This window comes from Gymnoscopelus microlampas, assembly GCF_963454915.1.
Source record: "Gymnoscopelus microlampas genome assembly, chromosome: 16".
NCBI lineage: Eukaryota > Metazoa > Chordata > Actinopteri > Myctophiformes > Myctophidae > Gymnoscopelus > Gymnoscopelus microlampas.
Window position 1 is genome coordinate 36153776 of NC_139953.1, and position 72089 is coordinate 36225864.

At 41.4% G+C, this 72089-nt stretch overlaps 5 protein-coding genes and 1 pseudogene across 7 annotated transcripts in view; all 6 read left to right on the forward strand.

The window, feature by feature from the left end:
* Positions 1–3233: 3233 nt before the first annotated feature.
* On the forward strand, positions 3234–8508 carry LOC311062968 (tripartite motif-containing protein 16-like). The gene is made up of 3 exons (XM_084082189.1): positions 3234–4228; positions 6687–7165; positions 7259–8508. Exons 1-3 carry the CDS (start codon positions 3379–3381, stop codon positions 8468–8470), a joined length of 2541 nt encoding a protein of 846 aa, XP_083938315.1. The 5' UTR covers positions 3234–3378; the 3' UTR covers positions 8471–8508.
* A 2734-nt stretch (positions 8509–11242) lies between these two features.
* On the forward strand, positions 11243–12928 carry LOC311062969 (E3 ubiquitin/ISG15 ligase TRIM25-like; the record flags this gene model as incomplete). The annotated part of the gene is made up of 1 exon (XM_084082190.1): positions 11243–12928. One exon carries the CDS (start codon positions 11243–11245, stop codon positions 12308–12310), a length of 1068 nt encoding a protein of 355 aa, XP_083938316.1. The 3' UTR covers positions 12311–12928.
* A 3530-nt stretch (positions 12929–16458) lies between these two features.
* LOC311062970 (E3 ubiquitin/ISG15 ligase TRIM25-like) lies at positions 16459–17780 on the forward strand (the record flags this gene model as incomplete). The annotated part of the gene is made up of 1 exon (XM_084082191.1): positions 16459–17780. Exon 1 carries the CDS (start codon positions 16470–16472, stop codon positions 17778–17780), a length of 1311 nt encoding a protein of 436 aa, XP_083938317.1. The 5' UTR covers positions 16459–16469.
* Positions 17781–27567: 9787 nt separating this feature from the next.
* Positions 27568–37423, forward strand: LOC311062971 (uncharacterized protein; the record flags this gene model as incomplete). Its single annotated transcript, XM_084082192.1, has 3 exons — positions 27568–29227; positions 31163–31648; positions 34898–37423. The coding sequence occupies 3 exons, from the start codon at positions 27568–27570 to the stop codon at positions 36628–36630; spliced, it is 3879 nt and encodes a 1292-aa protein (XP_083938318.1). The 3' UTR covers positions 36631–37423.
* Positions 37424–39874: 2451 nt separating this feature from the next.
* LOC311062972 (E3 ubiquitin/ISG15 ligase TRIM25-like) lies at positions 39875–43887 on the forward strand (annotated as a pseudogene). The gene is made up of 2 exons: positions 39875–41095; positions 42183–43887. The product of its transcript is annotated as an E3 ubiquitin/ISG15 ligase TRIM25-like (transcript).
* Positions 43888–50638: 6751 nt separating this feature from the next.
* ankrd6b (ankyrin repeat domain 6b) overlaps positions 50639–72089 on the forward strand; it is a 66159-nt gene continuing 44708 nt past the window's right edge. The window contains exon 1 of one of the 2 annotated variants that reach the window (XM_084083176.1): positions 50639–50854. The gene's annotated coding sequence lies outside the window, so the exon portion shown is untranslated. The remainder of the gene's footprint in view (positions 50855–72089) is intronic. The other variant, XM_084083177.1, reaches the window with a different exon arrangement.

Genomic DNA, 72089 nt, shown 5'->3' on the forward strand with positions numbered 1-72089 from the left:
AAATCAGACATGGGAGAAGACCTCAAGAGGTGGCTGTTCATATAGTTACAGTTGAGTCAGTACTGCTGTATGGGGCTGAGACATGGACCATCACAGCACAACAGGAAAGGGCCTTGGATGGAGTCTACACAAGAATGCTATGAATGGCACTAGGAGTCACATGGACGGACCAAATCAGAAATGTGGTCCTCTACGGGAACCTACCATGTGTCACAGACAAAGTCAGAGAGAGAAGGATGAGGCAGGGCACTGCGTCAGGCACCCATACTGTAACTAATGGCAAGCAAACTGACACTATGGGAGCCAACCCAGGGCAAAGCCAGGAAAGACAGGAAGTGCACCACCTACGTAGATGCACTTCGGCGTAACAGCTTAGCCAACAACACTGTAGAGCTCAAAACCCTGATGCTAGATAGGAGAGTGTGGAGGGCAGCTTTTCAGGAGTCCCAAGTTGGTGTTGGCTAGACCACACTCACATCGCAAAGACCCTATTCTATATGATCCGGCCTAACTGACTCATGCCCCCCTCAACATAATCCCCCCCCGTACCCTCTACCCCCAACTCCACCACCTGCAATACTCCCCCACTCCCACAAACCCCACCCCCCCAACTGCCAGCCCACACCTCTCCACCTCCATAACTCAAAACCCCATTCCACTTCAGGAGTCCCGAGTTGGTGTTGGCTAGACCACACTCTCGCATCGCAGAGACCCTATCCTATATGATCTGGCCTAACTTGCCTATGCCCCCCTCAACAAAATCCCCCCCATACCTTCTGCCATCCCACACCTCTCAACCCCCATAACTCAAAACCCCATCCCACCCCATACCCTCGTACCCCCAAATCCCATCCAATCCATTAAACCCCCACTCCCAGAGACCCCGGTCCCCATGCCCCCAACCAACACACCACAACCCCCAAACTCCACCCACCCAAGCCCTCATGCACCCCCCACCCCATAACCCCCCAACCGCCACCCCACACCCCATAACTCCAAACCCCATCCCACCCCCATACCCTCATACCCCCCAACCGACACAACACAATATTCTCACAGGGTTGTTGGCTGCCACGGTGTTCACGTGTGATTTTGATCTGCATTTAATAAAAAATCACAACATGGATGTTCACATCTAAGCACCAATGACAACCTCTAACCACAAGTTCAAAATGTTCAATTCCAAAACCTTCTATCTATACCTAAAAATGACCTCCTATCTACATAGATGCACATAGGAGGTTTTTACCTAGAAACAGTTAGGCTTACAAATTAATAAATAATGTTTTTTTATGCTCATTTTGAGATCAAGACATTCTACAGTACTGTAACAAGTATTACCAATCACATTTTTGATCAACTCACACTCTTGGTGTGATAAAAGTTTCACCACCTGACACTAATCATTAGCAATCAACAAGGCAATGCAATTAACTTGACAGTTACTAACAAATACTTAAATAGTAAGGGTGGAAGACACTTTTTTATTTTGAAAATAATTGATTAGTACAAACTGAAAGACATTTAGATGGTCTACATAACACAGAATTCAAAAGTTTCAGCTCTGTCTGCTGCTCAACTAGTTCTGGTGCAGATAAGAGGTTTTGCGCTTCAACATTTTAGCACTAATTGGCACTGAACAAGATAGGAGTTTTTAGTCAAATGACTTTTCTGACAAAATGAGGGGCGGGACTATCTTGCAGACAGACTGAGCATGTGCAGCATAGCCTATAGTCCTCATCCACAGTGAAATCTGAAAATCATGAAATTTGCACTTAGGAGGTTTTGCGTTTTGGCCATCGATATTCATCATTCAGCTTGTCTGTTGGCCCTACTGGCCTATACTGGATCATTCTAGACAAGTAGGGAGGGGGAAGGGATTGACTGCACTCAGAAACCATTTTATCTTCCCTTTGTGGAAGTAGGAGACTATAATTGTACTGAACAACAGTATCACACCCCTACAGAAAAAAATAAAAAATAAATGCCTCAGAACAGAAGATTATCCTGTACATAGATCATCCTGTTCATATATCCTGTAAATAGATTATAGAAATGGATCGCTTACAGTAAGTCATCTGAACTTTGTATTTGTGCACTAGGCAGGCAATCAGCACCTGCCTGGCCTGCATTGTAGTATTGGAATTGTCATTTAACAAAATATATTAGATATATTACATATTTTATCGTCCCCAAATGCCAGTGTCTGATGTCTCTATTTTTTGTTTAAGGGGGTTCCTTTGATAAATTCAACAATATATGACTCATATAACGGTAAATCTATGTGTTCCAATGAATCATAGTGAACCACTCACACTTTGACCACATTTCTATCAACATGCCCACAACCAGGAAGAACCTCCCATGTCATGTGATTTATCAAGAAGTGCAACTGTACTTGCTCAGTTCTGTGTATCATACAGTCTGCTGTAAAATGGCGCAGCAACTGGACCAGGAACAGTTCTGCTGTTCTATCTGTCTCGATCAGATGAAGGATCCAGTGACTGTTCCCTGTGGACACAACTACTGTATGGGCTGTATTAAAGGCTGCTGGGATCGGGAGGATCAGAAGGGCGTCTACAGCTGTCCACAGTTCAGAGAGACTTTTAACCCAAGGCCTGTTCTGAAGAAAAAACACATGTTGGCTGAAGTGATGGAGAGACTGAAGAAGACAGGACTACAAGATGTTCCTCTAGATCACTGTCATGCTGGACCTGGAGATGTGGTCTGTGATGTTTGCACTGGGAGAAAACTGAAATCATTTGAATCATTTGAGACTTGAGACTTTTTGAGACTTTTTAATGAAATGCCTCAGAACAGATTATCTTGTCATCTGAGCTTTCTATTTCTGCACTAGGCATGCAATCAGCACCTGCCTGCATATTGGAGTATGCACCTGTCATTTAACAACATATATTAGATATATTTTATCGTCCCAAAATGTTGTCTTTAAATCATAGCCTTTGTTTTGAAGGGGGTTCCTTTGATAAATTCAACAAATATCTTCAGGGTAAATATATTTTCTTCCAATGAATCATAGTGAACTACCCACTACCGCTTTAAAGGCATTGCTATCAACACACCCACAACTGTGATGAACCTCCCATGTCATTTGATCTCTGAAGAAGTGAAACTTTATTTAGCTCAGTTCTGCATGTCAGACAGTCTGCTGTAAAAATGGCGCAGCAAGGAGTTCAACAGTTCTGCTGTTCTATCTGTCTGGGTCAGCTGAAGAATCCAGTGACTGTTCCCTGTGGACACAACTACTGTAAGGGTTGTATTAAAGGCTACTGGGATAAGGAGGATTTGAAAAGAGTCTACAGCTGTCCACAATGCAGAGACACTTTTAACCCAAGACCTGCTCTGAAGAAAAACAACATGTTGGTTGAACTTATGGAGACACTGAAGAAGACAGGACTACGAGCTGTTCCTCCTGATCACTGCCATGCTGGACCAGGAGATGTGGTCTGTGATGTTTGCACTGGGAGAAAACTGAAAGCTGTGAAGACTTGCCTTCAGTGTCTGGCCTCTTACTGTGACACTCACCTCCAGCCTCACTATCAGTCTCCTGCCTTTAAGAAACACAAGCTGGTCAAAGCCACCAGCAAGCTTCAGGAGAACATCTGCTCTCGTCATGATGAGCTGAGGAACATTTTCTGTCGTACTGATCAGCAGTGTATCTGTTATCTGTGCTCCTTGGAAAAACACAAAGGTCATGACATGATATCAGCTGCATCAGAACGGATTGAGAGACAGAAAGAGCTCAGTAAAAGACAGCAGAACATTCAGCTGAAAATCCAGGAGAGAGAGAAAGACATGAAGGTGCTTCAGCAGAAGGTGGAGTCGATCAATCACTCTGCTGATAGACAAGTAGAGGTCTGTGACGCCGTCTGTACTGGAGCTGTGAGGCTCATCACTTGCATTAAGAGAAAACAAAGGGAGCGGATTAGAGACCAGCAGAAACGTGATCTGAGTGAGGCTGAAAAACCGAGGAAGCGTGTGGAGCAGCAGATTACTGAACTGAGGAGGAGACATATTGAGCTGGAGCAGCTCTCACACACAGAGGATCACATCCATTTTCTACGCACTTACACCTCCCTGACAAGGATCGGTGCATCAACACTTCAATTCAATCCAATGGAGCTTTATTACATTGAGAAAACCATAAAAGAATACGTTTACATTGCCAAAGCAATGTCAGCAGCAATGTCCTTCCTCTACTCCCTACTTTGAAGATGTGGCTGTGTCAAAGGTGAGAGATACACTAGAAGACAATCATATCAGAGACACTAAATAGAGTAGATGTTTTACTGTCAACATCGCCAGAGCCAAAAACCAGAGCTGAGTTCTTTCAGTATTCCTGTTCAATCACACTGGATCCAAACACAGCAGAACAACGCCTGTCTCTGTCTAAAGAGAAGAGAAAAGTAACACTAAGGAACGGACAGCAATCATTATCCTCATCACCCAGAGAGATTCATTGAATGGTTTCAGGTTCCGAATAGAGACGGTCCATAGGGCTGACACTATGTTCATATAGCATTCTCATATAATAGCCGATATAGTCAAACAGGAACCTGTGATGAATGTGGATTTGGATTAAATGACAAATCTTGGTCTTTCAAGTGTTCTAAAGAAGGTTTTTCAGACACAGAAATCCCAGGTCCTGTGTCATCCAGAGTAGGAGTGTACCTGGATCAATGGACCACAGTGCAGTTACTATGTCCTTCTATAGCATCTCTGACACCATGTGGAGGAGTCACATTCAACCAGAGCCTCTGTCCTGGATTTTGGCTCTGATCACTTACTGAAGGTTCTGCTGAGTTGTGTAATTGGTAATAGATCAGATATAGTGCTCCTCCCTCTTGCAAACTGACAAGGTTTCCTTGTTTAGAAATATATACATATCCTACAGTAGTATATATTTGTTGTTGTTGGAGGTTATTTTATTGTTTTGAAAATGTTCCTAGTATGTGATGCCCATTAAGTGTCATCACATTAGTTATAGAATTATTTTGTTTGTCATTGTGTTTTGAGAGTATTTGTATTTTTCCTTTTTAAGACACTTTTCGTCTTTGTATTCTGGTTTCATCCCAAAACAATAACACCTTTGGTCAATAGGTGGCAGTGCAAGACCATGGTTCACACTAGCTCTGGTCCATAGTAACCTCGCTTCACCAGGCGGACCAGAGCTAGGTTCACACCAGGTTCACCTTCTGGGACTGTAGTCTAGAGCGGTGGTTCTCATCCTTTTCAGGCCACGACCCCCCAAAATAATCATATTTGACCTGGGTGGGGACCCCCCAAAATAATCATATTTGACCTGGAGACCCTCCAAAATAATTATATTTCAACTATTTCAACTGCATGCGCTGCTGGCCTTCTGCCATCAGGTGCCATAGCCTGTAAACTTGTAACCTATACTGTATTTAGAGCTCAATTATTACTCAATTATTATTCAAGACAACTTGTAGTACAAACATTGTAAAATTAGAGATTGAGGAATCAATAAATAGTGTTTCTCATCTTTTTGTCATATCTGTGTGATTTTGTCATTCTGTCCGGATGCTGTAACTTTAATTGTTCTCTTTTTCATGAAGTCATGCATTTGCATTTATGAAGAAACAATTGAGCTTTGGGCTTTATGCCTTCTTATAATTAAACTGAGCATTAAAAATCATCAATTGGCAATTTGATTAATTATGTCAAATAATGTTCACTTAAGTTGTTTTAATCAACAACACAAGTCTAACATGATGTTTTGTTCTATGAACAAAACTGCTTCATAACATCATAATAAATGTTAGTGTAACTCATACTGTAATATTGTTATTCAATCATCTCACTACACTGTGGCACAATATATTCACCTGTATGTAAGTTCTCTCTCCACGGTGAGTTTTAATTCTTGGTCTGTCTGTCGGTTTGTGCACTCAGTTATTTCATTATTTAATTAATTATACATGTGCCTATACTAATAGTAACTGTAAGAAATCATTTATTAAACTTCATTTTACAAGAATGGCAGAGAAAATCATATAATAGCGTTCAACAATCCACATATTCATCATTCAGCTTGTCTGTTGGCCCTATACTGGCCTATACTGGATCATTCTAGACAAGTAAAGGGATTGACTGCACTCTGCATTCCCTCAGAAACCATTTTATCTTCCCTTTGTGAAAGTAGGAGACTATAATTGTACTGAACAACAGTATCACACCCCTACAGAAAAAAAATTAAATAAATGCCTCAGAACAGAAGATTATCCTGTACATAGATTATCCTTTTCATAGATCCTGTAAATAGATTATAGAAATGGATCGCTTACAGTAAGTCATCTGGAACTTTGTATTTGTGCACTAGGCAGGCAATCAGCACCTGCCTGGCCTGCATTGTAGTATTGGAATTGTCATTTAACAAAATATATTATATGTATTACATATTTTATCGTCCCCAAATGCCAGTGTCTGATGTCTCTATTTTTTGTTTAAGGGGGTTCCTTTGATAAATTCAACAAATATATGACTCATATAACGGTAAATCTATGTCTTCCAATGAATCATAGTGAACCACTCACACTTTGACCACATTTCTATCAACATGCCCACAACCAGGAAGAACCTCCCATGTCATGTGATTTATCAAGAACTGCAACTGTACTTGCTCAGTTCTGTGTATCATACAGTCTGCAGTAAAATGGCGCAGCAACTGGACCAGGAACAGTTCAGCTGTGCTATCTGTCTGGATCAGCTGAAGGATCCAGTGACTGTTCCCTGTGGACACAACTACTGTATGGGCTGTATTAAAGGCTGCTGGGATCGGGAGGATCAGAAGGGCGTCTACAGCTGTCCACAGTGCAGAGAGACTTTTAACCCAAGGCCTGTTCTGAAGAAAAACCACATGTTGGCTGAAGTGATGGAGAGACTGAAGAAGACAGGACTACAAGCTGTTCCTCCTGATCACTGCCATGCTGGACCTGGAGATGTGGTCTGTGATGTTTGCACTGGGAGAAAACTGAAAGCTGTGAAGACTTGTCTTCAGTGTCTGGCCTCTTACTGTGACACTCACCTCCAGCCTCACTATCAGTCTCCTGTCTTTAAGAAACACAAACTGGTCAAAGCCTCCAGCAAGCTTCAGGAGAACATCTGCTCTCGTCACGACGAGGTGAGGAAGATTTTCGGTCGTACCTTTAAGAAACACAAGCTGGTCAAAGCCACCAGCAAGCTTCAGGAGAACATCTGCTCTCGTCACGATGAGGTGAGGAAGATTTTCTGTTGTACTGATCAGCAGTGTATCTGTTATCTGTGCTCCATGGAAGAACACAAAGGTCACGATATGATCTCAGTTGTAGCGGAACGGACTGAGAGAAATAAAGAGCTCAGTTTAGATCAGCAGATAATCCAAGAGAGAATCCAGCTGGGAGAGATGAACATAAAGGTGCTTTACCAGGAAGTGGAGTCTATCAATCACTCTGCTGACAGAGCAGTGGACAACAGTGACACCATCCTTACTGAGCTCATCACTTCCATTAAGAGTAAACGGTCTACGTTGAGGGAGCTGATCAGAGACCAGCAGAAACGAAAAGTGAGAGAGGCTGAAGAAATGAGGAAGTGTGTGGAGCAGGATATTACTGAATGGAGGAGGAGACATGCTGAGCTGGAGCAGCTCTCACACACAGAGGATGACATCCATTTTCTACACAGTTACACCTCCCTGCCAAGGATTGGTGAATTCATAGACCCAGTCAAAAGAGTGAGTCCTCTGCGTCCTCTGTGCTACTTTGAAGATGTGACTGTGACTGTGTCAAAGGTGAGAGGTAAACTAGAACACATTCTTAAAGAGGAAGAGACAATCATATCAGAGACACTAAATAGAGTAGATGTTTTACTCTTTTTGTCACCAGAGCCAAAAACTAGAGCTGGGTTCTTACAGTATTCATCTCCAATCACACTGGATCCAAACACAGCAGAACAACACCTGTATCTGTCTAAAGGGAATAGAAAAGTAACATTATTGAACAAACAGCTATCATACCCTCATCACCCAGAGAGATTCATTGAAAGGTTTCAGGTTCTGAGTAGAAACGGTCTGACTGGACGCTGTTACTGGGAGGTGAAGTGGAGTGGACAATATGTTAATATTGCAGTCTCATATAAAGATATCAGCCGAACAGGAACCCGTGATAAGTGTGGATTTGGATTAAATGACAAATCTTGGTCTTTCGAGTGTTCTAAAGAAGGAGGTTGTGTTTTCAGACGCCGAGGCATTAAAACTCAAATACCAGGTCCCGTGTCATCCAGAGTAGGAGTGTATCTGGATTACAGTGCAGGTACTCTGTCCTTCTACAGCATCTCTGACACCATGACTCTCCTCCATAAAGTTCAGACCACATTCACCCAGACCCTCTATCCTGGATTTTGGCTCCGATCACTTACTCAAGGAGGTTCTGCTGAGTTGTGTAATCTGTAATTGATCAGATATAGTGCTCCTTCCTCATGACAACAGAGAAAAAAAAGATTTTGTTTCCATGTCAACGTTCACCAAACAAACACCAAAAGGTCAGCATTAACAACTTCTAAAACAAACAAACAAACAAACAAACAAGTCAAACTGGCCAACTGACAAGAAGGTGTTTCCTTGTTTAGAAATACAGTATATATTTTGTTGAACATCTGGAAATGTATTAGAACGTAATTTATGTTGAACAGCTCACTTTAGGATATAGGCTTTAAATTATTCTATCACTTGATTTGCCTAAAGAAAGAATATGATATTGACTGGTTGAAATTACTGCTGAGGTGCACTCGAAGGCTTGCAGCAGGCAAAGGCCTGCATTTCCTTTTAAGTGCATTTCCTGTATGTGAGCTACACTTGCTGCGTACGTGACATACAGCCTGCATCTATGGCTGATCAGTGAGGTCATAGAGTACCAGATTAGTACAAGATTTGAAAGTGAGTTCAGTGGCCAGTAAGTTTAGGGGGCCCCTCTGCTCCCTGCCTTTCTTATAACTGTGATATCCTCAGATCCATAGTTTGTCTTAAGTCGGGGACTGGATTTATGGGAGGGGATTAAGGGGCTTACGGATGGTGACCAGACTTAGACAAAAAAATTGCCGTAAATTCCCTGAAGGCCACGGGCCTGCTAAACACAGTCGAATTTGCTCTGACATCACCATGGCGGAGAACAGGTTGTTCTTCCGTCGCCACAAGTAAATATACAGTTTTTACGCTTCTGTGTGTTGCTTGTTCAAAGGGTCCCTGAGAGCCAGGGACCTCCTATCTGGAAGTACGACGCTCCAGTCGTGGGCTGGGCGGTCAACAATTTCTTGCTGGAAGTTATTTTATCATTAGTTTTAAAAATGTGAGATTAAGGAATCAATGAATAGTGTTTTCATTCTGTTTTGTTGATGGAGAAGATATGTTTTTCATCTTTTTGTCATATCTTTGTCATTTTGTCATCCTGTCTGGATGCTGTAACTGTTATTGTTCTTTCTTTTTCATGAAGTCATTGCATATGAGAAAAAAATAAAGAAGAAAATGGAGCTTTGGGCTTTATGCCATCTTATAATTATCCTGAGCATTAAAAATCATCAATTGTCAATTTGATTCATTATTTCACATAACATTCACTTACGTTTTTTTGCTTTTTATCACAACGTAAGTCTAACATGATGTTTTGTTCTATGAACAAAACTGCTTCATTAGAACAAAATGTTAGTGTAATTCATACCGTATTATGTTATTCAATCATCTTACCACACTGTGGCACTATACTGTATAATCATCAACCTGTAAGTTCTCTCTCCAGTGAGTTTTATCTCTTGGTCTGTGGGTCGGTTTACGCTCTGTTATTTCATTATGTATTTAATTAATTATAAATATGCCTACAATAAAGTACAAATTCATTCATTGAACTTCATTTTGTTGGAAATTCTATGGAAATTATTGTACCAGAGTCAGGTAGTTCATTATTGTACTAAGTAATTATGGACAGAAGGGGGTGTTGCTGACATTACACCTCAGTTATTGCAGTAAACCCTGGTTCATTTAGGAATGGGTTTGTGACCAATGCACGCCGGTCCTCCCTTAAGCCATTATAATTTAATGTAGGATTACATGTGGTTATATTGCAAATATCCTTACACCTGACCCAGCAAGCCAAATGACCTCATTAGAATGTAAAGAAGTCCACCCCCATCGCTGCTCCGGCTCATGGGATATCTGCTGCCTCAAAAGCCAAAGGGAAGGGAATTACCCATGTCCATGTGGTGGTGAAAGGCCTTGGACCAGGACGGTTGGCTGCCATCAAAGGTTTGACCATGGGAGGTCTGGAGGTGGTGTCCATCACAGACAACACCCCTGTACCCCACAACGGGTGTCACTCACGGAAAGCCAGAAGGATGTGACCAGTCAAATACCATCTCAGACCAAACCATGGAAGAAATAAATAAATATGTCAATTCTCACCTTGGTTGCACAAAATAATAATACAGTAATAATAATAATACGTGTACAGCCATTTAGATATCCTCTATGTTCAGTGGTTCTCAAACTTTTTCATATCAGAGACCCCTAAAATTAATATGTATTTGGCCGCAGACCCCCATCAGAAAATACTTTGTGCCAGAGACAACCATACAAGATTTGTGTTGTTAAAAAGTTCAAAAATATTCAAAATGTGTAAAAAAAAAAAATCAAGATTATTCTACAACGCTTCACACCGTGACATGTGAACTTGTAGATCAGCTATTTTCAAATAGCTTATGTATGTAGGTTTAAAATGGTTCAACTGATTTTGTTCAATGTTAATAATAATAATTTTGCTAGGAGATTTCAGTAGCAACTTATTTTTGTTGAAATAAGGTGATATTCTGAGTCCGATCTGACCAGTTATGATATTAGTTTAGTTTAGTTTAGTTTATATTTCTGCTAGTTTAATCAAATATGCAATTTGTTTCATTAACTATGCACAATACAAAAATATCCCAAACAGAAATGGATTCTACGTCAGAAATGGCCTGGGGATCAACTGAGAAAAGAATGATACACCCGTTCATCAGATTGTTACAGCTTTTGCCATGTCTGCATAATGAATCACAGTGAACTACATACTACCTCTTTAAACACCCTCCTTTTGATGCACTCTCAACCAGGAATAACCTCCCCATGTTATGTGATCTCTGAAGATATTAATATGAACTTGGCTCAGTTCTGTTATGTTTGTCAGACAGTCGCAGTAAAATGGCGCAGCAAGGAGTTCAACTGGACCAGGAACAGTTCTGCTGTTCTATCTGTCTGGATTTACTGAATGATCCAGTGACTGTTCCCTGTGGACACAACTACTGTAAGGGCTGTATTAAAGGCTGCTGGGATGTGGAGGATCTGAGGGGAGTCTACAGCTGTCCACAGTGCAGAGACACTTTTAACCCAAGGCCTGTTCTGAAGAAAAACATCATGTTGTCTGAAGTGATGGAGACACTGAAGAAGACAGGACTACAAGATGTTCCTCTAGATCACTGTCATGCTGGACCTGGAGATGTGGTCTGTGATGTTTGCAGTGGGAGAAAACTGAAAGCTGTGAAGACTTGCCTTCAGTGTCTGGCCTCTTACTGTGACACTCACCTCCAGCCTCACTATCAATCTCCTGCCTTTAAGAAACACAAGCTGGTCAAAGCCACCAGCAAGCTTCAGGAGAACATCTGCTCTCGTCATGATGAGCTGAGGAACATTTTCTGTCTTACTGATCAGCAGTGTATCTGTTATCTGTGCTCCTTGGAAAAACACAAAGGTCATGACATGATCTCAGCTGTAGCAGAACGCACTGAGAGACAGAAAGAGCTCAGTAAAAGACAGCAGAGCATCCAGCTGAGAATCCAGGACAGAGAGAAAGACATGAAGGTGCTTCAGCAGGAGGTGGAGTCGATCAATCACTCTGCTGACAGAGAAGTAGAGGACTGTGATGCCATCTGTGCTGAAGCTGTGAGGCTCATCACTTGCATTAAGAGAAAACAAAGGGAGCGGATTAGAGACCAGCAGAAACGTGATCTGAGTGAGGCTGAAGAACCGAGGAAGCGTGTGGAGCAGCAGATTACTGAACTGAGGAGGAGACATGCTGAGCTGGAGCAGCTCTCACACACAGAGGATCACATCCATTTTCTACGCAGTTACACCTCCATGACAAGGATTGGTGCATCAACACTTCAATTCAATCCAATGGAGCTTTATTACATTGAGAAAACAATAAAAGAATATGTTTACATTGCCAGAGCAATGTCAGCAGCAATGTCCTTCCTCTACTCCCTACTTTGAAGATGTGACTATAGAATAAACTTGAAGACAGATAAAGAGATAAACTAGAAGACATTCTTAAAGAGGAAGACACTAAATAGAGTAGATGTTTTACTGTCAACATCGCCAGAGACGAAAACCAGAGCTGAGTTCTTTCAGTATTCATGTTCAATCACACTGGATCCAAACACAGCAGAACAACGCCTGTCTCTGTCTAACTGGTCTAAAGGGAACAGAAAAGTAACACTAAGGAACGGACAGCAATCATTATCCTCATCACCCAGAGAGATTCATTGAAGGGTTTCAGGTTCTGAGTAGAGACAGTCTGACTATGCTGTTGACATAGTTGACATAGGTCTGACACTATGTTAATATAGGATTCTCATATAAAGATCAGCCGAACAGGAACCTGTGATGTGGATTTGGATTAAATGACAAATCTTGGTCTTTCAAGTGTTCTAAAGAAGGTCCTGTGTCATCCAGAGTAGGAGCGTACCTGGATCAGTGGATAACAGTGCAGTTACTCTGTCCTTCTATAGCATTTCTGACACCATGACTCTCCTCCACAAGCCTCTATCCTGGATTTTGGTTCTGATCACTTTCTGAAGGCTCTGCTGAGTTGTGTAATTTGTAATAGATCAGATAGTGCTCCTCCCGCTTGACAACTGACAAGAAGGTGTTTTCCTTGTTTAGAAATATATATTATATCCTACAGTAGTATATATTTCTTGTTGGAGGTTATTTTATTATTATTTTTGAAAATGTTCCTAGTATATGTGATGCCCATTAAGTGTCATCACATTAGTTATAGAATTATTTTGTTTGTCATTGTGTTTTGAGAGTATTTTGTATTTTTCCTTTTTAAGACACTTTTCGTCTTTGTATTCTGGTTTCATCCCAAAACAATAACACCTTTGGTCAATAGGTGGCAGTGCAAGAGCATGGTTCACACTAGCTCTGGTCCATAGTAACCTGGCTTCACCAGGCTTTCCACCAAGGACCAGAGCTAGGTTCACACCAGGTTCACCTTCTGGGACTGCAGTCTAGAGCAGTGGTTCTCAACCTTTTCAGGCCGCGACCCCCCAAATTAATCATATTTGACCTGGGGACCCCCCAAAATAATCATATTTGACCTGGAGACACCCCAAAATAATCATATTTGACCTGGGGACCCCCCAAAATAATCATATTTGACCTGGAGACACCCCAAATAATTATATTTCAACTATTTCAACTGGGGACCCCCCCCCACAATTAGTATGCTGTACGGTGCCTTGTTGATTGATCTTTTTCTTAATACAATGTCAACCTTTTACTTTGAGAACCGGCCTGTGTCTGTCTTTGATTTCATCTCATCCTTTTTACACTGGGTTTTCAGCTGTTTAACAACAAATAGTTTTCATTAACATAGAGCAGGATTTACGACCCTTATCAGCTCTTTTATCTACTTTATCAGTCGTACTTCGAAACATCGATATTTCATCACAGTTTGTTCTTAAAAGTCATTACATTGTCACTTAACTGTCACCTGGGGACCCCCCCCCCCCCCCCCCCCACAAAATAATGTGGGGACCCCACAGGTTGAGAACCTGGTCTATACTGCATGCTCTGCTGGCCTTCTGCCATCAGGTGCCATAGCCTGTAAACTTGTAACCTATACTGTATTTAGAGCTCAATTATTACTCAATTATTATTCAAGACAACTTGTACAAACATTGTAAAATTAGAGATTGAGGAATCAATAAATAGTGTTTCTCATCTTTTTTCTGTGTCATTTTGTCATTCTGTCCGGATGCTGTAACTTTAATTGTTCTCTTTTCCATGAAGTCATGCATTTGCATTTATGAAGAAAGAATGGGGCTTTGGGCTTTATGCCATCTTATACTGTAATTATCCTGAGCATTAAAAATCAATTGGCAATTTGATTCATTATGTCAAATAACGTTCACTTAAGTTGTTTTAATCAACAACACAAGTCTTACATGATGTTTTTTTCTATGAACAAAACTGCTTCATAAGTTTAACATCATAATAAACGTTAGTTATTCAATCATCTCACCACACTGTGGCACTATATAATCACCTGTATGTAAGTTCTCTCTCCACAGTGAGTTTTATCTCTTGGTCTGTCTGTCGGTTTGTGCTCTCAGTTATTTTGTTATTTTGTTAATTATGCATCATGTGCCTATATACTAATAGCAACTGTAAAAATGCATTCATTGAACTTCATTTTACAAGAATGGCAGAGAAAATCATATATTTGCGTTCAACAATCCACATACTCATCATTCAGCTTGTCTGTTGGCCCTACTGGCCTACAGGATCATTCTAGACAAGTAAAGGGATTGACTGCACTCTGCAGTAGGAGACTATAATTGTACTGAACAACAGTATCACACCCCTACTCCTGTACATGTGACAATGTTCAAATGTATTCTTTTCATAATGTTCTCATGTTACTTCTGATTTTCACTCCTACCACACAAGGCAAATATTATAGATATTTTTTTTATCTTTTTGTCGTTGATAGGTATAAAACTATGTATTTTGTTGACAATATTGATATATATGCCATTGTATCCTATTTTAGTGTGCCATCTCTGCATAACTCAAGTTTGCCTACCAATCCTATGATTGAATTAAGTTCAAGGTGGTCTGGATCTAATCCTAGTATTAGTTCTCTCCTTTCCTCTAGAGACTGCATGTGTTTTGAGTTGCACAGCGCACAGGCCCAGCCGAGGTCACTGATTATCTCTGGAAGAATACAATAACAGCTCATTGGTGTTAACTTGACCATCTGTGACAAAGCCACAACACCTCCAGCGAGGCCGGTGAGAGCCAAGGTCTCGCCAAAGTCTCAACCTACGAGCCAGGCTCCTCATGGCCAGATGTCATCGTCAGAGCTGATAACAACTTAATTTGTGTATAACTGTTGTGATCATTGACTGTTTAGGCAGAGAGATATTTTTGCTGTACGGTGCCTTGTTGATTGATTCTTTCTCTTAATACAATGTCAACCTTTTAATTTGAGAACCGGCCTGTGTCTGTCTTTGATTTCATCTCATCCTTTTTACACTGGGTTTTCAGCTGTTTAACTACAAATAGTTTTAATTAACAGAGAGCAGGATTTACGACCCTTATCAGCTCTTTTATCTACTTTATCAGTCGTACTTCGAAACATCGATATTTCATCACATTTGGAGGCCCTCAGTTGTGGAGCTCTCTAGATGCGTCACTCAAGTCTTCACTATCCTTCCAAATATTTAAGAAACATTTAAAACAATATCTCATTTCTTCCTTACTGTAGTCCATTGATTTAGTAATCTTTACAAAATTGTTTTTTTTGTTTGTTTTGTTGTCTTTTTCTTCTTTTGAGCAGTTTTTGTGTTTTTATTTCTTTATGTGCACCACTGCTCCCCTTGGGAACTTTTATCATTTTGTATTGTTCTTATTGAACTTTTAATCCTGTTGTTTAATGACCTCTCCCATGAAGGAAAGGATTCCAAATAAGCCATTCGGCTTCTTCCAACTTGTCATTCAATATGTATTGTTTCTATATTTGCTACAACAATGTGCTAATAAACTACTACTACAACTACAGGGTTGCAGGAGACATTTTTGAAGTGTGTGTGTGTGTGTGTGTGTGTGTGTGTGTGTGTGTGTGTGTGTGTGTGTGTGGGAGAGGGGGGGCAGCAAACTGTGAAGTTAAGACAAAAATAAAAAGTAAATGCCTCAGAACAGAAGATTATCCTGTACATATATTATCCTGTTCAGAGATCCTGTAAATAGTTAATCCTTAAAAATAGATTGCTTAAGTCATCTGAACTTTGTATTTGTGCACTAGGCAGGAAATCAGCACCTGCCTGGCCTGCATTGTAGTATTGGAATTGTCATTTAACAAAATTAGATATATTACATATTTTATAGTCCCCAAATGCCAGTGTCTGATGTCTTTAAATATTTTTTGTTTAAGTTTCAACAAATATATTGACTCATATAACAGGGTAAATCTATGTCTTCCAATAAATCATAGTGAACCACTCACACTGCCTCTTTAAAGACCTTTGAACACATTCCTATCAACACACCCACAACCAGGAAGAACCTCCCATGTCATGTGATTTATCAAGAAGTGAAACTGTACTTGCTCAGTTCTGTGTATCATACAGTCTGCAGTAAAATGGCGCAGCAACTGGACCAGGAACAGTTCTGCTGTTCTATCTGTCTGGATCTACTGAAGGATCCAGTGACTGTTCCCTGTGGACACAACTACTGTATGGGCTGTATTAAAGGCTGCTGGGATCGGGAGGATCAGAAGGGCGTCTACAGCTGTCCACAGTGCAGAGAGACTTTTAACCCAAGGCCTGTTCTGAAGAAAAACAACATGTTGGCTGAAGTGATGGAGAGACTGAAGAAGACAGGACTACAAGCTGTTCTTCCTGATCACTGCCATGCTGGACCTGGAGATGTGGTCTGTGATGTTTGCACTGGGAGAAAATTGAAAGCTGTGAAGACTTGTCTTCAGTGTCTGGCCTCTTACTGTGACACTCACCTCCAGCCTCACTATCAGTCTCCTGTCTTTAAGAAACACAAGCTGGTCAAAGCCTCCAGCCAGCTTCAGGAGAACACCTGCTCTCGTCACGACGAAGTGAGGAAGATTTTCTGTCGTACTGATCAGCAGTGTATCTGTTATCTGTGCTCCATGGAAGAACACAAAGGTCATGATATGATCTCAGTTGTAGTAGAACGGACTGAGACAAATAAAGAGCTCAGTACAAGTCTGCAGAACATCCAGCTGAGAATCCAGGACAGAGAGAAAGACGTGACGGTGCTTAACCGGGAGGTGGAGTCTATCAATCACTCTGCTGACAGAGCAGTGGAGAACAGTGACACCATCTATACTGAGCTCATCACTTCCATTGAGAGTAAACGATCTACGTTGAGGGAGCTGATCAGAGACCAGCAGAAACATAAAGTGAGTGAGGCTGAAGAAATGAGGAAGTGTGTGGAGCAGGAGATAACTGAATTGAGGAGGAGACATGCTGAGCTCGAGCAGCTCTCACACACAGAGGATCACGTCCATTTTCTACACAGTTACACCTCCCTGCCAAGGATTGGTGAATCAACACACCCAGTCAGGAGCAAAGTCCGTCCTCTGCGCTACTTTGAAGATGTGACTGTGGCTGTGTCAAAAGTGAGTGGTAAACTACAACACATTCTTAAAGAGGAAGAGACAATCATGTCAGAGACACTAAATAGAGTAGATGTTTTACTGTCAACATCACCAGAGTTCTTACAGTATTCTTGTCCTATCACACTGGATCCAAAAACAGCAGAACAACTTCTGTCTCTGTCTCAATCGAACCAGCTGTGGGGAGCTGGTTCGTTTTACTTGGCCGCGGCCGTGGCCGTGGCCGTGGCCGCTTTCCAGTACCTGTGGCCGGTACCAGTGGCTGGTGGCCGGTACCAGTGGCCGGTGGCCGGGGACTAGTGGCCGGTGGCCGGGGACTAGTGGCCGGTGGCCGGGGACTAGTGGCCGGTGGCCGGGGACTAGTGGCCGGTGGCCGGGGACTAGTGGCCGGGGATCAGCCGAACAGGAACCTGTGATGTATGTGGATTTGGATTAAATGACAAATCTTGGTCTTTCAAGTGTTCTAAAGAAGGGTTTTCAGACACAGAAATCCCAGGTCCTGTGTCATCCAGAGTAGGAGTGTACCTGGATCAGTGGATAACAGTGCAGTTACTCTGCCCTTCTATAGCATGACTCTCCTCCACAAGCCTCTATCCTGGATTTTGGCTCTGATCACTTACTGAAGGTTCTGCTGAGTTGTGTAATTTGTAATAGATCAGATATAGTGCTCCTCCCGCTTGACAACTGACAAGAAAGTGTTTCCTTGTTTATAAATATATATTATATCCTACAGTAGTATATATTTCTTGTTGGAGGTTATTTTATTATTATTTTTGAAAATGTTCCTAGTATATGTGATGCCCATTAAGTGTCATCACATTAGTGTATAGAATTATTTTGTTTGTCATTGTGTTTTGAGAGTATTTTGTATTTTTCCTTTTTAAGACACTTTTCGTCTTTGTATTCTGGTTTCATCCCAAAACAATAACACCTTTGGTCAATAGGTGGCAGTGCAAGACCATGGTTCACACTAGCTCTGGTCCATACTGCCCTGCCAAGGTAAAGTGCAGTAACTACGTTTTTGGACACACCGACTTATTTGTGTATCCCAAAGGTCAAATTAGCCTTTGTGATTTTGGGGGATAAACAATTACCTCAAGAACAGATGTAAAATTTGTGTAATATCACTTATATGCCGATATCTCATTTGGCTGACCAGTTGAATCACTTTTAAACCCATTTTTCAGTGATTTCTTTTTTTCGTAGATACTGCACTTTATTGGCAGGGCAGCAGAGGACCAGAGCTAGGTTCACACCAGGTTCACCTTCTGGGACTGTAGTCTAGAGCGGTGGTTCTCAACCTCAGGCCGCGACCCCCCAAAATAATCATATTTGACCTGGGGACCCCCCAAAATAATCATATTTGACCTGGGGACCCCACAAAATAATCATATTTGACCTGGAGACCCCCCAAAATAATTATATTTCAACTATTTCAACTGCATGCACTGCTGGCCTTCTGCCATCATGTGCCATAGCCTGTAAACTTGTAACCTATAGGCTACTGTATTTAGAGCTCAATTACTCAATTATTATTCAAGACAACTTGTACAAACATTGTACAATTAGAGATTGAGGAATCAATAAATAGTGTTTCTCATCTCTGTGTCATTTTGTCATTCTGTCCGGATGCTGTAACTTTTATTGTTCTCTTTTCCATGAAGTCATGCATTTGCATTAATGAAAAAATAAATGGGGCTTTGGGCTTTATGCCATCTTATAATTACCCTGAGCATTAAAAATCATCAATTGGCAATTTGATTCATTATGTCAAATAACGTTCACTTAAGTTGTTTTAATCAACAACACACAAGTCTAACCTGCTTCATAACATCAACATCAAATGTTAGTGTAACTCATACTGTAATAGTGTTATTCAATCATCTCACCACACTGTGGTAAAATATATTCACCTGTATGTAAGTTCTCTCTCCACAGTGAGTTTTAAATCTTGGTCTGTCTGTCGGTTTGTGCTCTCAGTTATTTATTGAACTTCATTTTACAAGAATGGCAGAGAAAATCATATAATTGCATTCAACAATCCACATATTCATCATTCAGCTTGTCTGTTGGCCTACTGGATCATTCTAAACAAGTAAAGGGATTGACTGCACTCTGCATTCCCTCAAAACACATTTTATCTTCCCTTTGTGGTAGTAGGAGACTATAATTGTACTGAACAACAGTATCACACCTACAGGGTTGCAGGAGACATTTTTGAAGTGTGGGGGAGGGGGGGGGGGGCAGCAAACTGTGAAGTTATGACAAAAATAAAAAGTAAATGCCTCAGAACAGAGGAATATCCTGTACATAAATGATCCTGTTCATCGATCCTGTAAATAGATTATCCTTAGAAATAGATTGCTTAAAGGACGACTTCACCACTTTTCAACATATCTTCATATAATAGGTCCTCACTAATGCTCATGATAAAATTATACAATTTTTAGCCGCGAGCTGAAAGCGCTGCGGCTCTACAGACAGCCTCAGACATCGTCATCCGTGACATGTTTTCTGACATGTTTTCTGACATGTTTTCGCGACACCTATTTGTCTATTGGCTGTCGTGGCTGTCCTTCACTACTTTACAGCCAATGGGGAGACACTACTTTAAAGCCCATATGGACGGCCCATGGACGGCCAATGGACGGCCGTCATTCACAGCACCCGCCTCTCCTCGCAGCACCCCCCCCCCTCCGTCTCCATCTGTCCCTCTCCCAAGTCCCTCTCTCTCTCTCTCTCACACACACACGCGCGCGCACGCTCTCTTTTTCTCTCTCTCTCTCTCTCTCTCTCTCTCTCTCACACACACACCAGCTCCGGCGAAAAGTTTGTGGTTGCTTTGTTGATGTGTTAGCAACATGCTATGCTAACCGTAATAGTGAGAGGACAGAGTGAGAGGCTGAGAGTCATAAAGTCATTAAGTCATAAAAAGTCGGCCAGCGGAGAATCTTCTAATCATCTGTGATTTACAACAGCCGCAGGGCTTCAGTGTTGATTTAACTCTGAGGAGCAGTGGAAGTACTCAAATGTTTTACTTGAGTAAAAGTATCAATACTGCAATGTAGAAGTACTCTGTTACAAGTAAAAGTCCGCAATTCAAAATTTACATGAGTAAAAGTACAAAAGTGTTGGTATCCAAATGTATTTAAAGTACCAAAAGTAAAAGTACACACATGTTTGAAAATAGCAGATCTACAAGCTCACAACGCGTCGCGATGCGACACTTTGTGAGCTTGTAGATCAGCTATTTTCAAATAGCCTTGGTATAAAATAGGGCTAAAGTGGTTAATGTATGTTTTATAATGTAATAATTTATATCTGCAAAGTAACTAGTAACTCAAGTTTTCAAATAATTGTAGTGGAGCAAAAGTACAATATTTGCCTCTGAGATGTAGTGGAGTAGAAGTACAAGTACTGAAAACTGGAAATACAACAGTAAAGTGAAAAATACCTCAAAATTGTACTTAAATACAGTACTTGAGTACATGTAGTTACTTTACACCACTGATGACATGCCTGTCTAAGACAAGTCCCAGAGTATTCCTAAAACTGTATATATCTGTAGGCTATTTTTATTTAGTTATTATTGTCCATTTTATTTTCTTGCTTAATATTTTCTTTTCTTCATTATATCAATTATATGTAGAACCATCTGTGGTACAAGTTCCAACAACATTTCGCTGCTTGTATCTTTATGAGTCAGTAACAAATAAAGCTTCTAGTGGAGGTGTTAGGACCAAAAAATAGGCTGTTGACTTCAAGTCATGATGCAAAGGTCCCCTTTGGTATGGAAGTACCTTAGGGCCATAGGAAAACATTTATCCAAAGAGACGAGTTAGATCACCCTTCAATTCTGAAATATACACGTTTTTAAAAATGGCCGCCACCATTTACAGCAATACAGCAGAACCGATATCTTTGCTTCTGTTAAAGCTATAATAATAATATTGGTGTCAAAGTGTACATTTTTGGGGTCAAGTAATCCAATTCAATAGGTTTCAAGGCAAAAAAAAAAAATCATTTTCTCAATGCCATGAAAACAGGGCTAAAATATGCTAATTTCATTGGAAAATGTTGTTTTAACAGGGTAACTTTCCATTTTTCCCCACTCTAAAACCTTAATTTAGTTTCCTCTTTGGCATGGAAGTACCTTAGGGCCATAGGAAAACATGTATCCAAAGAGACGAGTTAGATCACCCTTCATTTCTGAAATATACACGTTTTAAAAAATGGCCGCCACCATTTACAGCAATACAGCAGAACCAATATCTTTGCTTCTGTTAAAGCTATAATACTATTATTGGTGTCAAAGTGTACATTTTTGGGGTCAAATAATCCAAATCAATAGGTTTCCAGGCAAAAAAAAAACAATCATTTTCTTATTGCCATTGAAAACAGGGGTAAAATATGCACATTTTATTAGAAAAATACGTAAATAACGGGTAACTTTCCATTTATTTCCCCTCTAAAACTTTAATTTAGTTTTCCCTTTGGCATGGAAGTACCTTAGGGGAATAGGAAATAAATTATCCAAAGACACAAACTAGATAAGACGTCATTTCTAAAGTATTTGTGTTTTAAAAAATGCCCGCCACCATTTGCATTACAGCATAGCCCATATCTTTGCTTCTGTTAGGGCTATGATGATAATATTGGTGTCAAAGTGTACATTTCTGGAGCCAAGGAATACAATTACATAGGTTCCAAGACAAAAAAAAACAATAGTTTTCTCATTACCCTCACAATGGGGGTAAAATATGCACATTTCATCAACAAAATAAGTGACATTAAAATGTTCCCCCTATAAAAAAAACTTAAAGAAGTACAACCTCTTATGCACATGCCATATGCTTTATGTGTGTCTGTCCAATCTAGGAACCCAGTCAAAAAAAGGAAAAAACAGCACCCTCTGCTATTTTTTTCCTTAATATTTGACTCTGGGGGGGACCTCCCAATAGAATGTGGATAACAGGATGGTGGCCATTAGGTCCGCCCTCAGCCCTCCACTTCCGGTCTACGTGTCTTTGTTTACATTCCTAACATTCCTAACTATACACGTTGTATCAGGAGCTCCCGACAGATTCAGCTGCAGAGCTCTGAATCTGTCTTGAGAGATTAGTGTCTGTCTGACTGCAAGTGTATATGTCTGACTGCTATCACCTGAGAGTTACACCTGTTGCTGCCACAAAACATAAATTCTGCACAAGGGACTGCGACAATTTGATTAAATCAGAGGTGACAGAAAATCTGAGACACTTTGAGGTTCAATTTGAGGTTTGTATTACTTTCTCATTGAATACAGAATGTTTTTTATGTTAACTGTGCCATTATTGATCAAAAAGTGGACAGAGCAAGAAGAAGACATGAAGAGTCTGTGAGCCCAGTAAAAACACAGTGCATGAATGGTGGTGGCAAGTTCACTGCACAGGCTATACTCTCATGCTCATCATCATCCTCATGTGAATAAACCACACCGTGTTTCTTCTGTGGTGAAGTTGGCAACAGAAAGGAACTAAGGACGGCTTCCACCCTGGGATTGGATCGAAAAGTGAAATAATGTGCTCAGGTGCTGGGTGACAAGTGTCTGTTAGCTAAACAAGCTGCTGGTGACATGGTAGCTATGGAGGCAGTGCATCATCGTGCATGCCTGACTAGGCTCTATAGAAAAGCAGAAACCGCCGTTGTGACACGACACAATTATTATTAAATGTAACACCACGCGCCTTCGAGAGGATATTGACATCAGATCTGTGCGACTAGATCGTGGCTGATGATGACCTGAAAGCTGTTGTTGGCATGAAAAGCAACACATTTACTGATGTCTCCATCATCTTCAAAGCAGCTAAAATCCTCCGGGAAGAATATCTTCCGATGAAACAATAATTTACAGGTTCCTTCACAGCCTCCTGATTCAATCCCTCCCCTGCTGCAATTTTCCTAAAGATGCTTCTGGATGGATAAGGTATTGACCAGCCAGCCCCTGAACCAGAGAAGTGCCAGGTTGCTACATCAATTGGGCAGCAAATCATTTACAACTCTGTGAAATGCAGATCCAAGAAATGTCCGTAGTGTTAGTTGTCACATAAGAGAAAGGGAACCACAGCTTCACTGTATCTGGCAATGAATCTGCACCTGCATACTGGCAGTAAACACCAGGTGGATACCATGCATAAGCGAGGTATGGTGTATCATGTGATCGCTTGAAAACATTGCGTACAGTGATCAATCAGTGGGAGCAGATTGGTGTGGTGGTCCCACCTCAGGCAGTTAAGGGTGTCTTCACTAATGGTGGTTTTGACAACATTGACCTCAACCCATCGTCAACAACAGCAAAATCAGCCCTCCACGGGACATGCATAAGCATTCAGCAGCACTTCCCGTCAAATGACCAACAAACAGCCAATCTCACTAACATCCTAGTTCCAGCTAAGATGGGGAAGAAGCATGTACAATCCTTTCCAGCTTTCTACACAACAATGGATCTGGATGTTTCACTCCAAACTGATGTTCCTGCCCTTAATACAAACAGTCATCCTCAGCCAGCCTCTTGTCATCTCAGCAACATACTTGAAGAAGGCTCCCAGTGGTTGGAGAGAGTCACCGACACCTTGTGGGGAAAGACAACCTTGAGGATGAAGAATGGATCTCATGGGGTGCATATTATGCAAGCATTGCAGAGATTTGTTCAGCCCCCCCATCCAGATCATACATACTGCCACTGTTCACAGAGTCTCCTACCAGTCCCACTATGGCTTGGCTTGGCATGCAATGAATGTCCTCCTTCAAGCAATCAACTACCTAAATCCAGGTCAGACATCAGTCATGTTAGCTGATCAACCCCTATTCACACTTGCCAAAAAAGATGCTCTGGAGTGTGTCTGGAGACTGGCTGGATGAATGGCAGTGGATGGACTACAGCTCTCACCAATAGTGGTAATTCAACTAGTGGCAAAGCTCAGTCTTTCATTGGTGTTGACCACATCTGCAGAACCTGGTACATGCATCAGGTGTCTGTAGCTGCTCTGTACTTGTGATGAAGGCTTATGAGCGATATTTGGAAAAGGCTGTAAATGATGAGTCGAGCCCCCTCTTCCTTTTGCCCTTTGATGAATGGCTTCAATTTCAATTATTTCAAGGGACTTGCCAGAACTGGTTATTTGCAAGTGCAAGACTCAAATTACCACAACAACCCCATTGTCATGGTAGTAAGAAAATTATTGGGGATTTGTTTTGCCTTGAAACCTAATTAATTGGATTCCTTGACCCTAAAAATGTTTACCATTATAGCTTTAACAGAAGTAAATATGGGTTCTGCTGTATCACTTCAAATGGTGGCGGCCATTTTTAAAAACGCATATATTTCAGAAATGAAGAGTGATCTTATTTGTCTCTTTGGATCATTTCTTTCTTAGTGCTCTAAGGTACTTCTATACCAAAGGGAAAAGTAAATCAAAGTTTTAGAGGAGGGGGGGTAAGTTACCCTGTTAAAACGTATTCTTCAAATGAAATTTACACATTTTACCCCCCGCTGTCATGGCAATTAGTAAAGCATTGGGTATTTTACATTGAAACACCAATATTATTATTATAGCTCTAACAGAAGCAAAGATATGGGGTCTGGTATAATAGTGGTTAATTGTCGTCAGCCTTTTTTTTAAAACGCCTATATAAAGAAAATGAAGGGTGATCAAACTTGTCTCTTTGGATATTTTTTTTCCTATGGCCCTAAGGTACTTCCATGACAAAGGGAAAAGTAAATACAAGTTTTAGAGGGGGAGGGGTTAAGTTACCCTGTTAAAACGTATTTTTTTAATGAAGTTTGCATATTTTACCCACCGCTGTCATGGCAATTAATGAAGTATTCGTTTTTTTGCATTGAAACCTATTTAATTGAATTCCTGGACCCCAAAAATGTACACTTTGACACCAATATTATTATTATAGCTCTAACAGAAGCAAAGATATGGGGTCTGGTGTAATAGTGGTTAATTGTTGGGGGCCATTTTTAAAAACGCCTATAAAAAAAAAGAAGGGTGATCTAACTTGTCTCTTTGGATATTGTTTTTCCTATGGCCCTAAGGTACTTCCATGACAAAGGGACAAGTAAATACAAGTTTTAGAGGGGGAGGGGTTAAGTTACCCTGTTAAAACTTATTTTTTTAATGAAATTTGCATATTTTACCCCCCGCTGTCATGGCAATTAATGAAGTATTCGTTTTTTTGCATTGAAACCTATTTAATTGAATTCCTTGACCCCAAAAATGTACACTTTGACACCAATATTATTATTATAGCTCTAACAGAAGCAAAGAAATGGGGTCTGGTGTAATAGTGGTTAATTGTCGGCGGCCATTTTTAAAAACGCCTATAAAAAAAAAAGAAGGGTGATCTAACTTGTCTCTTTGGATATTGTTTTTCCTATGGCCCTAAGGTACTTCCATGACAAAGGGACAAGTAAATACAAGTTTTAGAGGGGGAGGGGTTAAGTTACCCTGTTAAAACGTATTTTTTTAATGAAATTTGCATATTTTACCCCCCGCTGTCATGGCAATTAATGAAGTATTCGTTTTTTTGCATTGAAACCTATTTAATTGAATTCCTTGACCCCAAAAATGTACACTTTGACACCAATATTATTATTATAGCTCTAACAGAAGCAAAGATATGGGGTCTGGTGTAATAGTGGTTAATTGTCGGCGGCCATTTTTAAAAATGCCTATAAAAAAAAAAAGAAGGGTGATCTAACTCGTCTCTTTGGATAATTCTTTTCCTATGGCCCTAAGGTACTTCCATACCAAAGGGGACCTTTGCATCATGACTTGAAGTCAAATGTTGCTTAGCACCTCCACTATTCTTGAATTCTGCACAATCCTAATGTTGTAATTCACTGCAGAAGGACTTCTTTTGTACCACAATAGGTAGGCTAGTCCTATACCGGTTACTTATTTTTATTTTAATGTTAAGACATTTATGCTTGAATGACAGTGATTAGGCCATAACATGTTACAGCACTATAAAAAAACAAGACATGACAAAGTCATAATATAGCCGCAAAATGTCATATTGAGGTATGCCATTTTTTGGCAGAGTTCTTCTACATTGCAGTATTGATACTTTAACTTGAGTAGTTGGGGGGGGGGGGGGGGACACACAATACAGCTGCTAATAATATGAATGTCAAATCATATTCAAAAGGACATATATTTTTTCACATTTTTTTTTTTTTTTATGTTTTTTCAAAAACAATTTTTTTTTCCATTTTTTTTTTTTAAATTTCAATTTCTCAACGGCAGATTGGGGCAAAAAAAGCCTGCCGCTCGCGGCTATATTATGACTTTAGTCATTTCTTGTTTTCTACTTGGTCTGTGTCTCATAGGAGGGCTGTGGACAGTCCAGAAACCCGTCTACCAGTGACATCATCGTTAGGCAGGATTTTTTCCCCAAAAAAGATAACACATTTTTTATTCAGATTTTTATTAAGGCGAGAACAATGGCTTCTATTATTGCATTGCAACTTTCCAGGAATACAAAGCCTGCAGTTTCTATTAGCTTGGATTCCCCATCGATGATGTCACTGGTAGACGGGTTTCTGAACTGTCTAAACCTCTCCTCTGAGACACAGACTGATTAGAAAAAGATTGTACCATTTTATCATGAGCATTAGTGAGGACCTATTATATGAAGACATGTTGAAAAGTGGTGAAGTCGTCCTTTAAGTCATCTGAACTGAGGCAATCAGGACCTGCCTGGACTGCATTGTAGTATTGGAATTGTCATTTAACAAAATATATTAGATATATTACATATTTTATCGTCCCCAAATGCCAGTGTCTGATGTCTTTAAATATTTTTTGTTTAAGGGGGTTCCTTTGATAAAATCAACAAATATATTGACTCATATAACAGGGTAAATCTATGTCTTCCAATGAATCATAGTGAACCACTCACACTACCTCTTTAAAGACCTTTGAACACTTTCCTATCAACACACCCACAACCAGGAAGAACCTCCCATGTCATGTGATTTATCAAGAAGTGAAACTGTACTTTGCTCAGTTCTGTGTATCATACAGTCTGCAGTAAAATGGCGCAGCAGCTGGACCAGGAACAGTTCTGCTGTTCTATCTGTCTGGATCTACTGAAGGATCCAGTGACTGTTCCCTGTGGACACAACTACTGTATGGGCTGTATTAAAGGCTGCTGGGATCGGGAGGATCTGAAGGGAGTCTACAGCTGTCCACAGTGCAGAGAGACTTTTAACCCAAGGCCTGTTCTGAAGAAAAACAACATGTTGGCTGAAGTGACGGAGACACTGAAGAAGACAGGACTACAAGCTGTTCCTCCTGATCACTGTCATGCTGGACCTGGAGATGTGGTCTGTGATGTTTGCACTGGGAGAAAACTGAAAGCTGTGAAGACTTGTCTTCAGTGTCTGGCCTCTTACTGTGACACTCACCTCCAGCCTCACTATCAGTCTCCTGTCTTTAAGAAACACAAACTGGTCAAAGCCTCCAGCAAGCTTCAGGAGAACATCTGCTCTCGTCACGACGAGGTGAGGAAGATTTTCTGTCGTACTGATCAGCAGTGTATCTGTTATCTGTGCTCCATGGAAGAACACAAAGGTCATGATATGATCTCAGCTGTAGCGGAACGGACTGAGAGAAACAAAGAGCTTAGTACAAGTCAGCAGAACATCCAGCTGAGAATCCAGGACAGAGAGAAAGACGTGAAGGTGCTTCTGCAGGAGGTGGAGTCTATCAATCACTCTGCTGACAGAGCAGTGGAGAACAGTGACACCATCTATACAGAGCTCATCACTTCCATTGAGAGTAAACGATCTACGGTGAGGGAGCTGATCAGAGACCAGCAGAGACGAAAAGTGAGTGAGACTGAAGAAATGAGGAAGTGTGTGGAGCAGGAGATAACTGAATTGAGGAGGAGACATGCTGAGCTCGAGCAGCTCTCACACACAGAGGATCACGTCCATTTTCTGCACAGTTACACCTCCCTGCCAAGGATTGGTGAATCAACACACCCAGTCAACAGAAATGTGCGTCCTCTGCGCTACTTTGAAGATGTGACTGTGGCTGTGTCAAAAGTGAGTGGTAAACTACAACACATTCTTAAAGAGGATGAGACAATCATGTCAGAGACACTAAATAGAGTAGATGTTTTACTGTCAACATCACCAGAGCCGAAAACCAGAGCTGAGTTCTTACAGTATTCATGTCCTATCACACTGGATCCAAACACAGCAGAACAACGCCTGTCTCTGTCTAAAGGGAACAGAAAAGTAACATTAATGAACGAACAGCTATCGTACCCTCATCACCCAGAGAGATTCAATAAATGGCATCAGGTTCTGAGTAGAGACCGCCTGACTGGGCGCTGTTACTGGGAGGTAAAGTGGAGTGGAAAATGTGTTAATATAGCTGTCTCATATAAAGATATCAGCCGAACAGGAACGCGTAATGAGTGTGGATTTGGATTAAATGACAAATCTTGGTCTTTCGAGTGTTATAATGAAGGAGGTTCTGTTTTCAAACACAGAGGCATTGAAACTCAAATACCAGGTCTCGTGTCATCCAGAGTAGGAGTGTATCTGGATTACAGGGCAGGTACGCTGTCCTTCTACAGCATCTCTGGCACCATGACTCTCCTCCACAAAGTTAAGACCACATTCACCCAGACCCTCTATCCTGGATTTTGGCTCCGATCACTTACAGAAGGTTCTGCTGAGTTGTGTAATCTGTAATCGATCAGATATAGTGCTCCTTCCTCACGACAACAGGAAAAAAAATGTTTTTCATATTTTTACTTAAGAATGTTTAATATATAATTACACAAAAATAAAAAAAATCTAATTATTTTACTTTTCAATTATGTTTTTTTCAAATGTATGTCTATCTTTTATTTTAACATATTTTTACTTTAACATTTTGTGAAATACATTTACTAACATAAAAGTATGTAATCCCAGACAAAAAATCTGCTTGCTTTGAAACACATTGTTACAATTGACCCCGGTCACTGTGTTACAATTGCCCCCGATTGGGCAGCCATGAAGAAATCCCATATTCTAGCTAGAAACACGTATAGCTGCTGATGTAAATTTGCGACCAATAACATAGAGATACAATTCATCTATGTTTAAATTAGCTGTCATCTTGACTTTAGACAGCAGAAGGAAACTACTGTACATATTCAAAAATGTACTTTTACACCTCAAAATCTGTTTTTGTTGAAAACTTCTGCTGAGATGAAATGATCATTCTACCCTTCCATAGGCAGAGAGAGGACCCTACTGAGCTTGTGCAGAAGAAGTCTCATCCCTCTAGCTTGTTTCTGACTATAATTATTGAGTGTGTTACGTTTGCCCCCTGTTACTTTTGACCCCAGTCTCCCCTAATTCATACTGTATTATGTTATTCAATCATCTCACCACACTGGCCTATAATGTATAATCATCAACCTGTAAATTCTCTCTCCAGTGAGTTTTATCTCTTAGTCTGTAAGTCGGTTTATGCTCTCAGATATTTCATTAATTAATCAATTATGCATGTGCCTGTACTAATAATAATAACGTACAAATTCATTTATTGAACTTCATTTTGTTGGAAATTCTAGTACAAGAGTCAGTCAGGTAGTTCATTATTGTACTAAGTAATTATGGACATGAGGTGAGGGTGTTGCACACATTACGCCTCAGTTTTTGCAGTACACCCTGGTTAATTTAGGAATGGGTTTGTGACCAGTGCAAATTCCATTAAAGGCACTGAATGGAGATGAATAGCCTACTTATTTTTGAATAAATGAAGTATCGATTTAATATTGGTCATTCCATGAGATGGGTGCAATATGTTCTTTCAGTTAAATAATGTAAATGCATCAGTGCATCAGTAAAACACTTTACACTTCACAGAAAACATGTTTTCTCACCTCCGTTACCCATCACATCTTGTTCCAGCCCATCACTGACAGAATGTAAACTATACATTTAAGGTTCGGGCCACTACGCGGCCCTCCCACCTAGAGTTTGCACCTACGTCACAACGCCGATCCGACCAATATGCCCATATATGGAGATCAATGTATCTGTCACACAGTCCTTGTCCCTTTTATGCCCATATATGGAGATTGCTGATGTCATCAGTATATGCCCATATGGGCATGCCCCCTATGGAGCTGACTGATTTGTTTGTGCCTGATGCCATGATGACACACATTGAGGTTAGACAACACACTCCATATTTGGGCGGAGCTGCATTGGGAACTCCTTATATGGTTATTATGGCTGAGTCATCAGCATGATGACGTGGTCCGCCGGCCTGCCGGTCCTCCCTTAAGCCAATATAATTTAATATAAGATTACAATGGTTATATTGCAAATATTCTTACACCTGGCCCAGCAAGCCAAATTACGTCATGGTGACATCGTGATGATCATCATGATGTAATTTGGTTTGCTGGGACTTGTAGCCTACATCAACGCAAATTAGTTTGTGGTGTTGGCAAATAATCCAACTTTGAATAAGAACAAACCAGGATAGAACAATATGTGATTCGGGCTCAATGTCACACGTTTTGTATAAAATAGGTACTGTACAGAATAGCCATGTATAAATTAAACTGTATGTTAATTAGTTTGATGATCAGAAACGTATGCCGACATCATGTAGACATTACTGGAGGATCTGTACTGCAGAGAGCGCTATGTTCCAGCGCAGTCAGGTTCCAGGAGGAGACAGCCCTGTCCATCACAGATGCAAGACAATCACCCAAAGAGTTCAGTCACTACCCACCGATGCCTGGTGAGGTCAGCCCTCTGAGGTGGGCAGGGCAGAAGTTTGAGGAGCTGCCGATTGCTCACATTAAAGCAACATACAACAATACACACATCCAGGTGACAGACGGTGCAGGTGTGTCAATGGTGAGGACGTCTTGTGGTACAGAGGGCTTCAAGAACGTTAAGAAGTCCACCCCCATCGCTGCTCAGACTGCTGGGATATCTGCTGCCTCAAAAGCCACAGGGAAGGGAATTACCTATGTCCGTGTGGTGGTTAAAGGCCTTGGACCAGGACGGTTGGCTGCCATCAAAGGTTTGACCATGGGAGGTCTGGAGGTGGTGTCCATCACAGACAACACCCCTGTACCCCACAACGGATGTCGCCCACGGAAAGCCAGAAGAATGTGACCAGCCACACATACCATCACAGACCAAACCATGGAAAAGAATTATATATACATTCTCACCTTGGTTGCACAAAATAATAATAATAATAATACCTGATTTGACCGAGAGCACACCAATTTAGATATTCTCTCTAGGTCCAGTGGTTCTCAAACTTTTTCATATCAGGGACCCCCAAAATAATATGTATTTGGCCGCAGACCCCCATCAGAAAATGATTTGTGCCAGAGACAAACATAAAAGATCGCTGTTGTTAAAATGTGTCAAAAACATTCAAAATATGTAAATAAAACAATCAAGAATATTTGAGAATTCCACATCCACAAGTTCACAAAGCGTCACACCGTGACATGTTGTGAACTTGTAAATCAGCTATTTTCAAAAAGCTCATGTATGTAGGTTTAAAATGGTTCAACTGATTTTTTTGTAACAATGATAATAATTTTGCTGGGGACCCGCTGGAACCCCTCCCCCCTAGAGTCTAGGAGATTTCAGTGGCAACATATTTTCGTTCTAGGATGTATGTTAGTTGAAATAAGGTGATATTATGGGCCTAGTTATAATATTAGTTTAGTTTAGTTATATGATATATATGATATATGATAGGACTTGATCAAGCCCCATTCTGACTCTATAGGTCTATGTTTGCTGCGGAATGACATAGAATCTTCATTTTCTTACCAGAAAACCACCAAAACACAAGTTGGACAACCCATTATTTCTGCAAGTTTAATCAAATATGCAAATTATTTCATTAACTATGCACAATACAAAATATCGCGAGCAGAAAATGGATTCTAGGCCAGAAATTACAGTAAGATCAACAGAGAAAAGTGTGGTACACCTGTTCATCAGATTGTTACAGCCTTTGCCCTGTCTACATAATAAATCACAGTGAGCTACACACTGCTAGCCTGGTAAACCCTCCCTCCAGAAATCTCATTTCCATTTGATTTCTGGAGTGAGATCTCTGGAGGGAGGGTTTACCAGGCTCACACACTGCCTCTTTAAACACACTCCTTTGACACACTATCCTTGAGAATGAACAGCTTAGCGGCTGGAAGTAGTACAGAGGCATGGTATAGAGTTCAACCGGACGCTGTATTTATTCACCAAACCAACACAGACAACGTTCAATCATGGTTACAACATTGGCGTGGTGGTGTCCAGCTTTCCACCCCTCTCTTCTCTCTGTGAACTGGCAGCCTTTATCAGCTGCAGCTAATGAGCCTGGACTGCTCAATTCCAAGAGTGTATTAAAAAAACATAAATAGGCCTACATTAATACCATATGCATTTAACCCACATAATATATTACAAATCTCTATGAAATACAATATCATAACCCCCCTCTGCTATCCTGATATAACCTCGCATCACCAGTCTTTCCACCTCGGAGGAAAGCCTGGTCTGCGTTCCAGAAGACAACATATGATCCGGTCTAGACCACGCCTACTGAAAAAAAGAAAGAAAAAAGAATCCTCTTTCCGGTTCTGCCTATCCGGTTTTGCGGTTTAAATGGAATAGAATTTCCCCGTGGGATAATACCGACGCTAAATAGTCTCCGGATAGTGCACGCACATTTACATTTAAAAAATAAGCTAAACAATGCCGTATCAAGGATTTTATTAGCACGGACCTATTTTGGGGTGAGACGTCTTTCCGGTTCTGCCTATCCGGCCACTTTTTCTTTTTTTTACTTCCGCTCCCGACCGGATCATATACCCGAAAATGGAATGCTGCCCAGGCTAATCCTGATATAGTCCAGCCCAATCATGCTGGAAACAAAAGAGGTACTGTTGAGCATTCAATAATCAACCTCAACAATAAAACCTCACACACATATTTCACTCTCCATATTGCACTAAGGTCTGTGCAAAATACTAAAAGTGAAAATGTGCTGTGCAAATATCATGCAATAAGGGTTATATCAAACATAAGTAACAGAGGACCTCTCTCTGTTACACTATCTTAACCTGACGCTACCAGATCCAAGAAGCTTGCTCCACACATTTGTTTCACAGCTTATTTGGACCTGGTTACTCAATACCGCCCCATCTGGCAGGGTCAGGTTAACACTATCTCTCTGCTCTTTAGATATCTAAATAACATTAAGTGGTGTGCACATCAAAAAACAAGACAACATATATTGTATACTTATGTATACAATTGTGTTTCATAAACATACATGTTATTGTGCATCAATACTAAGCTATACAAAATAATAGACAGATTAATATATTCATGCTTTTATTTACTTATTAACTGCGAACAACAATCTGTTAATTGCACAATAATCATGTATACAAGCTATTCAAAATGGACAGAATCATGATTTATTTAATACATAAATGTGGAAAATGTTTTAAAAATATATGAAGACAAATGGATTTATATATATATATATATATATATATATATATATATATATATATATATATATATATATATATATATATATATATATATACAACGGCGTTGTGAGCTTATAGATCTGCTATTTATTAAAAAATAACTTGAAGTAAAATGTGAAATATTTGAGGATTTTTGAAACACTAACCACACAAATCTCGTACGGCTGCCTGGTTTCAAACATTTTCAGATGGGGGTTAGGGACAAGGTTGTAGGCATACATATTAATTTGAAGGTCCATGACAAACATAATTGAGAACCACTGGTTAAAATAATTTTAAAATTGTGAAGCAAGTCCAAATAATCAACTACACTTAAGAAAAAAGCCCAAAAAAACTACCAATATTTACAAGCAACACAGAAAGTGGACATTGCAACACTGGTTTCTGGCTCTGCAGTATCGCGTACTTTGTGCTCTTTAGATAGCTCAATAAACTTATACAGTGGACACATCGAAAAGCCACACAGCAGAAAACAATGTGTGATATTTCTTCTTTTATTTTCCAGAAGCAATTACTTTACAAAGGTCTCAGACATTCAGAAATATATTTTGTTCATGAGCTGATCTACTGGGCTTTCATTAACTCCACTGCATTCCACTGAACTCTAGGCTGCAGTCTGGCTCCCATGGTGCAAGACTGTATGCCTGCATGCTGGAGTTAGTATCATGTCTCATTCCTCCACTATCATTCATCCATGGCTGGAATTGCTTGATAGCCAAAATGACGTAGATAACCTCGCCCACAACTGTTAAGAACCTCCCATGTCATGTGATTTCTAAAGAAGTGAAACCTGTCTTGGGTGAAACTAGCTACACAGCTGGTGAAACTCTACTCAGCTCACTTCTGTGTGCCATACACAGTCTGCAGTAAAATGGCGCACCAATTGGACCAGGAACAGTTCTGCTGTTCTATCTGTCTGGATCAGCTGAAGGATCCAGTGACTGTTCCCTGTGGACACAACTACTGTATGGGCTGTATTAAAGGCTGCTGGGATCAGGAGGATCTGAAGGGCGTCTACAGCTGTCCACAGTGCAGAGAGACCTTTAACCCAAGGCCTGTTCTGAAGAAAAACAACATGTTGGCTGAAGTGACGGAGACACTGAAGAAGACAGGACTACAAGCTGTTCCTCCAGATCAATGCCATGCTGGACCTGGAGATGTGGTCTGTGATGTTTGCAGTGGGAGAAAACTGAAAGCTGTGAAGACTTGTCTTCAGTGTCTGGCCTCTTACTGTGACACTCACCTCCAGCCTCACTATCAGTCTCCTGTCTTTAAGAAACACAAACTGGTCAAAGCCTCCAGCCAGCTTCAGGAGAACATCTGCTCTCGTCACGACGAGGTGAGGAAGATTTTCTGTCGTACTGATCAGCAGTGTATCTGTTATCTGTGCTCCATGGAAGAACACAAAGGTCATGATATGATCTCAGCTGTAGCAGAACGGACTGAGAGAAATAAAGAGCTTAGTACAAGTCAGCAGAACATCCAGCTGAGAATCCAGGACAGAGAGAAAGACGTGAAGGTGCTTCTGCAGGAGGTGGAGTCTATCAATCACTCTGCTGACAGAGCAGTGGAGAACAGTGACACCATCTATACTGAGCTCATCACTTCCATTGAGAGAAAACGATCTACGGTGAGGGAGCTAATCAGAGACCAGCAGAAACATAAAGTGAGTGAGGCTGAAGAAATGAAGAAGTGTGTGGAGCAGGAGATTACTGAATTGATGAGGAGACATGCTGAGCTCGAGCAGCTATCACACACAGAGGATCACGTAAATTTTTTACACAGTTACACCTCCCTGCCAAGGATTGGTGAATCAACACACCCAGTCAACAGAAATGTGCGTCCTCTGCGCTACTTTGAAGATGTGACTGTGGCTGTGTCAAAAGTGAGTGGTAAACTGCAACACATTCTTAAAGAGGAAGAGACAATCATGTCAGAGACACTAAATAGAGTAGATGTTTTACTGTCAACATCACCAGAGCCGAAAACCAGAGCTGAGTTCTTACTGTATTCATGTTCAATCACACTGGATCCAAACACAGCAGAACAACAGCTGTCTCTGTCAAAAGGGAACAGAAAAGTAACAATAATGAACGAACAGCTATCATACCCTCATCACTCAGAGAGATTCAATAAATGGCATCAGGTTCTGAGTAGAGACCGCCTGACTGGACGATGTTACTGGGAGGTAAAGTGGAGTGGAAAATATGTAAATATAGCAGTCTCATATAAAGATATCAGCCGAACAGGAACCCGTGATGAGTGTGGGTTTGGATTAAATGACAAATCTTGGTCTTTCGAGTGTTCTAAAGGAGAAGGTTGTGTTTTCAGCCACAGAGGCATTGAAACTCAAATACCAGGTCCCGTGTCATCCAGAGTAGGAGTGTATCTGGATTACAGTGCAGGTACTCTGTCCTTCTACAGCATCTCTGACACCATGACTCTCCTCCACGAAGTTCAGACCACATTCACCCAGACCCTCTATCCTGGATTTTGGCTCCGATCACTTACTGATGGTTCTGCTAAATTGTGTAATCTGTAATCGATCAGATATAGTGTTCCTTCCTCATGACAACAGAACATTTCCATGTCAACATTCACCAAACAAACGTCAAAAGGTCAGCCTTTTACACCTTTTAAAACAAACAACAAAAAGTAAAACTGGCCAACTGTTTCCTTGTTTAGAAATATATGTACAGTAACCTATATATTTCTTGTTGGAAGTTTATTTTATTATTAGTTTTGAAAATGTTCCTAGTATACTGAATTTAGAGCTCAATCATTAGACAATTCTTGAACATTGTAAAATATGAGATTATGGAATCAACGAATAGTGTTTTCATTCTGTTTTGTTGATGGAGAAGATATCTTTTTCATCTTCTTGTCATATCTTTGTCATTTTGTCATCCTGTCTGGCTGCTGTAACTCTTATTGTTCTTTCTTTTTCATGAAGTTATATTTGCATATGTGAAAAAAATGGGCTTTGGCCTTTACGGCATCTTATAATTATCCTGAGCATTAAAAATCATCAATTGTCAATTTCATTCATTATTTCACATAACGTTCACTTAGGTTTTTTGTGTTATCAACCACGTAAGTCTAACATGATGTTTTGTTCTATGAGCAAAACTGCTTCATTAGAACAAAATGTTAGTGTAATTCATACTGTATTATGTTATTCAATCATCTTACCACACTGTGGCACTATGCTGTATAATCATCAACCTGTAAGTTCTCTCTCCAGTGAGTTTTATCTCTTGGTCTGTGGGTCCGTTTACGCTCTGTTATTTCATTATTTAATTAATTATAAATATGCCTGTACTAATAACAATAACGTACAAATTCATTTGTTGAACTTCATTTTGTTGGAAATTCTATGGAAATTATTGTACCAGAGTCAGGTAGTTAATTATTGTACTAAGTAATTGTGCACAGAAGGGGGTGTTGCTGACATTACGCCTCAGTTATTGCAGTAAACCCTGGTTCATTTAGGAAATGGGTTTGTGACCAATGCACACCGGTCCTCCCTTAAGCCATTTTAATTTAAAGTAGGATTACAATGGTTATATTGCAAATATCTTTACACCTGACCCAGCAAGCCAGATTACGTCATTAGAACATTAGCACCCCATCGCTGCTCAGGCTCCTGGGATATCTGCTGCCTCAAAAGCCACAGGGAAGGGAATTACCTATGTCCGTGTGGTGGTGAAAGGCCTTGGACCAGGATGGTTGGCTACCATCAAAGGTTTGACCATGGGAGGTCTGGAGGTGGTGTCCATCACAGACAACACCCCTGTACCCCACAACGGATGTCATTCACGGAAAGCCAGAAGGATGTGACCAGCCACACATACCATCTCAGACCAAACCAATGCCATGTGTAACAGACGTGATCTTGCGTTGTGTTGTAAAGCACCACAGACCAGGATTCTCAGTTGAGTTGATTTATTCTGATAAACAGACAAATAAGGCACATCACTGGTCTGCCCTGAACATGTGTTTCCACATAAGAATTGCGCTCTCATAGTAGAGAAAGACTAGCAATAATAATGAAAACAAATATAATATGTACCTGATAAACAGACAAATAAGGCACATCACTGGTCTGCCCTGAACATGTGTTTCCACATAAGAATTGCTGCAAATAGAACAGATACAGTGCAATGAAAATACAATCAAAAATGATCAGGCTGTGCCTACACAACTCTGGGTACATATGTATTAGTATCCTGCACAGTTATGACTGAAAATGAACACAATAATTGAAATAATCTGCACAGTAAAATGAACACAGCCTACCGCTCTCATAGTAGAGAAAGGTAGAGCAGGTAGGTGACGTCACTCCCTTAGAGGCAGCCGCCAATTCTCTTAAAGTGACAGAGCACTAGACCACAATACACATTTGATGTCTGGGCAAGTGGAAGCATTATTAACCATGTTACACTTGGAAGAAATAAATATGTCAATTCTCACCTTGGTTGCACAAAATAATAATACAGTAGTAATAATAATAATAATAATAATAATAATACGTGTACAACCATTTAGATATCCTCTATGTTCAGTGGTTCTCAAACTTTTCCATATCAGAGACCCCTAAAATTAATATGTATTTGGCCGCAGACCCCCATCAGAAAATACTTTGTGCCAGAGTCAACCATTAAAGATTTGTGTTGTTAAAAAGTTTCAAAAATATTCAAAATGTGAAAATCTATATCAAGATTATTCTACAACGCTTCACACCGAGACATGTTGTGAACTTGTAGATCAGCTATTTTTAAATAGCTCATGTATGTAGGTTTAAAATGGTTCAACTGATTTTGTGCAATGTTAATAATAATTTTGCCAGGAGATTTCAGTAGCAACTTATTTTTGTTGAAATAAGGTAATATTCTGAGCCAGATATGACCAGTTATGATATTAGTTTAGTTTAGTTTAGTTTATATTTCTGCTAGTTTAATCAAATATGCAAATTGTTTCATTAACTATGCACTTTTTTTTTTAATAATAATTTTTATCCCGCGATTTTTGTAACCCATTTTTTTTCACCCGGTGCCAATTTCCTAAGTGATCCTGGGCGCTACACCAGCCCTACACCAGCACTACACCAGTCCCCCACAGCCTGGGGAGGCCAGGGCCGAGCTGATGCTTCCTTCAGTGCATGAGAGCCAACTGACCTTCTTGTCACCTGACAGGGGGGAGTTTCCCTGGTAGGACGTAGCGCGTGGAAGGAACACGTTATTCCAACCAGTTTCCATTCCCTCCATCAGGCGCCCCGGCTGTCATGGGGGAAGCGGTATAGTGACCAGGATTACTACATGTTTTTGTGAGGGTATTTACTACCCTGGGAGACACGGGGAGAACATGCAAACTCCACACAGAGTAGGCCCTTTCGCCAACCCCGCCTAGGGTATGGGCGCTGATGACGTGGAGGAGAAGACACGCCCCCAGCGCCCACAGCGTCCCCGGCGGGAATTGAACCCAGGACCTTCTTGCTGTGAGGCGATGCACATTACAAAAATATCCCAAGTAGAAATGGATTCTACATCAGAAATGGCCAGGGGATCAACTGAGAAAAGAGTGATACACCCGTTCATCAGATTGTTGCAGCTTTTGCCCTGTCTGCATAATGAATCACAGTGAACTACATACTACCTCTTTAAACGCACTCCTTTTGACGCACTCACAACCAGGAATAACCTCCCCATGTTATGTGATCTCTGAAGATATTAATATGAACTTGGCTCAGTTCTGTTATGTTTGTCAGACAGACAGTCTGCAGTAAAATGGCGCAGCAAGGAGTTCAACTGGACCAGGAACAGTTCTGCTGTTCTATCTGTCTGGATCTACTGAATGATCCAGTGACTGTTCCCTGTGGACACAACTACTGTATGGGCTGTATTAAAGGCTGCTGGGATCGGGAGGATCTGAGGGGAGACTACAGCTGTCCACAGTGCAGAGACACCTTTAACCCAAGACCTGTTCTGAAGAAAAACTTCATGTTGGCTGAAGTGGTGGAGAGACTGAAGAAGACAGGACTACAACCTGTTCCTCCTGATCACTTGCATGCTGGACCTGGAGATGTGGTCTGTGATGTTTGCAGTGGGAGAAAAGTGAAAGCTGTGAAGACTTGCCTTCAGTGTCTGGCCTCTTACTGTGACACTCACCTCCAGCCTCACTATCAGTCTCCTGCCTTTAAGAAACACAAACTGGTCAAAGCCTCCAGCCAGCTTCAGGAGAACATCTGCTCTCGTCACGACGAAGTGAGGAAGATTTTCTGTCGTACTGATCAGCAGTGTATCTGTTATCTGTGCTCCATGGAAGAACACAAAGGTCACAATATGATCTCAGCTGTAGCAGAACGGACTGTGAGACAGAAAGAGCTCAGTAAAAGACAGCAGAACATTCATCTGAGAATCCAGGACAGGGAGAAAGACGTGAAGGTGCTTTACCTGGAGGTGGAGTCTATCAATCACTCTGCTGATAGAGCAGTGGAGAACAGTGACACCATCTTTACTGAGCTCATCACTTCCATTGAGGCAAGACGATCTGACGTGAGGGAGCAGATCAGGGACCAGCAGAAAAGTGGAGTGCGTCGGGCTGAAGAACTGAGGAAGTGTGTGGAGCAGGAGATTACTGAACTGAGGAGGAGACATGCTGACCTGGAGCAGCTCTCACACACAGAGGATCACATCCATTTTCTCCACAGTTACACCTCCATGCCAAAGATCAGTGAATCTACAGACCCAGTCAGCAGCATTGCCTCTCCTGTGAGCTACTTTGAATACTTGACTGCGGCTGTGTCAAAGTTGGGAAATAAACTAGAGGACATACTTAAAGAGGAAGGGCCAAATGTCTCAATGACACGGAATAGATGGGATGTTATAGAGTCGACAACATGCCCAGAGCCCAAGACTAGAGATGACTTCTTTCAATATTCATATCCATTCACACTGGATTCAAACACAGCACATCAACGCCTGTCTCTGTCTAAAGGGAACAGAAAAGTAACTCTGATGAATGGAGAACAAAAGCCACAGGGAAGGGAATTACCTATGTCCGTGTGGTGGTGAAAGGCCTTGGACCAGGACGGTTGGCTGCCATCAAAGGCTTGACCATGGGAGGTCTGGAGGTGGTGTCCATCACAGACAACACCCCTGTACCCCACAACGGATGTCGCCCACGGAAAGCCAGAAGGATATGACCAGTCACACATACCATCTCAGACCAAACCATGGAAAAGAAATATATATACATTCTCACCTTGGTTGCACAAAATAATAATAATGATAATAATAATAATACGTGATTTGACCATGAGTACAGCAATTTAGATATCCTCTAGGTTCAGTGGATCTCAAACATTTTCATAGAGACCCCCAAATTAATATGTATTTGGCCGCAGACCCCCATCAGAAAATATTTTTGCCAGAGACAACCATACAAGATTTGCGTTGTTAAAATGTTTCACAACGTTTCACAAGTTCACAACGTGTCACACCGTGACATGTTGTGAACTTGTAGATCAGCTATTTTCAAATAGCTCATGTATGTAGGTTTAAAATAGTTTAACTGATTTTGTGAAATATTAATAATAATAATAATTTTCTGACCAGTTATGATTTGATTTTAGTTTAGTTTAGTTTAGTTTAGTTTAGTTTAGTTTAGTTTTGACATGACTTGATCAAGCCCCATTCAGGCTCTATCCAGGTTTGTTTGTGTTTGCTGGGGAATGAGATAGAATCTTAATTTTCTTACCAGAAAACCACCAAAACAGAAGTTGGATGACCTCTACTCATTATTTCTGCTAGTTTGCAAATTATTTCATTAAATATGCATGATACAAAAATATCCCAGGCAGAAATGGATTCTACGTCAGAAATTACCGTGGGATCAACTGAGGAAAGTGTGATAAACCCGTTCATCAGATTGTTACAGCTTTTGCCGTATGCGTAATGAACAGTGAACTACACACTACCTCTTTAAACGCCCTCCTTTTGACGCACTCACAACCAGGAATAACCTCCCCATGTTATGTGATCTCTGAAGATATTAAAATGAACTTAGCTCAGTTCTGTTATGTTTGTAAGACAGACAGTCTGCAGTAAAATGGCACAGCAAGGAGTTCAACTGGACCAGGAACAGTTCTGCTGTTCTATCTGTCTGGATCTACTGAATGATCCAGTGACTGTTCCCTGTGGACACAACTACTGTATGGGCTGTATTAAAGGCTGCTGGGATCGGGAGGATCTGAGGGGAGACTACAGCTGTCCACAGTGCAGAGACACCTTTAACCCAAGACCTGTTCTGAAGAAAAACATCATGTTGGCTGAAGTGATGGAGAGACTGAAGAAGACAGGACTACAAGCTGTTCCTCCAGATCACTTGCATGCTGGACCTGGAGATTTGGTCTGTGATGTTTGCAGTGGGAGAAAACTGAAAGCTGTGAAGACTTGCCTTCAGTGTCTGGCCTCTTACTGTGACACTCTCCTCCAGCCTCACTATCAGTCTCCTGCCTTTAAGAAACACAAACTGGTCAAAGCCTCCAGCCAGCTTCAGGAGAACATCTGCTCTCGTCACGACGAAGTGAGGAAGATTTTCTGTCGTACTGATCAGCAGTGTATCTGTTATCTGTGCTCCATGGAAGAACACAAAGGTCACGATATGATCTCAGCTGTAGCAGAACGGACTATGAGACAGAAAGAGCTCAGTAAAAGACAGCAGAACATCTATCTGAGAATCCAGGACAGGGAGAAAGACGTGAAGGTGCTTTACCTGGAGGTGGAGTCTATCAATCACTCTGCTGATAGAGCAGTGGAGAACAGTGACACCATCTTTACTGAGCTCATCACTTCCATTGAGGCAAGACGATCTGACGTGAGGGAGCAGATCAGGGACCAGCAGAAAAGTGGAGTGCGTCGGGCTGAAGAACTGAGGAAGTGTGTGGAGCAGGAGATTACTGAACTGAGGAGGAGACATGCCGACCTGGAGCAGCTCTCACACACAGAGGATCACATCCATTTTCTCCACAGTTACACCTCCCTGCCAAAGATCAGTGAATCTACAGACCCAGTCAGCAGCATTGCCTCTCCTGTGAGCTACTTTGAATACTTGACTGCGGCTGTGTCAAAGTTGGGAAATAAACTAGAGGACATACTTAAAGAGGAAGGGCCAAATGTCTCAATGACACGGAATAGATGTTATAGAGTCAACAACATGCCCAGAGCCCAAGACTAGAGATGACTTCTTTCAATATTCATATCCATTCACACTGGATCCAAACACAGCACATCAGCGCCTGTCTCTGTCTAAAGGGAACAGAAAAGTAACTCTGATGAATCGAGAACAATCATATCCTCATCACAGAGAGAGATTCATTCATTGCGAACAGGTTCTTAGTAGAGACGGTCTCACTGGACGCCGTTACTGGGAGGTAGAGTGGAGAGGACAACTTGTTATAGCAGTCGCATATAAAGATGATAGACTATTAAAATGTGGATTTGGATTCAGTCGCAATAACTCCTGGGCTTTACAATGTCTCATAGGAGGTTGTGTTTTCAGACACTGCCTTGACACAGTTCAAATCCAAGGTACTGTGTCATCTAGAGTAGGAGTGTACCTGGATCACATTGCAGGTACTTTGTCGTTCTATAGCATCTCTGACACCATGACTCTACTTTACAAAGTCCAGACCACATTCACCCAGACCCTCTATACTGGATTTTGGCTTGTGTCACCTACTGGAACCTCTGCTGAATTGCACTTTGGACTCAAGAATAAGACAGCCAGACACCAGTAAATTCTGTCATGCTTTGTTTTGAGAATATTACTGTGATATAATTTCTTTCCATCACAACTGAAATAACTCATACATGTTGTATCATTGAAGTTTGACAAAACAACACATTTTGTTCTTTTTGTTCAGAAGATATAATGTATACACTCTGCCCAATGATATTGTAAATCGATTGGTAATTGTTAATAATATCAGTCTCATATAAAGATCCCCCGAAAAGGAACCCATGATGAATGTGGATTTGGATAAAATGACAATTCTTCGTCTTTACAGTGTTCCAAATAAGGAGTGTACCTGGATTACATGCAGGTATACTTGGTCCTTCTACATCGGTGGTTCTCAAACTTTTTCATGTCAAGGACCCCCAAATGTATATCCATTTGACTACGGACCCCTATCTGAAATATTTTGTGCCAGGGACGACATTGTGTTGTTGAAATGTTCAAATCTTTTCAAGATGTTTTGAAAATAGCACATTGTCAGCTTGCAGATAGCAAGCTGACAATGTGCTGCGCCGCTTATTATGCTATGTGGATATGAAGATATCTTTGATTCTTCTTTTTGTCTATGCTCTCCCTCTCGATGCCCCCCCACCTTTCTTTCTTTCTTTCCTGGAAAACAAAGAAATTATGGAGCTTGCACGAAAATAAAAATTCACCCTCTGATTTGCACATGTAAACCTGTGATGTGACAATACATCTGATTCTGATTCCGAGGTGCTGTCTTTCTACTACAACACAACTCTCCTCCACAAATGCTGAGTTTTCAAATAGATCAGATATAGCGCTCCTCTCTCATGACATCAGAGTAATTCTGGCCTTTCGTTAGCATTCAGACCCAATAAAACAAAACCACCTCAGACCTCATAAAGACAAACTGTCCAACTGATATGAAGGCGATTTCTTTGTGCTAAAGAACATCATGTTCTTTTATTCTTAGTTTTGAAAATGTTCCTATTATAAATTATTTCAGTTCAATCATTAGACAATTCTTGAATATTGTGAAATTGGATATTGGGGAATCAATGAATAATGTTTTCATTCTGTTTTGTTAATGGAGAAGATATCATGCATTCTGTCATCCTGTCCAGATGCATTAACATTTTAATGTTCTTGTTTTTTTTGTAGAATACATAGAATACAAAGAATTGGGATTTTGGGCTTTATGTCATGTTGTAAATGTCCTGACCTTTAAGAATCGTCATTTTTTTTAAACTTGATTCGTCATGTCAAATAATGTTCATTGCAGTTTTTACTTTAGGACTGTCTAAGGTATGAAAATTGGTTTAATACTGTAATAGTGTCATCTCACCACACGGTTGCACTATAGCACCACTCATCACCAACCTCTTTTAGGCTGATTATAGCAGGATTACCAGTTGATAGTTATCTCTCTATTGACTTGTATCTATTCTGTATCTCTTGTATCTATCTCATGTCTATGAATCAGTTTATGCTCTCTGTTATTTATTTATTTAACTATGCTGCATGTACAAATCAATGTATTGAACTTCACTTTCCAAGAGCAGCAGAGAACATCATCATGTAACAGTGGGCATGAAAACCACATTATTCATCATTAAACAATATGAGGACCACTTTACACAGATATGCAGACATACTCACAGAGGCTCACTGACTTTGAAATGCTTACATAGATTTGCATTACTTTTCTAAGCAACATAACTTCAACTTCATTCTCACATCACCCAAGTTTACAGGCATAATAGAGCATGGGTGAAAAACACCCTCTACGCAACATAATTCATACTGCTGCGCAATTATGTTTTCTAATAAAGTAGAAAGAAAGAACAACAACAATTATACTGCCTTTATAATTATAATGAAGTGTTGGCCTGTGTTGACAAGACTGACATGGTGACATCATGGTGACAGGGCTCAGGGTTTGTTCAACAGCCTAATGGTCTTAACGCCACATATTGACATATATATTCTCAACATATAACATATGTTGAACATTACAACACACATGTTGTTGTTGCTAATTAGACACATGTAAATGGAGGTATAGACATCTGGGGGCCTGAACGGAGCCACTTGGTACTCCCACATGTATTACAGGCAGGGTGTCAATCATTATGTCATGGCTTCAAATCCAACGTTTGTCTTTTTTTGTGTTGTATGCTTCCCTCTCTTTCTCGTTTCTCTGCACCGTACTATTTATTAAATCTTTAATTACTTATCGTTTAAAAAAATATATCTTAAAAATAGCATGGAAGCCCATTCGCACAGTTACCTCAGCATTGCTTTTTAGTGCTACCGTGACATCGACCCCTGAGTATTGAATGGTGCCATGTGGCTTTTGGGGATCCTCCTCAAGTTTCAAGCTTTTTTGAAAGAGAGTTGACCAACACTATTGATGCTTTTGTACGTATCACATGCCAAAAGGTTGAGGTTATTTATACTTGGAGGCAACTCTGAAAGACCGCAGTCCATAGTTCCTCTGGCAAAATGTAAGAGCTAAGCCAGAAGGTTATGCTGTAATGCAGAATCGGATTTCTATCCTGGTATTTGAGACTAGACTAAAGAAATGCTCTTCGGGCAAAGGGATTCACCACTTTTGTTAAGGGAGCTTTCTTTCTTGAATATCAAAGGTCAGGACTGCAGAGATTGGCAGGTAAAGCTTGTTTAAACTCACCAAGGCTGCAGTGACTTAACTAAGACTACTGAATGTAATGATAAAGGTTTTACAATGATGAATGATCTATCAAAACTTTGTTTAAGAAAGGAAGGCCTTGGTTTACAAAGATGTAGGAGATATTGAATGGTGAACTTCAATGACACTCTGGTAAATTCGAAATTTGAAATCATCTGGAGGACTAACTCTGTCTGTTAAATATCAAAACATTGTTGTTTGACTTCCGGCGGCACACATGAAGACGATGTGGGATGATACATTCGTGGGGAGGAGAGAGATCAGGTTACAACTGAGTTTGCTCTTAATCTCCAGAGTCAAATCACAAAGGAGCTACAGTAGCTGCTCCTCTCAAGTTACACTTGAGGAGATTTGGGGGCAGAGTGAATTAAACCATGTGGTTCTCAAACTTTTCAATTTCAAGGACCCCGATAACTCTGAGAGAGTATAAATGTTAAATGAATGTGTACATGCTCAAGAGTTATAGACCTGTAACTTAAGGGTCCATTTGGAACCTCCTCAAAGAACCCTGAGGGTCATTGGACCCAAATTTGAGAACCACTCAGGCGTTGGAGGTATCTCTTCTTCAGCCCCCCTGAACAATAATGTAGTGTGACACACACATTTTGTTGTTGTCTTTGCATGCGTTTTGTTTATGCTATTGTCTTACCAAACCCGATGACTCATCCATCAGGTTCCAGTAATATTCCGGTGTTTTTACCCACCTGTTCTCTGAGGTATACTGGGAAATTCAGGAATAGCCTATTAAAGATGCCACACTTTATATCACTCATTGACCAACTTGTGTCAATGACTTATCTTAAAGAAATGCACAGGTCACACCCCTTCTTATGTTTTCAATGTTTACATGGCCACTTTAGATAGCTAGGGGGGTAGTGAAGTACAGGCTAATTTATACTTTGTCAACAAAAAAAAATCAGTTTTGTATGACATGGTTCAAGAAATTTTGAGCTTGTAGATCTACTATTTTCTCTATTTTTTAAAGAATGTGGTTAAGAGAGGCAGTGAGGCATAGAAGGAAGGTGAGTTGATCCTTGACCAGCTAAACTATGTGGCAGATATCTTAACCACTTGAACCTTAGCCTACTGTATATACTTTGTTGACCGGAGTCCCCACTACACTAAATATCTTACAGCTGAATATAAGCTCACAACGCATTGCTTGTAGATAAGCTATTTTTGCTGAATGTGCACCCCATAATAGGGACGACTGGGCTGTGGCTCTCAAAGTGGGGTCTGGGGATCCCCAGCTAAATGATTGATAGTTAGGAACTAAATGGACGCTTACAGGTTTGTAACTCAGAGGTTGTACAAATGGAACCAAATCATTTGGCTCCATTTGTACTTGTACACTCTCTGCTATGGCGGCCTGTGGCCTAAAGCATACCAAACTGGGGATCCTTGAAATTAAAAAGTTTGAGAAGTACCTGCGATATGGTTCATGTGGTTAACTACTCAACCATCGACAAGCACACAATTTGTTAGTGTCTCTTCCCTTCCCTGTTCTGAGCATGTCCAGTTCACCAGTAACAAGAGACATCCTGGGGCCTCACTCCATCACCCACCCACCCAAAAGGAATGCTGTGAGTGTGATGTAGGAAGTCACTTGATAGTGTTGGGACATGGGATGTTCGCCTGGAAGATTTATCACTCTGATGGAGGCATTTCGATGAAGTCATACGGTATTTGGCTGACATGATGTATTATGCTTTAAACGAAAACAAACCACAAAAAGCATCACAGGTTGTTCATTTAAAAATAGTGCAGCTGTGTCAGAAACGTCTTTTCTTTTTTAAGTTATATAGGAGGGACCTGACAGGCCATAAACCTCACAGGCTGTAAATTAGAAATATAAGGGAGAACACTGAATTTCAAGGCAGAAAAGAATGTGAGGAATTCAGAGGGTTGTCCTTTATACAGAAACTTGTACTTAGGCCTATTTCTTGTATATGGAGGACATATGTGTTGTGTTAGTTTTCTGTCTTTTATTATTCACAATCCCCTGCTTCCTGCCTTTTATATTAGTCCCCAAGCCCATGTCTAAGATAATTCTATTCCAAATATCAAAGCTCATCAATCTGAATCTGTTCTGATGTCCTTCATTTCTTTTTCATATATAGCGTATCCGTTTCTAAGCTACCAGTGGCTTATCCTCTTTCGACATTCACCTACCATCGGTGCCTTATATGCGTGAGAGAGGTTTTGCTGTGACAGTTCCATTAAGTTCAGAGCTTTGTGCCAGGATCAGTAGGCTACTGTACAAGCCTTTGGGTTAACAGTGCAATGTAATTGAGAATGGGTCCCATAGCCTATATCGCTGACTCATCGGATGGGACGATAACGTTTCCACAGCTTAAGAATTTGTAATGATAGCCATATTGCAATGTAGATTTACGATGGGCGCATTAATTGACATTCTCACGGTGTAGCTACTATACATACTGATCTAATATTGAATTCCTTTTTTCGGGAGGCTATTGTCTGGAAGTGACGGGCAGGTGAAGAAGAGCACAAAGAGAAGACGAATGAGACATCCAGGTTGTTTCAGAGACACACCCTCCCTCTACCCCGGGACGGGGCCCCACTCTGGTCTGCATACCTGGAGGGCAGGTAGATGCCGAAAAGAAATAGACAAAAAAAGGCGACATGCTCAGATGTCACATCTAAGCACACTGTTTAACCACTTTCAACCTGGCGTCCAAATTTGGGGCAAGTCATTATGGGCGCATATTTTCCCAACAAAAAGATATATATACTATTGTCCAAAAATATCCACCCAACATTTTGAACCGTTTTAATTTTCTTTATTTTTTTAAATAGCTAAAATAACAAATACGATCTATAAGCTGACAGTGAACTTGTATTTTGGATATTTTTGCAATTCATCCTGTGGGCCTAATAGGGTTTCAAATAGTCATATGAGTTGAAAAAAAACAACAACTAATAGCTGTGTACCCAGAGTTAATAATATGTGTGTGTACCCTCAAAAAACTAAAATAAATGTTATCAAATGTGCATGGCTAAGAAAGGACCCTGCATGAAGGAAGAATATCAGCTCTTGCACAGCACTGTATGGTGTCAAAAGACTATACCTTAACTTTACATCACCAATAATCCAAGTCATGACAAATAAAGTAAAAGTCATAAACTGAATAAAGTATTGTGAGAACAAAATCCAAAATAACCAAACAACTAAAGCAACCCGAAGAAACTCAAAGCAACCAAACCAGATGAAGAGACAGAATGAAGGCTCAAGCCCCATAGGGTGAGCAATCACCCCACCCAGATGTGCAGGATTACCCACTAATGAGAGGAGCCCATGGAACTCAGAAACAGACCTCTAAGGCCAAGACGCCGTCACAAGGCCAAGAAAAAAACTCTTCCCTGCATTTTCCCATCTGTCTTTTATAGCGCCACCAGGAGGCCGACTTTTGTAAAACATATTTTTTATATTACTCCTTCAGATTTTTACAGAAAATCACACAAATCAGTACACACTCACATAATCTCTATAGTCACGCAATCAAGACGGATCTGTTTGATTTTTCATATTCCATCCTGATCATTGATTTCCAAACATTGCTGGCCCACAGTAATCCACCTGACCTGGCGGAGACGGGAGACCTGCTCCCCGGAGGCTCCGAGAGTCCGAGGATCACTTTTTGGAAGTTTTCAATCATTCCAATTGCGAGGTTGAGAACACACATTTTAACAAACAACTCTACAGACCATCAACAGAGACTATTTCCGAGTTGTTCAGCGAAAGTTAATGATGAACCACAGAGGGAGTTAATAGTTTTCGTTGGAAGAGGCAGCAGCGGCGAGGACTCGCGGCAGTTACACTGAGCGGCAGCGGCAGCAAAGCGACCCAGCAGCGAGGAATGGAACTAACTAAAAGACTGCGTTTCATTTGGAGAAAGTTGGACTGTAGTCAGAATCTCATTTCACCTTATTGACAGGACCTGTCACTGAGACCATTGACATGCAAATTAAATGACCGCTTCAGAGCGGGAGGAGGCGGTGGGTGCGCTGTGACTGGTGCGGGTGAGGAGCGGCCAGAAGGAAGCGGCTGCGCAGCGCAGCAGCGACGACGCGATTGTTTTCACTTTCTCGTCGTTTTTGCTTTGGGATTCTTGTTGCTCGGAGAGTCCGTCAGGTTTTAGTCTGTCTCTCTGCTCTCCGTGGTTCTGCTTTTCATTCCTCTATCGTCGCAGCCGTCCGATATAATAAGCTCTGGAAAAACGTCCCAGGAAAAAGGATTTAACACGTAAAACTTCAACCCAATGAGGCCGAGGTTTGTTTGCTTTTATTACACTGGTTTTGTTGTTGTTTTTCCTCTTTAACGCATGTTGTGGGATAGGCTGCTTGTTTGGTCTGACTGCATGTGAGGCTAAATGCAAAGCATGTGGACTCACCCAGTGTTCTTATTACTCTGCGGTCAGATCAGAGATTAGATCAGATCGTTTCTTCAGTTGTTGTAACTCTGTAGTCGTAGCCTATTTTAAGTGAATGAGAGTGAGACTATCCTGGGAAAAAAGGTGTGGAGTAGTGTTCATGGAAATTCAGTGCACATTCACATAGCCTACATATCTGAGTGAATTAGGTCAGTTAAAATATTAAGACATTTAATGTCGAGCTGAAGTGAAAATCCTCCAACTCCCAAGACCTAATGTAATATTCCAAAGTGAATATGATTTTAACAACTTCACTTACACACAGCAGGTAGGGTAGGCTATATAAGAATGTATCACAACTATGTATCACAACAATTAGACTAGCCATACCATAAAAGAAGTTTACAAATAACGCTTTAGCTTACAGTGTGTGTCAGAGACAGAGTAGCTATTAGTAGCTGTGTTCCGTCAGCAGAAATAACGGAGCAGAAATAAGACTTCCGGTTGACGATCCCTTCAGAATAAGAGTACCCTCTAGAGTAAAAAGAAACCATTGAAAACCATTGAAAAACGGTTCATTTGCACATTAAAACTATAAATTAAGCATTTAAACGAAGCTATACAACACATATTATGTTTCTGTGTAACAAAAACGTTTTTTAAAAGATAAAAAATGTATCTAAATGGATAAATGTTGTTCAATGGAGTGCATAGCCTATAGAAATTGGACACTGGACCGGAGACGGACACGTGTGCCAACACTTGTGACATACTCACGCGTTCGGGGAGACCCCCTCTACAACGCCAAACTCTCCGCTAAGCGGCACAGGTGTAAAAAAAAGTGTGGCGGACCGTCCAATGAGGTCAGAGGTCAGAAAAGTGCCGTTTTCAGTGCGTAGCCTATACCAATTGGACACTGGACCGGAGACGGACACGTGTGCCAACACTTGTGACATACTCACGCGTTCGGGGAGACCCCCTCTACAACGCCACACTCTCCGCTAAGCGGCACAGGTGTAAAAAAAAGTGTGGTGGACCGTCCAGTGAGGTCAGAGGTCAGAAAAGTGCCGTTTTCAGTGCGTAGCCTATACCAATTGGACACTGGACCGGAGACGGACACGTGTGCCAACACTTGTGACATACTCACGCGTTCGGGGAGACCCCCTCTACAACGCCACACTCTCCGCTAAGCGGCACAGGTGTAAAAATAAGTGTGGCGGACCGTCCAGTGAGGTCAGAGGTCAGAAAAGTGCCGTTTTCAGTGCGTAGCCTATACCAATTGGACACTGGACCGGAGACGGACACGTGTGCCAACACTTGTGACATACTCACGCGTTCGGGGAGACCCCCTCTACAACGCCAAACTCTCCGCTAAGCGGCACAGGTGTAAAAAAAAGTGTGGCGGACCGTCCAGTGAGGTCAGAGGTCAGAAAAGTGCCGTTTTCAGTGCGTAGCCTATACCAATTGGACACTGGACCGGAGACGGACACGTGTGCCAACACTTGTGACATACTCACGCGTTCGGGGAGACCCCCTCTACAACGCCACACTCTCCGCTAAGCGGCACAGGTGTAAAAAAAAGTGTGGCGGACCGTCCAGTGAGGTCAGAGGTCAGAAAAGTGCCGTTTACAGTACATAGCCTATACAAATTGGACACTGGACCGGAGACGGACATGTGTGCCAACACTTGTGACATACTCACGCGTTCGGGGAGACCCCCTCTACAACGCCACACTCTCCGCTAAGCGGCACAGGTGTAAAAAAAAGTGTGGCGGACCGTCCAGTGAGGTCAGAGGTCAGAAAGGTGCCGTTTACAGTACATAGCCTATACAAATTGGACACTGGACCGGAGACGGACATGTGTGCCAACACTTGTGACATACACACGCGTTCGGGGAGACCCCCTCTACAACGCCACACTCTCCGCTAAGTGGGAGAGGTGTAAAAAAAAGTGTGGCGGGCCGTCCAGTGAGGTCAGAGGTCAGAAAAGTGCCCTTTTCTGCCATTTTCAGACAATAGTGGACACTGGACCGGAGACAGCTGCCGATGCCAGCACTTGTGACATACACACGCGTTCGGGGAGACCCCCTCTACACTGCCACACTCTCCGCTAAGCGGGAGAGGTGTAAAAAAAAGTGTGGCGGGCCGTCCAGTGAGGTCAGAGGTCAGAAAAGTGCCCTTTTCTGCCATTTTCAGACAATAGTGGACACTGGACCGGAGACAGCTGCCGATGCCAGCACTTGTGGCATACACACGCGTTCGGGGAGACCCCCTCTACACTGCCACACTCTCCGCTAAGCGGGAGAGGTGTAAAAAAAAGTGTGGCGGGCCGTCCAGTGAGGTCAGAGGTCAGAAAAGTGCAAATAAGTGTCAATTGGTCACCTGGTAGTACCAGGTGACACTTTGCCGACTGGGACTGTACGTGTGGGACTGGGACTATTTTAAAATAGTTAAAATAGGCGATATACAAGCTCACAATGCGATTTACAATTTAGGCATTTAGGCATTTAGCAGACGCTCTTAATTGCATAAGCCTGCAAGCCTGCAATGCGTTGCTATCTTCTATTTTTGCACATTTGGCACTGCTGCTACAGATTATTATACATGTTTTAAGAGGTTTATCAATTATCATACATGCCATTCCATCTGTACTTTCATTTTTTTCCTGTTATCTATAATTTTAAAAAGACATTGGTTGTGTTAGCACAGTCTCTGTAGAAACAGCTCCCAACATTTCACTGCTTGTACCTGTATTGAGTAAGTGTCAAATAAATCCCTCTTGATTCTTGTTCAGATTAGTTCCAGAGTTCTCTTTGAAAATGTCACACATTTTGAAATGGCTCCACATCCATTACCTGATAGAAGAGAGTTGCAGATTTTCATGGAACTTGGTAGAAATGATCTCTGGGCTGCCCTATAAAAATGGCTCAAGGTCACAATCATAGTCACAGTCAATGTTACATCAGTCATATCTCAGGAACGGAGAGAGACACAGAACGAGATGTTGGTGTGTGCCTTTATTAATGGTATTGAAATGTTTTACTGATGTCAAACTGGGAAACTGAAATAGAAGCAAGGCTTGTCCATAGCCATGTCTGTTTTGTGGGAGTATCCACACATATCAATCAATAACTGGTCAACGCAACAGTACTGTATACACAGAAGATGCTTTAAAACTTCCTGATTATATTCTGTGGCACTTCCTGGACTTGCATCCTCTTCCAAAAAGCCAATGAGTAGGTTTGATTTATTATGGAGTCACAAGGAGGTGACATCAATAGAACTTTTTAAAAGGTATTTTATTTAATTTGATACGTGAAGTCACAGCAGTAGATTCACTAGATTGGCTAATTTCAGCATGCAACCAAGTGTAAAATGTAGCATTACGACGCCATCAAGGCCCGCCAAAATACATTTTTGACGACAAAATCAACTGTAGATTTAGTCGACTAAAATCGTATTATATTTAGTCGACTAAAACTACACTAAAACAAACATTTAAGGTGAATAAAATATGACTAAAACTAAATTAAATGTTATTCAAAAGACTATGACTAAAACTAAATAAAAATTAACACTGCGTCACAGTGACATGACAACAACAGGTAACCTCAGTCTGTGATATTAATCTACAAATTTTTGTGTTAAATTTTGATTGTAGCCTGAATGATCAGCGGTCAATTGTAAGCAAGAACAGATTGTTATAATTGTAAGTAAGTAATAGTAAGTGCCACGGCAAATAGCTGTCTCATGTCCAGCGTCCAATTTGTGGAGTCTATGCACTGAAAATGGCTGTTTTCTGACCCCTGACCTCACTGGACGGCCCGCCGCTTTTCCAAATACACCTGTCTGGCTTAGCGGAGAGTGTGGCGTTGTAGAGGGGGTCTCCCTGAACGCGTGTGTATGTCACAAGTGCTGGCATCGGCAGCCGTCTCCGGTCCAGTGTCCACTATTGTCTGAAAATGTCAGAAAAGGGCACTTTTCTGACCTCTGACCTCACTGGACGGCCCGCCACACTTTTTTTTACACCTCTCCCACTTAGCGGAGAGTGTGGCGTTGTAGAGGGGGTCTCCCCGAACGCGTGTGTATGTCACAAGTGCTGGCATCGGCAGCCGTCTCCGGTCCAGTGTCCACTATTGTCTGAAAATGTCAGAAAAGGGCACTTTTCTGACCTCTGACCTCACTGGACGGCCCGCCACACTTTTTTTTACACCTCTCCCACTTAGCGGAGAGTGTGGCGTTGTAGAGGGGGTCTCCCCGAACGCGTGTGTATGTCACAATTGCTGGCACACGTGTCCGTCTCCGGTCCAGTGTCCAATTGGTATAGGCTACGCACTGAAAACGGCACTTTTCTGACCTCTGACCTCACTGGACGGTCCGCCACACTTTTTTTTACACCTGTGCCGCTTAGCGGAGAGTGTGGCGTTGTAGAGGGGGTCTCCCCGAACGCGTGAGTATGTCACAAGTGTTGGCACACGTGTCCGTCTCCGGTCCAGTGTCCAATTTGTATAGGCTATGTACTGTAAACGGCACCTTTCTGACCTCTGACCTCACTGGACGGTCCGCCACACTTTTTTTTACACCTGTGCCGCTTAGCGGAGAGTGTGGCGTTGTAGAGGGGGTCTCCCCGAACGCGTGAGTATGTCACAAGTGTTGGCACACATGTCCGTCTCCGGTCCAGTGTCCAATTTGTATAGGCTATGTACTGTAAACGGCACCTTTCTGACCTCTGACCTCACTGGACGGTCCGCCACACTTTTTTTTACACCTGTGCCGCTTAGCGGAGAGTGTGGCGTTGTAGAGGGGGTCTCCCCGAACGCGTGAGTATGTCACAAGTGTTGGCACACGTGTCCGTCTCCGGTCCAGTGTCCAATTGGTATAGGCTACGCACTGAAAACGGCACTTTTCTGACCTCTGACCTCACTGGACGGTCCGCCACACTTTTTTTTACACCTGTGCCGCTTAGCGGAGAGTGTGGCGTTGTAGAGGGGGTCTCCCCGAACGCGTGAGTATGTCACAAGTGTTGGCACACATGTCCGTCTCCGGTCCAGTGTCCAATTTGTATAGGCTATGTACTGTAAACGGCACTTTTCTGACCTCTGACCTCACTGGACGGTCCGCCACACTTTTTTTTACACCTGTGCCGCTTAGCGGAGAGTGTGGCGTTGTAGAGGGGGTCTCCCCGAACGCGTGAGTATGTCACAAGTGTTGGCACACGTGTCCGTCTCCGGTCCAGTGTCCAATTGGTATAGGCTACGCACTGAAACGGCACTTTTCTGACCTCTGACCTCACTGGACGGTCCGCCACACTTTTTTTTACACCTGTGCCGCTTAGCGGAGAGTGTGGCGTTGTAGAGGGGGTCTCCCCGAACGCGTGAGTATGTCACAAGTGTTGGCACACATGTCCGTCTCCGGTCCAGTGTCCAATTTGTATAGGCTATGTACTGTAAACGGCACTTTTCTGACCTCTGACCTCACTGGACGGTCCGCCACACTTTTTTTTACACCTGTGCCGCTTAGCGGAGAGTGTGGCGTTGTAGAGGGGGTCTCCCCGAACGCGTGAGTATGTCACAAGTGTTGGCACACGTGTCCGTCTCCGGTCCAGTGTCCAATTGGTATAGGCTACGCACTGAAAACGGCACTTTTCTGACCTCTGACCTCACTGGACGACCCGCCACACTTTTTTTTACACCTCTCCCGCTTAGCGGAGAGTGTGGCGTTGTAGAGGGGGTCTCCCTGAACGCGTGCGTATGTCACACGTGCCCCCGCAAATAGCTATCTCGTGTCCAGCGCCCAATTTGTGAAGTCTATATGCACTGAAAATTGACCTTTTCTGACCCCTGACCTCACTGGACGGCCCGCCACTTTTCCAAATACACCTCTTCCGCTTAGCGCCGAGTGTGGCGTTGTAGAGGGGGTCTCCCTGAACGTGTGCGTATGTCAAAAGTGCTAGCGCCAACAGCCGTCTCCTGTCCAGTGTCCAGTATTGTCTGAAAATGGCACTTTTCTTACCTCAGGCCGCACTGGGCGGCCTGCCACTTTCCTTTTTTTTACAAATTATCTCTCAAATGTTCACCAGCATTCTGTACTGGTCTGTATCCATTTTCTATCAAGTTTATGGGCGCTCAGTTATGGAGAAGTACACACACACACACACACACACACACACACACACACACACACACACACACACACACACACACACACACACACACACACACACACACACACACACACAAACTACAAATTTACTAATATTTCTGTCCTCTATCTTTTTTATGCTGTGTTTCCATGTTGTATATATGTTGTTAAATAATATACATTTTTAATGTTTTTTTTCTGATTACATTTGTATTTGTATTGTATTTTAGTTTTTAAATAGGTGAGATCAACTTTATAAACCCCAAATTCTTCTTTTTTTTTAATCTCACCTGCACTATCTACTATTATTATTTGTAGCATATTTTGTGGTCTCTTTTATCATTGTTTATTTGCTTCTGCAATAAACAATATTATATCATCATCATTTTCCAAGAGTGACCTGGCCTAGAGTCAGCATTATTACAACAATGGACAAACAATACAAAAACAATACATATATATATAACACACACAAATCAATATCCAGTTAAAGTGCAAAACAGTGCTAAGTGCACATTTAATGGGGGTCAATAGCCAATTTCAAACTGGAACAACCATTTAAAAAGACATACTGTACATCATAAATGTATTTTTTAAATACAATTGTGTCTTTTTTTTTTAAACTTGCCACTTAGAAGTGTTTTAGTATGAGCCATTTAAAAGGCATACATCATAAATGTATTTTTAAATTAGATTTGTGTCTTTTAAAAAACATAAAAAATTCACGATCTTATTTTGAAGGCAACCGGAACCCTTATTTCTGCTAGGTCGAAAACCGGAAGTCCAATTTCTGCTGACGGAACGGAGCTGATATTAGTCTACTACGCTACCTCTTTATGTAGCACATTATTAGGCGTTATTGATTAGCCCATCTAGTAGGCTATGTAAATACATGATTTTAGCACCCAAATTTAAACATCAAACTACCATGACTGTTAGAATTGATTTATAACCTATATTTGCCTTTTGATGAAAATATAATTCTATAGGCTTTAATATGTTTATGCTTTTTTAAACGTTTTATTTTTTAGACCAACTATGTTTTTTATAGATATGGATCACAGGTCCATTTGGTTCCATGATTTGATTGATTGATTGATTGATTGATTGATTGATTGATTGATTGAATACTATTAGACAGAAATGCACACAGTACAGTCATACACTTGAGCTAAGAGGATAACCCAAAAAAGTCCATAGCATAAAATGAACACCAACATAAAATATCATCAACAAATATAAAGCACTAGAGTAGAAAAAGGGTGGGGGGGGGGGGGGGGGTGTAAGTACACTCTCAGAGTTAAATGAACACTGAGGATTTTACAGTGGGTCCCAGAGATAACAAATGGTATAAAATGGGGCCCCAATTGGCCTAATGCATAGCCTATCAGACTGGAGGCCCTTGAAATTGAAAAGGTTGAGAATCACTGCTCCATGCAGCAGCATCCTAATCAACGCGTCCTCCTCACAGCCCAGATTGTGTATGAACCATATGAACGCCCCTCTCTGCTCGTCTATCCGTCTGTCGAGCCCCCCAGGGAGCTGATTAGTGGACTGTTATGCTGCCGGGGTCAGGGGGGCACCAGGTGTGTAATGGAAACATAATGGGCCTTAATGGACGTCCAGAGGAGCGTATCCCCATCTGAAAGGCTCCAGAAATAATTGTATATGCGGAGAGAGTCGATGCAGAAAAATTGATAATTAGATTTGACTGTCAGATGGTGAGACAATGAATGCTACAGGCCACTGGTTCTCCCAAGTGGGGGTCCGGGGACCCGCCAGGGGTCCTTGAGGGGGTTTGGGGGGGGGTCCTTACTAGCAAAATGAGCGAACCATTTTTAGCACTTAAGCCCTATTTTTAAGCTGTTCGAAAATAGCCGATCTACAGGCTGATAAATCTTCTCTTATGGGGGTCCCCAGCTGGCACAAGCTCTTTTCAAATGGGGGTCATATTAGCCAAACACATTTTTGTGGTCTGTGACATGAAAATGTTTGAGAGCGACTGCTATTAGGCTGTGGGTGTTTGGATAAGTCAGGTGCAAATTAGTCCTGAATCTGTCGCATTTAATTGAGGCTTTTTTTCTTCCATTATTTTATTCTTAAAATATACGTTCACTTTGGAATTAGATTCACATTCACTCACAGCATTATAAAACCTGCTTTAGGAGCGGACATAATTGGGAAAACCCAATAGAATAGTGGTCTATTTGTCATAGCATTACTGCCTGGTGTGTGTGGGCAATTCAAGAAAGACGCAAGTGAATAGCTTTGTGGCAGAGAGAGAAGGAGCTTTCCCTTTTACTCTCTTGCCTTGAGGGGACTCTAAAACCTCTTTATTGGTACCTTGAAACAATGAGCTCTTGTCGGTGTCCAAGGCCCCCAGTAGGTCTTTCAGAATAAGGAGACTGCATCTGCCATCATTATTATTATTTCTGTGCAAAGGATTTACGAAGAGGGGGTGATGTTAGTGTTTGGTCCTTCTTTTCATGAGCAATGTGAAAAGAGACTGTGCAAACAAAGGAAGAGGGGATATGGTGCGTGTGTGTGTGTGCGTGCGTGTGTGTGTGTGTGTGTGTGTGTGTGTGTGTGTGTGTGTGTGTGTGTGTGTGTGTGTGTGTGTGTGTGTGTGTGTGTGTGTGTGTGTGTGCGTGCGTGCGTGCGTGCGTGCGTGCGTGCGTGCGTGTTTGAGTGCGTGTTTGAGTGTGAGTGTGAGTGCGTGCGCGTGTGTGAGAGAGAGAGACTGTCCCTCAGCTGACACATACTCACCAGAGACTGTGGCAAGGCATGAACTCGACTACACCCCCCCCCCCCCCCCCCCCACCACCACCACCACCACCACCACCACTTGAATGTTTGGGAAAACCGCTCAAACAAAAGGGAAAGCCCCTTGGCCAGGGGAGCTATTAGGAATATGAGCTTAGACCCTGTGTGTACAGGTATAGGACCACTACTGGTTGACAAGAGGTATTGCCTGAAGCTCAAAGCGTAATCTTTCCCCTGCCCAAGCGGGCGTTCCGGGTGACCCGGGTTCACATCCCGGACAGGACATAAATCTTCAAAAAATCAAATGAATCTCTCGAAAATGGCCGATCGATCTACCACCTCGCAATGCACCGTATGTGAGCTTATATAGATCAGCGATTTGCACACATCTTTGAACACTTTGAAAATGTTTTCGCCTATAATGACATGCCCAATATAGGGCCGCCAGGTTCAAAGTGGTTCAATTAACAATGAGGATTTTACCAGTGCATCATCAGGCCACCATGATGTGTGTGTGTGTGTGTGTGTGTGTGTGTGTGTGTGTGTGTGTGTGTGTGTGTGTGTGTGTGTGTGTAGGCTGCACTCTCAAAAGGCTCCGTACACGCTTGTGATTTAGTGAATGTGTGTTTAACACAGCTCATGGGTGGTGAAGCTCATTGTACCACGTCTCTAAAAGGAAAGGACTCTTGTTGAGGAAGACAAGGGGTCCTTTCTGCTCAGTGGTCCTGGACAATGAAGCCGGTCCAAACAGATGATAACTAGATTGACCGGGGTCTCGTGAGGTCATTTCGTCTTAAACCTAATTCATACTTTGTTGTAGAACCGTGTCACTTGTCAAAAATCTGTTATTGCTGCCGAATGGCCTGGTCGTAAGATAGAGAATAAATTAGTCCTTAGTGATGTATGCTGCTACGCACAGGGGTCATCTAGTGCCACAGTAATGCTTGCTAAAATATACATCTTAACCATTTCATTGTATGATAAATAGCAAAAATAGATGCTTCGTGAGCTTGTAGATCTACTATTTTTGTAATGTTTTCAAAATAGGAATGCCAGGTTAAGTGTTTATCATATGAAACCAGTGTCCCTATTCTTAGGGAAACGTTCAGCGGAAATAACAGATCTACAAGCTGACAATGCGGCGGGTTGTGTATATAGAGTTTAAGTGGGTAAGAAGTGATTGGCCTATTGTGAGAATTGTTGTTAGTTTGATTATTTTTAAACAAGACACATTATAAAATGAAATTAAAATGTTTATCTGTTTTTAATATAATTATTATAATTAATTATTTGTATTATTATTTTTTACAGTTGAATATTGAAAGAAGGTATTTGTTCTACACTCTTATTATGATTATTTATGTCCCTTGCCTTGAATGACCTTCATGTTTAAAGTTTTGCTCTGCAAGGGAAGAGGACATCTTGTGTCACATATCCTATGTGACTTTATGTGTGCTGGGCAGAAAATATGATATAAAAAAAGACTAACCTCACCTAAGACAGCAAGATAAGATATTATCATGATGTGACAAACATTAGGTATTGGAAAGTAAACTTGCCTCACACACACACACAAAAACACTGGCCTCACATGCACGCGCACACGCACAAGGAGAACTTAGTGGCCGGCAGACAAAACCAGTGAACATACCATAATCCTACGGTTCCTACCACAATCTCATGAGAAGGTTATTGCCTTGAGCAGCCGCCATAACACACACGATAACATGCCCCCACTGTGTTCCAGGGGCACCCAAACACCACACTCTTCTCATTGCTTGGACTGTGAGAATTTGATATACTGTAGGGCATAAGAGGATTTAGCTTTTCTATTATTTAACCACTTGAACCCTAGTCCCTATTCTGGGCATGTCATAATAGGTGTGTTGAAAACAAAAGCTAATCTACAAGCTTGGCAACAATAAAAGCCAATCTTGTTTCTTAATAAGATGTAATACAGCAGATGTTAATACACGGCACATAGAACATAATAAAACACTTAATATGATATGCAGAAAGGGATCTACTGTACAGTATGTGCTGGTGATGGGGTGAAGAGAGTAGACATCCTGATCAGACTGGCAGCTCAAATACAATTTGTGTCCTATCCGGATTGGAGTCGCATTGGAATCAGATTTTTGCAAATCAGATTCAAATCACTTTCCTTACATTCCTTAGCCTTGTTCAGACCGTGTAAAACCAATCCGACTCAAATCTGGATAGCAAATAAGATTTGGGCTGGATTTGGGTTGCCAGTCTGAACAGGGGCCTATTAAGAGTGATTGTCAACAGAGATAGGAATACAGACAGGTCTCAATGTCACTCACAAGTCACATGATTAGACTGACAGACTAGATTAGTTAACCTTTAAGTAAAAGGTTATTTTGTCTACAGAAGGTTTAACTGTAAAATCATCTGTCTTAATGCTTGCACATTCTTTCATTTTGGTGTGGGCGTCACGTTTCTGTTCAAAGATTTTGGAATTAAATCTTAATTTCTAAGTAAACATTGATGCCACATAGAAGAGGGGATGACTCTAAAGCATTATGTTAGTGTCCTCTTGAAGATAATGAATCTATTACCTTTTGTTAAAGGAGCAAAATGAACACAGTCAACACACACACATAGACAACGGCAGACATAGACAATGGCTACTGTAGATTTTCATGCCGCTATGCAGCCTTCAAATCCAGTCCTACTGTATATTGCGCTGATCAGAGCAATGCACCGACCGAGTTATGGACATTTTAAATGTTAGACACTGACGTAACACTGCTGTAATGTCTCATATGTGTGCAATTTAGTTGTTTTTTTTTGGTGTGACAATTGTCATGGCAGACCCCTGAACAGCATTTGTGCCAAGTTTGGTGAGGATTGGCGCGATGGTGTGCCTGTGGCCCTTGGTGTGTGACTATTGTCACGGCAGACCCCTGAACTGTGTTTGTGTCAAGTTTGGAGCAGATTGGAGCAACAGTGTGCCTGTGGCCCCTGGCCCTGGGGGTCCCTAACATGGCCACCTGGAGTGACTATTGTCATAACAGACCCCTGAAGAGCGTTTGTGCCAAGTTCGGTGCAGATTGGAGCAATAGTGAGCCTTTGGCCTGATGTGGCTCCTGGGGGCCCCACAAACGGCCCCTGGTGTGATTAATGTCATGGCAGACCTCTGAACAGTGTTCAGCAACGGTAAGCCTGTGGTACCCAGGGGCCTTGGTGTGGCTATTCTGATGGCAGTGTATTCTGTGTTCAGTGTTTGTGCCAAGTGTCTTGCAAATCGGAGCAAGTCTGGTGCTCCTCGCAAGTCTGCATGCTAGGTTTGTGACGTCCACCGAGGATAGAAAGATAGAAAATTAGTTCCATCTGCGCTTTGCATTACAGTACTAATATGTTTAGGAAACTGATGTAGCCCAGAGGGTCAAAATTATGTAAAACATGGCTTATGATTCTGCAATGTTGAAATATGAATGTTCCTTTTTTAAATAACCATTCTATCTATATAAGGCTTACAGCCTGACTGATAAGAGAACGCTGCTAACAGAATTAGCCCGGAGCTTTCAACCCGTTAGAATTCTCAGCCAAAATGCATCACTCGCTACTATTGGTTGAAAACTTTTTCCAGAGCTGAGCGTGCATGCTCTTGTTCGCCAATGTTCAGCACACACTATACTGTGTTAGTCATGCTGCAATAGTATATCATCACTGTCGGGTGGAAACTTTTTTGTATGTCTAAAACCGTTACTTTTCAGGAAATGGAAAAACCTCTAGCCGGTGTACCTCATTTTGCAGGTTGCTCCGATGTACTTATTATTTACTCACAAGCCTTTGTTAATACTTTTCATTGGTTAAATATTCATAAAAACTCACAGACAGACTTAACCACTTTAAACCCGGCATCCCTATTTTGGGCATGTCTTTATGGGAGACAATTTTCTATATTTTAAAAATGTTCCAAAAATAGCCGATCTACGAACGTGTTCGAGCTTATAGATCGGTTATTTTAGCTACTTTTGTTTGACACTGGCATGTAACAGTATAAAATGGGGCAATGATTTATGAAAAAAAAACATAAAAAGATGAAATAGGGCTTTTGTTGAACAAGGCTTTTGTCGAACAACGACGAAAAAGAAAGTAGTAGCAACTGTACTTATGTAAAATCTTGAGGTATTTGTACTTTACTTGAGTATTTCCAATTTACAATACTTTTACTTCTACTCCACTACATCTTGGGCAAATATTTTACTTTTACTCCACTACAATTATTTGAAAACTTTAGTTACACTTTGTTGATGATTATTATTACAAAACATACATTACCCACTTCAGCCCTATATACATTTAGGCCATTTGAAAATAGCCGACCTACAAGCTCACAATGCGTCGCGATGCGACGCATTGTGAGCTTGTAGGTCGGCTATTTTCAAAAGATTTGTATACATTTGTAAACTTAAAATGGGACATTCTGCATAATGAGTACTTTTACTTTTGGTACTTTTACTTGTAACAGAGTATTTCAGTATTAATATTACTCAGTATTTTTGATTGAAAAATGTGAGTACTTTTTCCACCACTGATCTTTGCCCAAAGATCCATGCATTCCCTTCAGTCTTCGCCAGCTGCATGTCCACTGCTGTGGCAAGCCAGATACAGTACAGTAGAGCTGAAACAGATCTTTGGGATTAGCGAGGGAGCAAAGTATTGTTTTAATCTAGCCCCGGCTCTCTTCGGCCCCAGAGGAACTTCTGGTGGAGCAAGGAAAGACAGATGGCAGAGCTGGAGTGGCACACAGGGCTGTAGGGTGGGTTGTGTTGTGTTGTGGTTGCAGCAAAGGACAATCCTATTCTATTGTATCCTGGCCACTCCTGGCTGTCACACATCTCACTGTTAAACAGTGGTGGAAACTGGAAAGACATGCTAACTCCGGTTATTTTTACTTAAGTAAAAGCAGCAATGTAGAAATACATCAAGATATACTTGCAGCTGTGATTCTCAAAGTGGGGTCCAGGCATGGACCCCCATGGGACTTTGGGGGGGTTCCAGGGGGTCCCCACCAAAATAAGGAGTTACCTATTGAGAGGATGTATATGACAATGATTAATATAACAACAACAACCTTCTTTTATGGGGGTCATTGGCACAAAATCATCTCAAATCGGGTTCATTGGTATTAAAAAATACTTAAGTAAAAGTACCTAAAAATTGTATTTTAGTACAGTACTTGAGCCCAAGGAGTAAATGTACTTAGTTACTTTCCACCACTAGCTCACGTCACTGGTTGGATGTGATGGCCACTAATGAACACTCAGTAAAATCACAGAAAAAAACTGTTTAAAGGGCCATAATAATAATAATGGTCATAATGAATCCCTGAAGGGTGGCATGGGGACTACTCTTCCTGTTCCTGGCCTGCTCTCTTGTCATTAAAACCACTTTCACCTGGCGTCTCTATTTTGGGCATGTCATCAACTTTCAAAAATTGAATTATTTTTTATCACAGAAATTGCATGAAAAGAGGAAGAAGTCACGCACACTTTTGTAAGTCTCCACTTACAAAAGTTGTATTATTGAATAAAGAACTTATCACTCTTTTCATGTTGATTTTTCCGTACGCACAAGTAGGTGTGCAGAAGAACTCTTTCTATTACAAAAAAAATTGCTCTACAAGCTCCCATGAATGACACTATCGTACGATGAATTTAAAAATCAGGGCTTAAGTGGTTAATTACTGTAGCTGGTCACGTCAAGGGAATCTCCTGCCCTTTTCACTGCCAGGAACCTGGTCAAGAGAAAAACATGTTTGTTTATCTTCAGTTCTTCTGGTCACTTTTTTACTTTCACTTCTGTAGGTGTTGGTCACGGCCACGTGCCAACTTCTGCCTAGGTCTCTAGACAAGTACTGGGAGGGGAAAAAGTTTCTCCTTAAATTGTGGGTGACATGGTGAAAATCTAATTATGCGCTGTTGCTCCCCATTTACACGGATTTGAAAAGATGACATCAGTGTCTTTTATACAATAAAGAATTATATATTCTACTTGGCTTTCTCCTGTCCCGCAACACTGTGTTGCAAAGGGGCTGTCAGGTATTTATGAGTATACTGTTCTACATACTGTAGTAGCATGGCTGCACTTCTACATAATGTAACAGTACAAATCCAGAGCCGTGAAAATGTTCCATCTTCAGCTGAAAAATATGCCCGCTGTCGAGCAGAAATCTTGTTTTTCCAAAACCTATAATGCAATGTAGTTATTATTTATTTAGACACAAGTTCTTGTTAATACTTTCATTGGTTAACTTAAATATGAATGAAACCCACAGCCACGCTTTCAGCCTGGTATCCGTATTTGGGAATGTAATTAGTATTAGCTTGTAGATCACCAATTTTCTCCACCTTTGCATACCACTGCCATAGGACGAAGCATAAAATAGGGCATTCATTTATGAAAAAAACATAACAAATATGAAATATGGATACACGGTTGAAAGTGACGATATGCAGTTGTAGTTTTAGTTCGGTCCTTATGTAAGTCATGGATGGCATCATGAATCACAGACTCTGCATAATAGATCTCCTCTCTCACACATTCTCACAGTTCAATCCCCATGCCCCCCTAGAGCACCATGCTATGCTCTATCAAGATGCGCTTCCTTTGTGGTGTTTGTGCGAGAGCTTCTGCACAAACAGAGCGAGAGAATGACCCACATAACGGAAGGTACAGTACATCAGGCTGGCTCTGCTGTATGGCCCTGAGCAATCGTGTTCATTTTAGCGCGTTTCATATGCGTGGATGTTGTTGTGTTGTTGACGTTCGTTAAGTTCCCCTCTCTCTCTGTGTTGTTTGTCTCAAGTGGATGCGAGAGATGTTGTCGAGATTAGAGACGGATGTGGCCATGAGCAATTTCATCTAACCATTAAATATGTATACGTTTTTACTATATCGGGATAGCACCAATTTTCAGTGACCAACTGTTATTTTGGAACATTCCTCTCTTCTGTAGAGTCTTCCTTTTCTATGCGAGTGTGAAGAGATTTCTTCATGCTGTAAACTGGCTGTATGGTAGAGCAGAATTCTGTATCTGTTTTCTCAACAAACACATTGTGGAAAGCGCACAGAAATACCACCCATTTTTGCCAGACCCAGAGGGTCGGCCTACATGAGGCTTTGTCGGTCAGTCCCTCTTTGTGTGTCACTTCAAAAGATCATTTATATCTTTTGAAGTGAGGTAAGACAGGATTAATCAGGAACAGTACTGGCGGAGACCTGTGCTCCGAGGAGCACATTTTCTAGTCTGTCCCTCTTTTCCTCTGCACACACGTCATGCGAAGTCCGGCCATTCAGATTTCAACCACTAGGGGTCTGGCAGTACCAGGTCTCCTGGTTCTAGTTTTACTCCATGGCAATGGCGGGGATAGTGTTTTGTCTATATGTCCCCCAAATTTGGCCAAGATATGGAGTGTTTTGCCCAAATACAGAGATGACTGACATCAAATTGATGATGTCAGAGTAGTATGTGAACTTCTCCCTTCCCCCTGTCTTTTACATCAGCATCACAAATCTGGACTTCCTCATGGCTCCAGACTGACCTCCAAGTACTGACTGCACAGGGAAGCCACATTTGTTATTAGGCCCGAGAGGGGGAAAAAAGGAGGGGACCAAGTGTAGTCCCCTGGGGGACTTCGGTCAACTAAGCATATACTGTAGGGTTTAAGTGGTCACAGGTGTGTTAAAACATTGAATGCTACATTTGAATGGCGTTAAATGGCTTATGCTACATGTTGACGATGTCATAGAACAGGAATTTCTAAAGTTCCGTCTCTGGCATCTAGGACAAAGCACGTTACTACACATTTTTAAAACAACTTTGTCACTCAATGAAAGGAAAATTCCCTCTCTTTCTAAATCTGAAATTCCCACACACCCACACATGAATGGAGCCCACCACGCTGGATGGATTCATGAATGGTGTTCCGGGCTACAGCCTATATTGAAAGGCGGCCGACGTTGCCTGAATTCCTGGCATGCCTTGAATATCAAGTGTTGCACGGTGTCTCAGATGATGTGCAGTCGTCTTCTCACCTATCAGTCAGGGTGACAAGCTTGACAGCTATACCAAGCGACAGTAAAAAAAAAAAAAGCCATGGGTTTCCGAGGCTAAGCGACAGTGACCTCATTACTTCATTGTAACAACATCGTCTATAGGGAATATAACGCATCTGTCTTGCTCAATGTGGAACGGCACACATTATTTATGTGTCATCGACTCAGCATCTGCCTGGGACATGGTTGTTCATTTATGCCGTGTATTTTGTTGACAAACTTTTCATGTAGTTTTTGTTGTGCTTCGCTTGCTCTCAGCTAGAAAAAACCTTCTCGAACCGTCTTCTCATCATGAGATTAAACGTGTCTATTTGTCTGCAATGTAGACTATTTATAGCTACATAATGTGTGTGGGCAAGGATTTCTGTATATGACCATATGTTCATGACTGCAGTCTCTTTGCTTCATTAACTAAGCCTACATTGATATTTAAAAAGATAATAATGCATTAGTTCTTGTATATGGGTAAAACAGAGTTTGGACAGAAACTGTAACCTTTAAATTTAAAATATACTATTTAGGTATTTAGCAAACGTTCTTACCCAGAGCCACTTAAAAGGGCGAAATCAGAGTAACCAGAGAAAGCATGAAACCTACTTAACAAACGACAGGGTAAATACTAATAGTAGTACAGTAGTACACACATAGTAGAGTGCAAAGAGAACAATGTAGTGCTTCGAAGAAACTAGGATACCAGGTACATAGCTCTAAACTAAACTGTGTGCTATCTAAATCAGTGGTTCTCAAACGTTTTCATGGCAAGGACCCCCAAATTGCTATGTATGTGGCTGCGGACCCCCACCGGAAAATAAGTTGTGCCAGAGACCCCCCAGAAACAAAGATTTGTGTTAAAAATGTAGATCTGCTATTTTTGAATAGCCAAAGTATAACATATATAAATGGATAAAGGGGTTGAAATTATTGTGATCTAAATGATCTAAATAGCTGGCCTAACTTTTGTGGTCAAGCCAAATAAAAGGTGACAACAAGAAGGGATACAATGAGAGGAGTGCAGTGCTGGGGGAGTGAGGTAACTTCTGTGATCCTATCCTATAAATTAGTGTTCTTATGTGGGGCACAGCATTTACCAGTAAATATGATCTTATGAAGCTATCCCTTGTGCCATCAAACTAGTTCAACTAGTGTGAGAGGACTTAAATGGCTTGGAAGCAAAGAGGAATTATGGCAAGTGGGGAGGCCTGCTACACAGCTAAATCATCAGTGTTAATGTATCCATTGCAACTAAAGAGAGTAGAGGTTACATTTCATCGCTGTCAGGGGGAAAACTTGTATATCCAAAACCATTCCTTTTTAAAAGATGTAAGACCTGAAGCCAATTCTACATGTCTCCTAAATCCCAACAGTATTCTGAAAAACGTATGTTTCTATATCAGTGGGCATTGGTGCTCAACATTTTTCTTGTCAAGGACCCCCAGAATGATATGTATTTGGCCGCGGACCACCAAATATGATGTTCCAGGGACCCTCAGAAGCAAAGATTTGAGTTAAAAATGTTCCCTTTAAAAATATATATATTCAAAGATTTGCACACACTTTCACTATTTTTGAATAGCCAAAGTGTAAAATAATGCTTTTTAGCTCAAATCTAAAAATGACAGTTCCAGGTCTTAAAGGGTTAAATTGTCACGATGTGACGCGTTGTGAGCTTGTAGATCTGCTATTTTCAATACTTTTCTGAGACACTCTTGTATGATGAAGTATGTCATTAGTTTACAAAAAAAATACATATAAAGTTAAAATATGGAGATTCAAGTGACGGCATTTTTTAAAATGTTGTACACTTTCAGTTAAAGCTCAGGATTTGACAGTGTCACTGGGGTTATCAGAGGGGCTCCTCCCATCACTGTGTCAGCAAACAAGTAGGAATTTCTCCAATAGAGGATCTGAAGAGTGACTGAACATCACATTCCTTTGGCTTCTGTCCTGATAATCATTCATACTATAGAGAGTCAGATGCCTGGCTCGTTCAGTGTGCTAAAAGCCTATGGGGTGAACTTGATCGCATTCAAGCCAAGAGCTGATGAAATTAACAGATTAGATCTCTCTCTCTCTCTCTCTCTCTCTCTCTCTCTCTCTCTCTCTCTCTCTCTCTCTCTCTCTCTCTCTCTCTCTCTCTCTCTCTCTCTCTCTCTCTCTCTCTCTCTCTCTCTCTCTCTCTCTCTCTCTCTCTCTCTCTCTCTCTCTCTCCTTCCTATATAATTGTTTTTACTTCAAAAATATTTCTAAAAAATGTCTTAAGATTTTCTGAAATAAATAAAAGAAAAATAAATATAAAAGAAAAATCAGAAAAGAAAATCTCCAGCTGAAAAGGTTTTAGGAACCCCTGGATTAGTGTTTTCTTTGACACACAACCAGAGCCAGCATGAGCTTATAGTTCAGCTGCATGCTGGATACAAAACAGACACCACACACATGCACATTACCAGTGTCGGACAGTGATGAAGTACACTCACTTCAGTACTGTACTTAATTATTTTTAATTTTTGAGTATCTGTACTTTACTTGAGTATTTGTATTTTTGGATACTCATGACTTTCACTCCTCTACATTTCAAAGACAAATATTGTACTTTTGACTCCACTACATTTCTAAGAAGGGAAAATGTACATTTTAAATTAACCACTTAAACCCTTTTTAAAATGTAGTGAAAATAGCTGATCTGCAAGCTCACAACGGTTTGCGGTGCGACACATATCTGCTATTTTCACTATTATTGATATTTTTTGAACATTTCTACAACGTTTTAAAATGTCTAAAATTTCATAATTTCAATATAGCAATGCATTGATATTAAAAGAAAAATGTACTTTCTAATATGTGCTTTTGAATACTAGTTAGTTAACATACCTAGTCCACCACTGCACATACAAAAGACTACACAAATGCTACTGGCTCCAACACCCAACAGACAACATATTGTTTGTTCGCTGACATCAAACAGTCCCACTCCCTGCAAGCTGTCTGCATTCAAGACTCATTGTAGCTGGAAATGCAATTAAAAAAAGGAGATGGTGTTAAATAAGGAAAGCCTAAATGGAATAAACCAATATGGCTATAATGTTTTACTGTGTTGGTCAGTCCTATTCAGTCTTATCTGGATGCTGACTACAATCTGACCCCTAGACTGTGTCCACACATTTTTTTTTTGCCCTAGCGTGCCTTGCGAGCTTGTAGATCGGCTATTTGGTGAGCGACACCGGCGTATGACAGAGTATAAGTGAACCACTTAAACGGGGTCCCCCAGGGGTCTACTGTATGCTTGGCCCTCTCCTTTTTTGCCTCTACACCGTTAACTCTTCACCGGGAATAGCAGATCTACAAGCTCACAACACATTGGGAGCTTGTAGATCTGCTATTTTCGCTGAACGTTTGCCTCTTATGATGCCCAGGTAGGGACGCTATAGGGTTCATGTGGTAAAGCATTACTCACGTCTCGTCTACAGTATGTCATTACCACGGCAACCAACGATGTCTGAATACACAAATACGATCGGATCACTTGGCAGTCAATCCTACAGACTGTATTTGTGAGACAAATCAGATTTTGCCTGCAGTCTGAGTCTGAACATAGTCCTAGACTCTTCCACACAGTGAAGAGAGACGTAAAAGCAGTGGTTCTCAAAGTGGGGTCCCTGAGGCGGTTCAAGGGGGTCCCCAGCAAAATGAGTAAATACATATGTAGCATCAAAATCGCTTTAACTTATTTAATATACATGTAGCATCAAAATCACTTTAACTTATTTAACTCTAATTTTAAAGACAATGTTTGAGAACCTCTGGCATGAGGACATGGGTTGTGGAAGAGGGGCCCTCCTCCCATGCTTGTGTTGGTTGATGTGGAAAGTCTCTTGTGACACCTGGGTCCCCTCAAGGCGTTGCTATGTGTCCCCGCTTGCGTTGCCAAACCAAACACCTGCTGGCAGGAGCATGGTGGGAACAGAGTAGCCCTGTCTGTAGCCCAGATGCACATCGGTTTTCCTAATGCGGGAGAAACAGGTTTTTTAATCCACGAGGTTACATCGGTTGCCGTGACCTGCACAGAGCAGCCCTGACTGTAGCTTAGAACCCAAGAAGTCCCTTGGCCAGGGGCAATTCCCTTTTGTGTGAGCGGTATATTTT

What these genes read in the sequence shown, in the direction of transcription:
- LOC311062968 (XM_084082189.1), top strand. Translation starts at nt 3,379, where the DNA reads ATGTTGGTTGAACTTATGGAGACACTGAAGAAGACAGGACTACGAGCT. An exon ending in GTCCTTCCTCTACTCCCTAC is followed by an intron (nt 4,229 to 6,686) that starts TTTGAAGATGTG and finishes TGTATCATACAG; the next exon opens with TCTGCAGTAAAATGGCGCAG. An exon ending in TCTGCTCTCGTCACGACGAG is followed by an intron (nt 7,166 to 7,258) that starts GTGAGGAAGATT and finishes CGTCACGATGAG; the next exon opens with GTGAGGAAGATTTTCTGTTG.